We start from the raw sequence: 72,089 nt of genomic DNA on the forward strand, positions 1-72,089 counted from the left end.
GAGTTTTTTATGGTGGCAGCATCATTCCACCATGGAATTCTCAGGTCTCTAATCCAGTGCCTGACAGGAAATGCATACTTGATATTTGTTGGCATTGCATTCTGGGATGCCCTCCCCAGACTCTCCATGTTCTAAAATGCCCTCTCATTTTTTATTGCTCTTCCTTCGTTTTCTGCCCTCCAATCTCACCATAAACATAAAACTGAGCTATTGCTAACTAATATCCTCCCATAAGAGAGAGCCAAGAAAATTGATTATTCATTTAAATTAACTCTTACTAAAATATGAATGGCTGGAAAATATATTAGCTTATATTTTGAAAGTAGAAAGATATTCAAATTACTTCATTCAACAGGGTAGGAATTACATGTTTCATTCATTCTCAGGCCTCTAATCCAGTGCCTGATAGGAAATGAATACTCAGTATTTGTTGGTTGACTGGGAGAATAGTTGGAGATGGTAGCTTTGAGTAAGGAAGGTATCTTAGTAGTCAAGTTTTTCTTTCTCTGCCTATGTTCTTACTTATTTTGGCAGACATACAAATAAGGCCAATAGTTTTGTATTGTTGATTGTTTTTCACTACCTCTAACTAAAGATTTCCCTTATCTATGTTGTTGCATAATTATAAATATATGTTAGGATTTTGTTTTTTCGGGAATGAATGTTTTGAGTTAGAAATTTCTCTTCCTGCAAAAGATATTTTAAAATTTTTCTTCTAGACCTGTTTGGACATACCCTAATAAAAGAATAAGCTCATGAATGGGGAATTCAAATACAATTCTTTATAGCATTTAACACATGGCAAGTGATTAATGAACACTGACTGAAAAGAATTTTTTTTTTTTTTTTTGAGACGGAGTTTCGCTCTTGTTACCCAGGCTGGAGTGCAATGGCGCGATCTCGGCTCACCACAACCTCCGCCTCCTGGGTTCAGGCAGTTCTCCTGCCTCAGCCTCCCAAGTAGCTGGGATTACAGGCACGCGCCACCATACCCAGCTAATTTTTTGTATTGTTAGTAGAGATGGGATTTGACCATGTTGGCCGGACTGGTCTAGAACTCCTGACCTCAGGTAATCTGCCTGCCTCAGCTTCCCAAAGTGCTGAGATTACAGGCCTGAACCACCACGTCTGGCTGAAATGAATTTGAAAGGCAATGTGATAAGGTACAGAGCCTAGAATAAAACTCCAGGTTTCCAGTCCAGACTGAGCCAATTGTGTGATCAAGTCCAAGTCATTTAACTACTTTGATGAATGGTTTTCTCTCATTATTTCCACATCCTGCTTCAAGTCTACTAACCTGTGAGGCTTCAAATCCTCAATTAAAGTTGTACTAAAATGTTTTTGAAGAAGATAAAAGTGTCAACAATGGTACAAATTATACAGGTTATAACTCTTCCAGAAGGAGATTTAAGATGCAATATATAAAATATCAGCTACTTGGTTGCAATGAGCAATGATAGAATTTAATTTTGTTATATTTTCAGATGAGCTCATCCATGTTCTAGGTAAAAGCTAAACACAGAAAATAACATGGCCTCATGCTTAAGGGGAAATGTGTAATAGTATCCACAGGGGAAATGGAACAATCGAGACATGGCTCTAACAGTGACCTTGCTTGCCAGGCCTTTCCTGCCCACGTTCTCCTTCCTTTGGTCGTCTTCTTCTTCTGGGGGTATACTTTCACTGGCAAGGAGCATAAAGAGCTATTACAAAAAGAAACTGGTAAAGTAATAAAATACTGACCCACTGGGCAAGAATGAATTCTATAACTACAGAATGGTGTGTGGGAAAATATGTACAGACAGGAGATGAATAAAAAGAGGCACTGTGCATGTTACAAACTTGAACAGGAATTTTTAAAAACCTTATCATCTCACTTTTTCCCTGCCTTATTTTTCTGGATAGATTTGACAGCTCAGAATTCCTCAGTGACTCTTTTTAAAATTTTCACGTATTTTTGGTTCATCTTTTTTTCACATCCCTTTGCAGTTTTTAAGCTCTCATCCTAACCTTAAAAAAAAAAAAAAGAAAAGAAAACCAAAGAAGAATCACAGGGCTGGGGCTTGCACGTAGCTCTCTATGTCAGAGGAGCCGCAACTTTTCTGCACTTGTGTCTCTTTGTCTGTGTAGTGGGCACAATAATACCTGTCCCAACTATGAAATGAGAACATGTGACTAGCAAGTGGGAGGACATGTGCAAAACTTAAGATCTTCAGTGGCATCATCACTATCTCCCCTCTCAAATCTCTCCTCAACTAGTTACAAGACTAGTTGCATTCCTTCAAGACCCATGTCTTCTCATGCTTTTCCAGGGCTGCATCCTCTTACTTGCCCACCGTGTAAATATTATTTTATCCGTGCTGCCGTCCCATTTTATTTTTTCTCTTTCTCTCCTGCTTTTAGTTCAAATGAACTAATAGCTTATCAGTATCTACAGTCTCTGTATTAGTAATTTTTTAAAGCCACATATAATTCCATTCCTGTGTGACATTAAAATGCCTATTCTAATTCTTTCTTTTTTTCTTTATTTTTTTGAGACAGAGTCTCCCTCTGTCACCAGGCGTCAGGCTGGAGTGCAGTGGCAGGATCTTGGCTCACTGCAACTTCCACCTCCTGGAATTCAAGCAATTCTCCTACCTCAGCCTCCTGAGTAGCTGAGAATACAGGTGCATGCCACCACACCCAGCTAACTTTTGTATTTTTAGTAGAGACAGGGTTTCACCATGTTAGCCAGGATGGTCTCGATCTCTTGACCTTGTGATCTGCCTGCCTTGGCCCAAAGTGCTGGGATTACAAGCGTGAACCACCGTACCAGGCTAATTCTTTCTTAAATTGGAACCATGTAAAATTTTCTTTAAAACCCATTAATCATATTTACATCATATTTTTTAAATTAAGCTTTCTTATTAATCATATTTACAAATAGGAAAGCTTAATTTTAATATTCTTTTTTTTTTTTTCCTGAAACAGGCTGGAGTGCAATGGCGCGATCTCGGCTCACAGCAACCTCCGCCTCCTGGGTTCAGGCAATTCTCCTGCCTCAGCCTCCTGAGTAGCTGGGATTACGGGCACACGCCACCATGCTCGGCTAATTTTTTGTATGTTTAGTAGAGACGGGGTTTCACCATTTTAACCAGGATGGTCTCGATCTCTTGACCTCGTGATCTACCCGCCTCAGCCTCCCAAAGTGCTGGGGTTATAGGCGTGAGCCACCGCGCCCGGCCCAATTTTAATATTCTTATATATTCACCAGAGTTACTGACTTCCTCTTTGTTCTAACTGCCCTCTTTTGAAATTGCCCCTAAAAGAACACCGTCAGTGTTTATGGAAACAGAGTAGGATAAGGAGAACAAATTCCCCAAACTCCTAAGCATTTCTGTAGGAAACATATTTCCTTCACACTGTCCACACCAACTCAGTATCATGAAAATATTTTTTTTACTTTCATCTCTACAATGTGAAGAAAAAGTAAAAACTAAAAGTTTGGTTCCCACGTTACTTCAAAAATGTAAATTTTTTTGTTAGATACAGATCCTGAAATACTTCCTACAACATAGTCCCTACTTTTCCTTGTTTAGTCCAGACTGTTGTTCTAAAGAAAGCAAATTAAACAAAGCAAATGGTGACACTGGACTGGAGTTCTCTGATGCAAAATTCTAGATCTCAGGGGATCTTTTAAATATGTCGTACCTAATTGCTATTTATCATCAAACATACCCAAATGTTTGTAGTGTGTGAATATTTTAAAACGAACCTAGCATAGTGTCTGAATACAGAGTTAAGTCAGTAGTTTGCAAACATCCCTTTGTTTCTTTATATGCATTTAGCTACTGCTATACCTTTTTCAATGAATGAAGCGGACCTGAGCACACACAATAAAGGAAAGCAAAAATTACCAGGTTTGGACTTTACTTCACAGCTGGAAAGATTCTGTTGAGGCTGCCAGCAGGGGCTCTTGCGTATTAATACCCTACCTGGAAGAGCTGACATGTTGAAAATGAGATTAACACCTTCCTGTTTTACATTAACTAAGGCTAAAGTGTCATTTGCCTTATCAGGAAAAAAAAAATTTAATACTGAAATGATAGGGTTGCGAACAAGGTATAGTTTTGAGAAAATGTTAAAATATGAAGTAGGATTTTTGTAGTGGTGGTGGTGATTCTCTCAAGATAAATACCTTCTACAAATAAAAGCCAAAATTATCAGGACGACTCAAAAGCTGAACATAAACACATGTAGCACAGCAACTCCTTTTCTCCTTTTCAGGCCAATGCTAATTGACACAGTAAATAACTTGTCAGACTGCTTAAGAAATAAAAATAAATAAATACACTATGTTGAAGAGTACTGATGCTTACGTATTTGTTGCCAATTCACACTAGCCTAGAAACAGAAGAGCTAATATAAATGATTTATTCATTCAGATATAAGATAGCACTTTTTAATTCTCTCACTTCACAATTCATCTAGTTTTTTATTTACTAAAGATGAGCATTTAAATGAAAAAAATATTAAAAATTCGAATGTGAGGAAGCCTCAAAATCATTGTCATGTATAAGTGGAAGTAAGGTGGGAGAAGAGGGCCAGGAGTAGCTTGACATCTCCTTCATGCAGACATGCTCAAAACAGGTACTGGTGGCCTTTTCTCAGGCTCAGAAGGCTGAGATACCATCCATATGTACATCATCTTCAGTTGACAAAGTCACTCTGCTGTACCAGGCTCTCTTGTAGGAGTGGCAGAGAAACCAGAAAGGACAAATAAGTTCTTTGTGCTCCAGGCCTCCTGCTCTGGTGTGCAGACAGACGTCAACAGTGGCTAGAATACAAAACCAACTCCAGTGGGTGAGAGAGGAAACACATAAACACCCTCACTAGGAGCCCGGGGGGAGGGAGAGTAACTCTTCTGGGAGGATCGGGGAAAATTTCCTAGAGGAGATGTGGTATAAGTTGGATCCCACATATGGGTAGGGTTTTAACAGGTGGGAAAGAAAAATGGTGGAGAGGGCTTTCTAGGTAGAATGGACCAATTTATTATATTTTGACATCACAATCACATAGAGAATTATGGTGAAATAGACACCCAAAATATATCAAAGGAAAATATGTTGTTATGGAGATTATAGTCAGTAATCTACTTTTCTGTTGTTTTTGTTTTTGTTTTTTTAATGAAACAGAGTCTTGCTCTGTTACCAGGCTGGAGTGCAGTGGTGCGATCTCTGCTCACAGCAACCTCCACCTCCTGGGTTCAAGTGATTCTTCTGCCTCAGCCTCCTGAGTAGCTGGGACTATAGGCATGCGCCACCACACCCAGCTCATTTTTGTATTTTTAGTAGAGACGAGTTTCACCATGTTGGCAAGGATGGTCTCAATCTCTTGACCTCATGATCCGCCCACTTTGACCTCCCAAAGTGCTGGGATTATAGGCGTGAGCCACCTCGCCCGGCCTGTAATCCACTTTTAAAAAAACTATACATGTGTACTGAATATACAAGTGATAAGAAAGAGGAATAAAACCAGCCTTTATTCTGCTTGCTAAATGTCTACTATTCAAGTTTTAAGAATAACACACACTAGTAGCTATTGTTTCTATTCATTTCAGAGCTTCTAATTGCTGCTATGGGGTCTCAATGAGAAAGAAGGGAAGTAGGGAGGGGGCAATGAAAATGCATGAGATTTTCAGGAATGCCAACAATGTGAAGTTGGAATCCTACTCTAACTACTTTTGTTCATCCTTCCAAAGGTGACAGTGGTCTGTTGTGTTCAAAGAGAGCTGGAAGAGGACAAGCAGTTTTAAGGTAGCACAAAGGAAGGCAACTTAATGCCTCCCCAAGGAGAAACCACACAGGCTGTACTGGTGGAGAGGATAATAATGGCAATAATAACAATAAAGAAGAGTGTAGAGGTGGGGAAGGAGTCCTGATAACTTGGAATGAGGTGGGAGGAAGAGGTGGAGGTAACCTTTGCAGGTGTTCAAGGAGGATTTGTAAGGCATGCAAAAATAAGGACAACTGAAGCTGTGAGGTGGGATACAGGAACATATCCAGTGAGCTCCCAGGAATAATGGAGAGCACACATTGCATCATCAGGATCACTGAGACCCGAATCCTCTGGGGAAGTCATGTCTTTTTTTGTACTAGTTGTTTTGAAGCTTGAGCTGGGGCGGGGGTGAGGCGGGGAGAGTAAAAGAGGAGGGGAAAATCACTGGGAAAAATTAAGCAGTCTGAAAGGAGGGTAAGATTATGAAGATAGATGTTTACATCTCTGCTGCATTGTATCTCTTGAAATGAAACTATTTTTGAATAGTGCTGCATCTGTACTGTAAGAACGTGGGCATTGTGAACAAATTGACTGTCTCAGATGATTTGACACATTTTGATTTCTGCTTAGGAAAATATCTGTTAATCCTATTAGATAGAGAAGGAGAGGGTCCAGAGCAGGAATGCAAAAGATCAAATCCTTCCCCATCTTGTGCACACTCTCCCAATGCCAAGGTATTAAAATCTCAGCTATTTCCAAAAGACCCCGTGCCTCATCCCTGACCTGCTTGGCGTTACATCAAAATCCCTTCTTCTCCACCTTCCCATCTTTGCCTGGCACTAGCTAAAATCATGACAAAACTAGATGGCTGCCCTCTTTTTCTGGCAAGCTAAAGCAGAAAAGAGATCTTATTTTATGCTTTTCTCCTCATGTGATTTTGCTTCCTTTCTTCCACCCTTCTTCCTATTCATTTCTTCCTTCTCCCTCTCTCCCTTTTTTTTTTTTTATCTTCTTTATGTGGTTTGCTGTTTGCTAATATCCAACTCCAGACCATTCTTTGTGTTTGGCAAAGGAAGCAGTTTTATTGTTTGGTAACTCCAGGGGGGATATAGTGTCTATGATGTTGTCTGGGCCAAACCTCCCCCAGGAAGGTTAACTACCTCTACCCTACTCTCAAAAGGGAAAGGATGGCAACCACACACTTGAGCACCAGCCATTATCTTTCGTGAGAAAGTGGATCTGTTCCTGCCCAGAAGTACCTTTTCTTTCCACAATGGTGTAACTCAGTATTGCAATGCAATTAATTTACTGGGACCTGGACCAGTTATCTGGAATCCGAATCTATAGAGTGCACATTAAGAATAAGGGAAACAGAAGACAATTTTTTTTTCCTAACTACTTTCTGAGAAAAGGTTCTTCTTGAAGCAACACCCAAGTCTGATCAAAGAGTCTGTTCATCTGTCCCAAGAGGCAACGCTGAAGCCCAGCATGGAGCTAAAAATATGCACTCACAGTCCTAGAAAATTGTATTCATTAAACTCTACCTACAGGTCCTCACCCAGAATCTGCTCCGTGCCAAAGCAGCGTGCTGCTGTTAATCCTCCTTTATAGATTAGGCAGTAAAATAAAGAGGGTGGGGCTGAAATGCAGGGGAAGTCTGCACACGTGTTTGGAAAAGAAGAAAAGGAAAAGCACAGGGAATTCTTGTTCTCTCCTTCATGTTCTGAGTTGCCAGGGTTGTCCAGACACCACCAAGAGACACAGGGCTTTTTAGCGTTTACTGTATTTTCACTTCCACCGGGTAAGTGCTACATGTAAAATGGGAATTTAGAGACAAGATCAAATAAATGCCTTTCAAACTGTGGCACACTGCTATTTTTGGATCCCCTCCTTCTTTGTGTGTTAAGAAGGAAATAATAATAGTCATAGCTGACATTATTGAGCATTTACTATGTGCCAAGTACTGTGGTAAGTTGTTATTTACATAATCTCATTTTATTCTTTGAGATCTCTGAGCTAGGTGCTTGTGTTGCCACCGTTTTGCAGATGATGACATTACGGTTTAGAAAGGCAAAGGAATTAGAGCAAGTAAGTGGCAAAGCTGGGATTTGAACCCCAAGCTTCCAAAGCCTTGCTCTTAACATCTATGCCATAAATACGCCATCTCTAAATACTTCTCTTAAAACTATGTTTTCTGGTTTTCATTTATGATTTTGGTGACTGCTCCTTAATAATAGTTCTGCTATTATCTTAATCTTTACCATTTTCTGCAATCAAGTGATGGGGTTCCTTGGAAGCCAGAAGTATGTTCTTCCTCACCTTTGTATCCCCTGCAGTTCTTAAACCAAAGTGTCTTGCACAGAATAGGAGCTAAATAATTATTTGTTGAAATGCACTTTACATTATCTCTGTATCTAAATAAAACCCATCTAAACAAGTCCACTTCCCAAACATTGGGGTTTTCCTCCTCTTTGTAGCCATCCCTTTATTCTTGTTTTGTTTTCGAAAGGTTGATTTTGAACTGGAGGGACATTGCAGTTGTCTTGTCACTTAGCAGGATTTGAAAGTGAGAGTCTGTGTAGTGTTTTAGCCTGCCCTCAGCAATCAGGCCTCACACTCGCGAGGCTCTGATTGTAGGAGTTGCCTTATTTGCATTGATGAGGATGAGCCAGCTGCTAGAGCATACAGAACTGCACCTGACACAATCACCGAGTTCAGGATTAGCACGGGGAATCAGGAATCCACTGCGCTGGCTGCGTGGCAATCTCAGCCCTACATTAGAGTCACTCATGCAAAATGACCCAAATTTGCAATGAGCACAATTAGCAATCCAAAGATGCATGTTAATTTGGGGGCCTGATATTTTCTTACATTTCCCTAAATTAAAAATAATAAATACACTCTTTCCTGGACAAGTCTGGGCATGAAAACAATTCAGGGGATTATGAGTTTTTTAAAAATGTGCAAACCCCAGAAAATGTGGATTTCTTTGGGTAGCTAGCCACTACCCACACCCCCCTGCCTCGAAGTATTAAGTTTGGCATCAAATAGGGTAAGAGCTTTGTGGTATCATGCCCCTTTTTCAATCAGTAGAAAACAGCTATTTATAAGGATAAAAATAACAATAGCTATAATAGGCAGAAAAGAAATATTTAAGCATTAAACAAAGGATTTGATATTTTATATTATGTATTAATATTTCTGAGACTATGTTTGGGTCACACAGAATCACAGAAATACTCAACTATTTCAGGATTTACTAAAAGTATAAGAGATTGTGTTGAATTTTTATTAAATAGAGTTTATAAATCAAATTGAACATTCTCCAACTCTGGGCTGTGTTTCCATAGGTTTACAATCTATAGGTATTGAAATGCTCACCTATACTTTAGGAAATAAAAACCACAACATTTTGCAAAGATTGAATAAATGATCATTCGAAGCAAAAGCATGCAGTTCAAAAGCTAAACCTCCCATTGGAGAACAGAAAATTTAATGAGCTTTTAATGGAATGCAATGCTCAGAGTAGTAAATTATTTGTTAGTTGACGATGCAATCAGCATGCTGATTAAGGTTGCTTGGTTTTTTACTAAACATTAACTGAATGAAAACGGGTAGTCCTTGTTCTGCTTGGGGGGCTTTAAGGAAGCAAATGGACTTTCAGAACAGAGATTGTCAATAAAGGTGAGTGCACTCCAGGTGTCATTTGAATATGATGATAAAATACTAGTGATAAATATTTAAAAGCATTTTAAATCCACAATGTTCGCCTAGGGTATTATGGACTCTGTTTAAAGAAACAGTGGGCCTTAGCAGGCCTAACAACAATCCCTCTATCTCTCTCTAGAAAGAAATATCTAGATCTGCTTTCTTTTATTGCAAAAGAAAAAAGAGGGGTGGGTATGCTTTGAAAATATGAACCAGCATGGATGCAGAGACCAGGAACGTTTGGGAGTTTGGAATGTAAACCTAAAGAGAGACAAAAAGGACAAAAATCAAAACAAAGAAAAAATATTCTGACAGCAAATAAAAGAGACATCTGTTTCTCTGGATAGATTAAGATAAAAATTTAATTAAGCAGTTTCAGTATACCAATGTTTAAAAATAATTGCTATTAGAGTATATATATTTAAATTTACAAATGATGGCATTCTGAGGGCGAGAAATATTGTGATATTGGAGTTATATTCTGTCCAGTTTAGAGGTTCTGAAAAGGAACAAAAGAAAAAGAACAAAACTTGGAAATACATCATGTAATGCTTACTTTTGTTAGGTTGTTGATACAGAATTTATTTTAAAAATCATTTACTATATATTAATCGATATGTATATTAGTCATAAATTATTGCTTCTGAGAGAGATTTTGTTACTGTTTAAATTGCCAGATTTATTTCTGTCCCAAAAGAGGGGTTTTTGTTTGTTTTTCTCCCTACCAATTGAAGAATCGTGGGTTTGTAGGTTAATTTTCTTTGAACAGCTACAAAGTTTTTTTTTTCTATAAATCCCAATTAGTTTCATCATCGGTGATTCTCTGGCAATGATCAGGTACTCTTAAAATCTGATAAATAACTACCTCTCACTTTTAACTATTCCTGTTTATGACCCAAGAGGTTAAAAGCCTTTGACTGGCATTTGACTTCTGACCTCATATAAATGTTATCTTATCAGTTCCTGCTTGTTAACTTGTATTGAGTGCTTGTCCCTGATGGCTTTTAGATAAAGGGTTGTGGGGTTTTTTCCTTTTTTTTTTTTTTTTTTTAAATATATTTCCTACAGGAACTAAACCATTTGCTTTGTTCTTTGCCTAGTGCAGTCAAATCTGCACAGTAACCTGCTATCAATCTGTTAGAAAGAGCCAAATATACTTTTATTTATTTCCTACATTATTTTTAGTTTAGCTTTATGGATGGGATTTTATGATTGAAAATATATTTATTATAATTAATAGTAATAATTACTAGTGATCTTAATCTTTTAACATGTTTGTCAGGAAGCTGGTTAGCTTAGTATTTTCTCTTTTTTAAAAAATATTAAAAATTAAAAAAAAAATTAGTTTCGCATTTTGCACCAACATGAGTTAGAGAGATAATTTATGGAAATCTTGTCTCCCCAGACTTCAGAAGTCTGGCTAATGAGAGAGTCATCAGTAAGATATATCTTTTTTAAAACATCGAATCCAGACCATGAACAGTGAATTTTCTAACCTTTGGGGAGAAAGGTGGTGGCCTGGCGCCTTCCTTTGCCCTTCTGTCCTAAGAATTAAGAAGGATTTTGGCCTTTTATTCCATTAGCAGCTGTGTGTGTTGTTCACACATTCAAGTGTGTATGTGTGTGAGTCTAGTCACTATGTACAAACCTAAATACATTTGAATGTTTGCATTTTAATCTCTTTCCATACCTCAATGGCATCATGGGGGTATTCTAGGCAGATGTTGGTGCCTCAGAGGCTGTCTCATTTGCAAATGACCTACAATGTGATTTCTAAACAAAATATTACATTAATTTTCATGTGGAAAACAGGCAATAAGGAGGGGGAAGAAGGAAGAGGCAGCCATCTTGGAGTCGTTTTGCCTTTTAGCCTCATTCTTTCACTTCCTAAGGCTCGACAGTTAGAATATTATCTTTATTTTTAATTGGCCCTCAACATAAAGCAAGAGGCATATACAAAAGACCTTTGTATTCATGTTTGGTATAGAAGAAAAGTTGTAACCTCTTTGGACTTTAAATAATAACTGCTACTATAGACAAACTACACCTATTATTCTCTAACCTTCTAAATAAATATACATTTATAAATGAAGCATATGCCACAGCTTGTAAGAGACCTGTACAAAACTTATTAAGGGAAACAAACGTCTATTTGGACCATTCATTTACTGCTATCTAAAGAATTAATATGTCAGTAAAGTTATCTGCCCTCCCTCCTCCCCATTCTTTCTTTTCTCCCCAAACAACACTCACTCACACACAAACACACGCATTCAGACACCCCCACTATGGAGAAAAGGCAACCCTGGAAACTTTTTTCAAAACAGGAATTCCCTTTCTCTTAGATCATAGGAATTAAGAAAGAGTAAAAAAAAAAAAAAGAAAAAAAAAGCTTTTACTTTTTATTTTGTTTTAATTTTCTGTGTGTGGAGAGCTGCAATGACTCCATAATGTCCCAACCCTGCTTTCATCACGCTCATATTCTGGCAATACACAGGTTTAATGCAATTTGTCCTAACTTTTCATTTCAACCATTGCTTTTCTCAAAGTGGTCAGAGTTTAAAGACTGCAAAAGCAGAGGGAAAAGAAATACCACGGCAGGGGGAAAAAACAAACCAACCCCCAAACTGGTGCTGGTATTCAGTGCATTGACACATTCTCAAATGTTTTCTCTGTAGTTATAACACAAAAGCGCTTTCTCCCCTGTTTTGATGTGTTAAAGACGGAAAGAGAGAGGACACTTCGACGTGGTAAAATAAGTATTTGGAAAGCACAGGGAAAGTGTTTCTCCTTTGAATGTCTAGAATGTGTCAATAACGTTAGATACTCTACCATTTAATATTAATTAAATTTTTAAAAATGGAAAAGAGATGAAAAGTTAAATTTAGGCACATTGTCTCTCAACTTTTAGCTATCAATGTTGCCTCTGTTTTGTGTAATTAGAAGTGCATCCAAAGCCAGTCACTTTCCTGTCTCTAAAATAAGGATAACAAGAACGCTAAGTCCCCCTGAGAAGGGTGTGAGTGAATCAATAATACATTATTGTCTAATTCTGATATTTGGCAGAAGAAACCATAAACCTTTATTCCTGTAATGTCAGAAATCTGAACTAATTTTCCTAGGCAATATTATCTGCAGAGTGTTTTACTGGGTGAAACAAATAAGGATTTGAAAGACAAATGATGACCTGATTCTTACACACTGTCTCCTATCTAAGGACCAAATTCTCTGAGTTGAATCCCAATTGTACTGTGTATCCTGGCTTTTTTTAAAAAAGATTTTAAAATGTAAGCCAGATGATTTCAAAACTGAGGAAAGTTATGCTACCATTCTTATTTATATCTAACTCATGTTTTAATATATGGTCATAAGTTTTAGTATACCTAGAGTAGAAAGAAGTGTTTACTTAAACCAGTTTCTCTATCAGTAAAAACTAACTCCCTCAGAATATTTTTGATGTAATCATTTTAAATCATTGTAATTAGAAGAACAATAAGATGACGAGAAATCAAGGCCCTCGGTTTTTCTGTATGGGTGTATCATCTAGCTTCATAAAGTTACTTAATGATGTATTTTAAAATATCATTTATATGATTGTAAACTTACCCTAATTATATACTAAGAAACGTAGTCCATTTGATTTCTTCCAATTCCTTGCCTCAAAAATCAAACCTGCTCTGTTTGGAAAAAGCTGAGGCTTCTGTGCTATCATGGACCTTTTTGTAGTTCAGCAAGGAAGTTGAGGTCATAGAGTCAAAAATATCAAAATTTTCAGGACCCCAGTTATTACTGTAAGGTTTTATCCTTTCCTTTGTGAAAGCTGATGCAGATGGATTTCTAATTTCCTTTGGTTTCTGTCCTCTTGTCTGTTTTCTTTATTAGTATAAATTGCATTGTCCTTTCTATAAGAATGTTTGAGCATACTCTCCCTGATAGATTCTTATTCTCACTCCCCTCAGCTTGTTTGAGGTTTAGAATAGGGGTGCTTTTCCTTATTTTAAAAGCTTTGTAATTTAGACTCCAAGAGCCAGGACTGTTTTTCTATCCATCTGGACCTGCTCAAAGGTCACACTCAAGGTCATAATCCATGTTCACATCCTTCTTATGGGAAAATGATAAAATAATATCCACAGGCATCCTATACTAGGGGCATGGCCTGGACACACACCTTGCCCTCTTCCCCCTGGCCTCGTCTGCCCTGAAGAATAAATGCATCCATCCCCAAAGTTGATGCTTCGAAGTGACCAGTCAGATGCTAGCAGGTCAGCTGGCTATCCTCTTGGCCAGAGGGTCCATAAATTAGAGAAATGTTGGTGTGGTTGAAAGAGGAAGGTAGTCCAGCCCAAGGGAAGCCACGTAAATCTCTCCTGGAGCTTTGTTCCCAGTAGGGAGTGGGGGTGAGAGTTGGGGTAGCTCAGGGCTGTGGGCTGTTATTGATGCCCTGGCCCTCCTGCAGTGGGTGCTAACTTGTTGTGCGTGAGAGCTGCCACCATCCTTCCCAAACATCGGGCTCTTGGAAAAGTCAAGCACAGTTGAGCCCTGATTTTCATTTAATAGTCAAAACCAAGATGCATTTGGGCTATGATGATAGGACAGCTCCCTTGAAAAGATTATTTGAACTACAAAGGCATTCATTTAGGGCTAGCAATGTTGCAAAAGGGCCCGCTAGAAATTAGCAGCCTGTCCTGGTATTTGGAGAGCAAGAGTGACAACTTATTGGAAGTTCTCAAGGAATCATTTATATTTCACACTCCACTAGGCAGCTGATTTGAGATTGTCTGTTAGCATAACAAAGGCTCTGAGCCTGTGAACTTCAGAAACCTTTCGACCTCTTAGCTGCTGGCATGAATAGCCCCCAGTCCTGCCTATAGAGATCTCCCAAAGCTCCCCTGTTCGTGGCTAAATTGTTAATCAGGGTAATTTAATATAGTTTTCAATATGCCTCATCTCTTATTGGGAAAGGTATTCACAGCTTCCCTACCCCTGAAAAAAAAAGTTCTTTTATTCAAGTGTGAGAGGGGCAGCTGCAGACAGACCCCCACCCCTTGCTTCTCCCCCCACTCCTTCACAGCAGCAATGTTCTGAGCAGCCACCATAGAGAAGGGCCAGAAAGAGAAACTCAGAGCGACGATCCGATCCCCTGGCATGCACTCCACCCTGAACATGAAACTCCAACCTATTTATGCTGGGAACCGCCAAAACAAAAACCCAAGGATCAGCCATAACTACTGAAACCTCAAAACCTCAGAGTCACACACACACACACACACACACACACACACACACACACACACACGCACGCCACACCCCCTTCTCCACCCTCCCTTCTCCACCACTCTTCCCCTCCCCCCTCATCTCCCAACTAAGCTTCTCTTGCGGTTCTGGACCAAACGCACCAGACCCCAAGGCCTGCTAATTTTCATTTCTCTCACTCTGTCCAGGCAGCCCACACCGTCCTGCACGCTCCTTCACAGAGTCACACTCGGCCTGGCCCCTGCTTCCACTCCCGGTGTCATATACACTTGCTCTCGCCTGCTCCCTCGCACACTATCAATTCACATGCACATTAGTTAGCTGAAAAGAGCCGAAGCACAAATATATTCATTTTAATCCAGTTAAGACCTAAGAGGTCTCATAGGATATTATTCAATAGTTTGAAAACTAAGTATAAAACTCAGATTTTGCTACACTGTTTCATCTCACAGAGGCCTACAGATGCCTTTCTTTCACTTTACACCATGTACGTATTCTAAAAAAATAAAATAAAATAGAACCACATAAAAGAACAATCACAAGCAAAGTACCCAGCTTCAGGCAGGCACTATGCTCAAATATTATCATGTTATCTTTTAAATGACTGTTTCTAGTACCCATGTGCACGTTCAGAATAGCAATTTTATACAAAGAAGGAAAAAGTATGAAGTCACTAATTACATTTTTTAAAATTAAAAATGGAAGGTTACAATCTCTTAAACTTATTTTCTCTTTCTTTTCCATGTGAGCGTTTTAAGGCATCTCTAAAGCATATATGAGTGTTTCTGGGTTGCTTTGGTGGTGGTTTTCCATGTAATTGGTGCTCTGCCTTTGTGCGAGTTGAGGCTCTATGTCTTGCTTCTTTCTGGAACAGCCATTTCTCGCTTGTGCCCCGTTTGGGTTGATGTGTTTGTCTCTCAGCCTCCTGAAGTTGGATAAAGGCAGGATGTAGTGCCTGAAGTATTTTCTTTGATTTTTCTCTAGTTAGAGTAGTCCCTGATGGGGGTTGGGAGATTTCTTCACTCACTTGGGTTCCTAGTCTAGAATCTCAAAACTACTGGGAGGTGGGAGAGACCAATTTCTATTTACAGCATCAAGGAAAGGATTATTAAACCTCCAAAATCAGAAGTACAAATATAGATTTATACTTAATAAAATAACACAAAACAGCCCAGCTTCTTTCCCAAAATAATTTTTCTTGGAATTAAAAAAAAAGATTAAAAAATAAGTTTACTGCTCAATTTTAATATCTAAACAATGCCTAAAGGTGACATGTTAAAACAGAAAATAAAGTAAATGTATCTGGTGGTTATATTATACTGTAATCCTAAAGTCTGCATTTTCCTCTTAAAAAAAAAAAAATGGAATCTGACAGTTTTAATTTCAACGTTGTGGAAGTTTTTAGATTATAAATGTTTTTGCCAATAATCTGTGTATTATTCATTTTAATGATGTGTTTTATTCTATTTTGTAAGTGGTGATTTTCATTTTCTCAGTGTTTTAAACCAAAATATTTTAAAATATTAATTGATAGTTATTATAAATTGATGAGTAAATATGGCTGATTTCTTTTTTAAAAGTCCAATAATATGAAATTGTTCATATATAAATATCACAAATTTAATTTTCAGAAGCTGTTTACAGGAAAAAATTATGGCTTTAAACCCAAGAAAGAAAAAATATACAATTTGCATTTTTTCAATCCTTTTGCTTAACATTTTTTTCATTAGATTTTTTCCTCATTAGAATTTATGATCCATGTCGATCATTACACTTTCACATCTCTGATTTCCCTTAAATTTTCTGGCAGAGGTTAATAAATATAAAAGAGTAAAAAGGACTATTTGCTTTCATCTAAGGTGCTCAATATTTTCAGATTATTTTCATTTGTGTTGAAATATTTTCCATGTTCTTAATTTAAATGATTAAAATTTGACATTAATTCTATTTGGAGCTAAGATGTAACAGGGTTTTGTTTTTTTTGTTTTTTTTTTTTTTTAAGGAATTAAACAATGTGATTTTGCTAAATTATAACATTTTATTTGGCTTGAGCCATCTAACACCCTCTCCAACATGGCACAGTTTGGGCTTATATTTGTGGAACAAGAAGGGTTGGGGGGAGAAGGATGTATATTTGGAATGGTGTTTGACAGGGAGAATGAACGCAGACACCAGAACAATTATATTACAATCCCGTTGGGAATGCCAGCACCAAATTTAGCCAGACTGATGGGGTACTGTCTAGACGGTCCCTTTTGTGTATCAGCTGTTTTTTCCCTGCTTTATTGCACTGACTGAATGTGTGAGTTGAACATGCATATGGATCCCAAGCATAACCATTCCTGCAACCATACATTGCTATTAAACTTCCTTTCATTTGGCTAAGAATCAAAGGTTGTATATTCCTACTATATTCCCTTTACAATATTTTGCAATTAAAATTCAGCTTCCAGATTAGTGGCTTAACAAAGGTCATAAGACAAAGTAGAAGGTGTCTAGGTTCTTTCTTTATATGAAAAAAATGTACAAATGAACTAGGTAAACATTTCTATCTTCTTAAACATGTCCACCTCTTTTCTACATAAGTAAAAATAAGCCAGAAAGAAAAGAATTAAAACAATGAGAGGAAAGAGGCACAGTACATGTAAATTACCACCTTTCCTTTTGAAAAGAGCAAAGGATAGAAAGAAAGAATATTTATTTAATGTTCACAGTGTAGTTAATGGCAGTGTGTGTGGTTTTCCTTTTTTTTTCTTTCCCCCTCTTTATTTGGTAAACCAAATGGAGTTCAGTAATCAGTTCTTGTGAAGTCTTAGAAATAGATTTTCAAACTCTTTTAAATACATGCTTACACAATTGCCTTTGTGTTGATGAGCATATAGGAAATCCTAGAGACATTTCAGATCTGGGCAACTGTCAGGATTTTGTTTTGTTTGTCAAGATGGTGCAGGAAGGGTAGGGCTTACTTATATATGAATGCAGTATCCACATAAAACATTCATTGTTCAAAGGAGCAGAAATGCACCCCTAAATAGGATGTGCACTCCAGCGATGGGTACTAAGGTTGGATGCCTTTGCTAACAACTAAGAATTTGAAACGAACTCAAATTCATTATTCCAATTAGAAAGTGAGAAATAGAATAATGCATTAATGCTAATGAATGTAGGTATCAGATCCGCCTCTTTCTGTAAAAGGTTATCAGCAACTTTTGTCTACAGTCACCAAAAATTGAAAGGTATGAGAAATTGGAGTCCCACAGGATGTAAGTCATTATAAATAAAATTATTGTCTTGTAGCAGGATCAAAAATGAGTCCACTGTTTCAGGAAAGAAGATCCCACGTTTCATACCACAAATAACTTTTGTTAATATGTACACACAAACTTTGTTTGGAAAAGGAATTCTACTTTCCATTTGCTGAAATTGTTTTCCCTTAGCAAAGAGAGGACGCAACAGTTTTACCATAAAGAAAAAAAAAATCAAAGTTAAAAATGATAAAAAATGTTTTCAGTTACATTCTTCTTTCATGCATCAAATATTGTCTGACTAAATGGTGGAATTCAGATTTTTTAAATAATAATTTTCAATGCTTTACTGCTGAAATTTAATAACTACCATCTACCATGGACAACGAAGATTTTATTCATCTTTTGAGGACTGGGTATTGAAGAGAGGTCTGTAGAAAAGAGAAAGTGAGTTGTATTCTCAATTTTATTGAACAGGATAAGACAAGAAGCAATCTATTTTTTGGTTTGAAACATTATATCAGCAAATCAACAATCATAAAATATGACCAGTGACACAGGATTGGGGAAATTCCCTGTCTAAAAGAGAGGATGAGATCGAACAACTGATATTAAGCATGGAGACCTTGAGTAGGCACTTGTAGGCATTGGTATTAGCAATGTCTGAGGCCTAACTTTGGTACGACTGAGAAAAAAAATATAACCAAAGGCAGGGGCAGAGAGCAAAAGAAACCAAGACTGAGAAATAGAGAAAGCAAGAGGAAAATGGTGGTGGGTGGGTGGGTTGGGGGTGGGTGGCATGCAGGGGTAGTGAGGGAGAAAGAAAGAAAAGGGGAGCAGAGAATGAATATTCTAAGCATTGTTTTAATCTAAAACAGAGACGCTTCCAGGAGAATGAATTTCAATGGAGCTGAGCCAAAAATAATTATAGAGATTTTCTTGTTTTGTTTTGTGAATGAAGAGCATCTCTTTTCTCTGGAGATGCGAGAGTGAGAAAGAACCAGAGCCAAGAGATTGAAGTGATGCCCCTCTGCCCCTTTACTTCCACACACCACAGTGGCAGACCTTTCTTTCTTCCCTTTTCCAAAAGCTATTGGCACCGAATTGTGCTAGGAAGAGAGGGACGTGGCAGCAGCCCTCAAACCTTAGCTGGATTTTCTATTCTAACAATAGCTTGTTTACTTGATAAGGCTGAAGTATTGAAACTGGAAGGAAGATTGGGGTGGGGGGGGCAGGGATACATATTTTAGGTTCTAGAAATAAAATTGAGCTATTTACAACTAAAAATATTCCCCTATTTGAGATACTTGAAAATTCCTTTGGGGTTTGTTTTACCAATTACATTTGTTTCCTTGTTTTTCATCATCAATAGCAAGCCACTAAAGGAAATAAAGTATTCTCTCAATTTTCCTCCATTTTCTCTGTGATGTAAAGTCTTTTTCTTGGAACGTTTTTTACAGGGAAAAATTGTCATTTGTTAAAATAGCTTGAGCTATGACTGAATTGTTGTGAAAGCAATATTATATACTCTTCATGAAAGCAGGAATAAAAGGCTTTATACTAATAGGAAATACACAGGATTGGAGGAGAAACCCACTAACATTAATAGACTTTTGTGACAGAGTAATCATAAACAACTCAGAATTAATACCTAAAGACTATTAATTTTCTTAAGTTAAATTGACTTACATAAAAGTCACACCAGTAAGTACTGTCAGAACCTGGATATTCTCTCCAAATCTCTTATTTTAGGTGTTATGTTGTGTTAAAAGACCTTGTTGTCATTTTTATCATTCAGAGATATTAATTCTACAAGTAGGATTAAGGTATCATTTTTGTCTTTGTGTCGCCTGAGTTTTTTTAAAAGAGCAATATATTTAAGAAACTTAAGAACCAGTTCCTCTACATCATATTTTACAACTTGCAAAAATTAACATTTATTCTTATAAATATTTGACCCACTAAGTTTTAACAGTTTAGTGACCCAGTAAAAGAATAGCATAGAGAGCTGTAAATTTAATGGCTTAACACCAAAACGACCTTGATATGAATTAAAAACAAGAAAAAGTATTTATGTTATGTTTGTAGTCAAGATTATCAATAGGTTTAGGGATAAACCTCCCAGAAAGTAGCAAAACTAGATATATTTTCCTTCAAAAGTTTTACATCTTAAAATTGTTCCTGTTTTTCTGTCAAGAACTATTAACATACAGAGTAGTTTAGCAGTAAAGATATATGATTTTATTACAAATACTTTTTTTTATTTTTTAAAGATGAAAAATGTCTTCATGTACGTGGGACTTTATTTAGGGATTTCCAAACATGTTTTAAATGTCACTGTGAATATATTGTGTAAATCTGTGAATATGAGCTTTATGAATCCACATTTAATTTAATTAATCATATTGATTCACTTGACATTTTTCTCCTCCTGAATCCCTCTTCCCCGCTTTTTTTCATCTCTCTATTAAAAGCATTTCTTTCACAGTGGTAGACTAATTTTTGAAGCAGATTTCACAAAATAAAACTGACAATGGTTTTTGAAGACCTTTTAAAAGCATTCAACTTAGATTCTTTTTTAGAAGTGGTTAAATGAATATTTAAGAATTCAAAGTACTTAATCACACTAATCTTAACATTATATTTAAAAACCCAATCCCCCAAATGAGTAGATTGACTTTTTAAAGACAATAATTATTAATATTAAATAACCAGAATAATCACAACTATGCTGTAAGCCAAAATAAATGTATGAAGTTAGCAACAAATATCTATTTTTCCAAGTTTTAAAATAAAACATTACCTTTTTAAAAATAAAATTGCTTGCAAAATAGCAACAAATTTTATAATATTTTTTCATCAAAAACCTCAATAGAGACAATTTCAGAATTTATGTTTGGTTATATTGCATCATTAAAATTGCTGAGAGAAAATGTTAGTCTGCTAAAACATTTAGAATATGGTATATAATAATTTGTTATTAATGGCAATGTAATATATCACACTAACATGTACATTTATTATCAAGCTCTACAACTGATTAGAAAATAAGGAAATAAAGATAGATTTACAATGAATAAATGTCCCAAAGATATTAATGATAAGAACTAAGCAAAAATGAATACAGAGCCTTTTGTTTGTGCACCAAGGATTCTATATTTCACAAAAGTATATAGATATATGTATACAGATATGTGCAATATAGATAGATTTGTCATTTTCTTAAACACTGATCATCATATAATAAAATGGGGTTTTAAAGGTTCTATCTTGACCAATTCTTTTCTAGCCCCAAATTACTAAACCAGTTTTAGAGTTTAGTAACTCAGAGTGCTAAAAGCAGAAAAGTTGCATTTCACTTGAAACAACCATGGAAAGTGCCCCAAAGGTAGTCTTATTTGTTTGCTCTTTTCATTTTGTAGTTGTATGGAGTCCAGTATATGGCTGTAGAGAGCAGGAAGTAGCAAGAAGCAATCGAAAGGATTAGGATGGAAACTTCCTCAAGCTTCACGGGCTTGTTTGCTGGCCACAGATGCCATTATGGTATACAGATAAGATATGCTTAATATTAAGACTTTAAAAAGAGCCTCCACACTCCTGAAAATTCAGAGGCAAAGCTGAGCCTCTTTCTTTAGACCATATACTTCACTCCCGTTGGCCCAGGAAGCCTGGCTAAAGATAGCCTCATCCAGCTCACACGCTTGGGTTTTGTCATTTCATGTCATAACCTCCACATTCCTTAAATGTAGTTTTAAAATGTGTTAAACGGAAATGCTGATATAAGCCTAAATGTAGCTGTACTTGCTGTTTCTGCTCTAACTTCATTCATGGTAGTGGATTTAGTTAAAAGGCCCAGAACAGCCATGCTTAGCAGTAAAGAAGCAAAATCCTCTTGGCTTCAATGAGGGTTAGGTGTATGTAAGAGCAGAACGAACACTGTAGATATTTGAGATAAATACCTTCTGTGGAAATGTACACATTTCATTGATGTCCTCTCTAATGTATAGAAAAATATGCCGCATTATAAATAAAGCCCTGTTTGCTTTTTTCCCTATATTAAATGCTATTTTATATATCTTGAACACTTGGAATATGCAGTAACATTTATGATAGTAATAGCTGACACCAAATAAGAACTGTTAGTGATCCTTGGTGTCTATTTAATCATAATCAAGGACTACCTGGTAAGCATTAAGTGACAATAAAGGGTATTCTTTCTAAAATATTAGATGAATTGGTAATAGAGAAAATGGTCACTTACACAGAAAAGTCAACAGAAAATAGCAGTAATTATATGTGCCTTGTACATGAGCATACTGTATAACATTCAATGTGCCACTGTACAATGTGCTATTAAGAAAAAAAAGTATGGTACCTCTCTTTGGTGATACAGCTGCATTTGGAAGTTTCCCAGAGCACAACATTTAGCTTTTCCAAATGCCTTTTTGGTGGAATTTCCCCTCCCAGTTAAAAACTGGTTTTCATCACACAACTGCATAATTATTTTTCTGCAACTAACTATAATTACTTGTTTTGTGCATCTCTGCTAGAGTGATTCAGTATTTGCTGTTCTACCTCATAAAATGTATCTGCATTAGAGGCATGTGAAAAGGAGTATTGACCTATATAATATATTGCTATATTGGTTGGGGCACACAGCTCTAATTCTTTGTAAATGGCACAAAAGTCTATATTGCTTTGCGTTTTCCTTTTTGAATGCTATGTGAGTTTTCTGACTAAAGCATAAAACTGGAGGTATCTGAAGACAAGAAACCTCACAACATAGAAATTATTTAGTACACAAAGAGATTCCCTCTCATATAGATGTATAATGGGAAACTGAATAAAAAAGGCTGTTGGAGGGATTTGTTGATAGTGACATCATAGGAAACTCTGGAATCAGTGACTGTGAGATTTGTCAAGACAGAAAATCAAACACAGATTTTTAAATCATTCAAGAATATCTAATCATTTTATGTCATTCACAAAGCTCTCCACAAATAAAGATGAAAATTAAGTAAAGCCCCTCCTGCCAGTCTTCTTTTATCTGCAAGTCGTTCTCTTTCTGTCTTTTCCTTCCAACTCCTATTTGTCTATCATTCTTTCTTCTTTCAATTTCTCTTTAATCCTTGCTTTCCCATGTCCCTCCTTAGTCTTACTCCTTAGTAATGCTGATAAAAATAAAGTCTATTTAAAACAGATGAGTCAAGGTCAAAAAATAAATGACTGATGTGTGCCTTATTATTTTTAAAGTAAAACTACACCTGTGGCATTGTCTTCTTTAAATTTTTTATAATTTTAAAAACAAACTACAAAGAAAATGGGAGCTGAAGTACTGTTTAATGTCTCTGAATTTATTTGTAAACATACATAATATTAAATGCAGTGAAGTCTTTATGAGACTGCTTTTGTGCTTGCTGATCCCAGAGTGCGAAAAGAATTAGCTTATCCAGAAAAACTCAAAGTCATAATTAGTCTTGTGAGTTACAATAATAGGGTCTCATCCTGCATTTCTTTCTCATATGGTACTCCCAGTAGGAGTTCTGCATGAAAAAGGACTATGGGATTGGGCATTAATAATGGTATACCTGTAAAATATGAGCATTTTCCTATAGTGCCAATTAGTAAAATTAGAAATCTGGCCCATCTTGGTCTTACACCCTTCAGTTAAAAGAATAACATCAATAGACTTTTCCAATTCCAAAAAAAAAAAAAATTCTTAGTTTTAAAAATACCTCTTGAAATTAAAAAATAAAAATGAGTTTTCCCCCTAACTAAATATATCTTTTACTCTTAGCTTAGTTATAAACATGACTGTAATTAATTTTTATTTAAAAAAGTAATATCTAAGTTTTACATAGTTTCCTCAAACAAATAGAAACAAAAGATTAAGTAAGGAAAGAATCAACAAAATTCAGTGGAAAACTATCTTCATTCTCAAGGATCTCAGATAAACTTGCAATCCTTTTTTCTAATTTGGCTATTCAGGTCTCTCAAACACTGTTGACTGACTAAGCTGACCAATTGTTTTAATATATAGACCCAGCTTAAATTAAAGGGGAAAAAAAAGTGCAATACCTCGCAAACCCTAAGATGTTGACATTTTGTGAACTAGAAATAGTCCTTTGAAGAATTACATTATGATGAACTGCTACCTAGGCTTAGAAAAATAGGCAAAATGCAGTAATAGTTGTACACTCATCTAAAGCTCAACACTGCACAGTTCTAATAACCCTAAAAATTTAGACAACAGTCCATCATCAAGTGAACAGATAAATAAATCATGGTATAGTGCAACAATGGAATATTAGCCAGCAATACAAAGGAATAAACCACTCATACATTTTACAACATGGAAGAATCAACATAATTATTCTGAGAGAAAGATGCTAGATAAAAATGAGTACAAATCATTTATTTAACATTCTAGGAGATTCAAACTAATGTATAGGGACAAAAACACATCAGCAGTTATCTTTGGGGAAGGACAGGAGGCAGGAATTACAAAGAGGCATGAGGAAACTTTGAGGGTGGTGATGGATATATTCATTACCTCAATTGTGGTAATGGCTTCACAAGTGAATACATAGAGATACATTTAAATTATATAGCTAAATATGAGCAGTTTATTACATATCAATTTTAGGTCAATAAAGCTGTTAAGGCCCAGCATGGTGGCTCACATCCATAATCTCAGAAATTTGGGAAGCCAAGTTGAGAGAATTGCTTAAGTGCAAGGGTTTGGGACCAGCCTGGGCAACATAGCAAGAACCCATCTCGACAAAAAAAAAAAAAAAAAAAAAAAAAATAGCCAAGCATAGTGACACATGCCTGCAGTCCTAGCTACTTAGTATGCTAAGATGGGAAGATCACTTGATCCCAGGAGTCAAAGGTTACAATGAGCCACGTTTGTGACACTGCACTCCAGCCTGGGTGACAGAGCGAGACCTTGTTTCTAAAATAAATAAATAAAGTTGTTAAATATAAACAGACCAATTAAAACAGATTTAGCAATGAATCAGCATGGATGCTAGCCAGTAACCAAAAATTTCAAACCATAGGTTTCAGAGTTATCTAGGCAACTGGGACCATGCATAGTTGAATGTAAAGAATTTGGGGATTCAGACAGCCTTCTTCAACCCCTAGTTGATGTTTATGAACCCTGTTTTAACTCAAAACCATTTTCCATGTTTCCCTGTTAAAAAAGATAGTCTTGAATGAGGTGAGCATCACAAGTTTCAGATTCTTTCTCTAGCAGTACTACGAACTGTGTGATTTAGGACAGGTGACTAAAGTAACGTCAGAATATGACCAATTGTTTGAGGCAGAGGTAAATTGAAAGATACTTTTTTCTAGAGAAAATAGGATCTCTCCACCAAGCATTTTGACTTCATAATTGTGTGTTTTGTCACAACATCTCTAAAGATTTTTCTCTTTCCTTTCTTTACCACCACGTGTGACAAAAATGGAATGGCGGTGTTCACTGGAGGATGTTGTTAGCCAAAGAGAAGTTCCCTTAATATATTTGCCTCTGGTGGATATCACTACACAGGCAAACAAATAAATTTCAATTTGTTTCAGCAAAAAATTTATTAAAATCCATAGTGAAGTGCAAAAACATCATATTGAGACTTTTCTGAAATAAAACACTATTAATTGATTTACCTAACAAAGTGTCTTATTTGGTGCAGAGCACATAACTGAGCTAATTCCAGGTTGTTATTTTTATTGTTCTATTTTTTACTTGCAACTAAGTTTTTAGGTGCATAACTTGAGTTAGATCAGTCCCCATCTTAAGGGAGGAGAAAATAACTTGTAAGAACCTGAGGGACTAAGCTAAAAGTCAATAAACATATGGGAAAAAAGACTGGAAGCAAATTGAATATATGTGCAAATTGACATTTTACTAAAAGAACATGCTTAGAACTTTGGGTTTATTAAACATATGTCAATAAAATTGAAACCAAAATCTATTTAGCAAGTGGAATATATTTGTGAATGCAGAAATGCATGTGTTTTACATTACCTGAAAAGCACATTTTTCCATCTTACCATATTATAACTTAAATTTATTATTCTGATTTTAGAGATACGATATTTAAAATGTGTTGATAAAAACATTTTTATTTAGAGAATTAGGTATATTTTTGATTTTTAAAATGTTTGTCTTTTTGCCAGGGTCAATTCTTATACCTCATAGTTAGGTTTCTGAGTGTAAGATTTGCAATAAGAAAAATGTATCATTGACCTTGGAAATAAACTTCTAACTGGTCTTCTGTTGACATGTAACTAACTCCTGCATGTTAAACCTTTATACAATAAGTATGGTTATAGTCTTTGTTCTGGATGTTTTAGCAAAGTGGAAAAAATGAGAAAGATTCAACTTATTTTACTTTTCCTTTGTCCTTTGCTCATGTTTTCTGTTTTTCATTTTAGTGTCTTCTTTCCTCTCACCTTCCTTCACTCCTGTCACTTCATTATTTAACTAATAATTTTTTTTCTGCTATTTGTGTTGGTCAGTGACCCAGACATTGACTTAATTCTGAAGTGAAATTGATTTAGGCAAGTCCCTTCAACTATTTCTTGACTATGGTTAGGATTAAAGAGCTTTTCGGATACATGAACTATTCCTTTTTGTACAGTATCTGTGATACTGTTTTCTTTTGTTTAATCTCTTTGCTCAGAATTTTAGTTTTACCTAGAACCAGTTCAGTGATGAAGGAATTCAAAAGACTTTTAAAAGATTACACCACTCCCACCCCACCTGATTTCCGATGTTCCATATAATCTAATGAAATAAGTACCCTTTCTTTCCCTTCAGACTATGTGAGAAGGGATCCAAAATCAAGCAGTTTGGAAGCTGATACACAAAGAGTTTGCACTGTTCTTGGCTTCCTAGAACTGGGGACTCTTTTGCTGGAAAAACTCAAAAGGTCCTTTTGGTGTTGAGATGATCTCTGTCCAAGGTGATTTCTTTTCTTGGTGGAATCATCTCTTGCTGTTCAGCTGTGACTTTCTGTTGCTGAGATGCTCAGCTCAATTAACTTCTCATCCCTCCCCTGCTCCTAATCTGAGGGGAGATATGAATCAGCATCATACTTATGATATGTTATGGCCACATTCTAGAAGTCTATGTTTCTTATTAGTATACACTGACAAAAATTTGCCCTACCCATCTCATTGGATTCTCTTTAGAATCCAATGTGATAATTTATGTGAAATCTTTCTGCAAACTATAGTGTATGGTAAAAATATAAGATGGTTTTACCAAAAACAACAGAAGACTAGGAACTAATGTGGTATGTCAGTATCAGCCACATTAGTAAGTGTTAGTTGATTCAGGCACTTCATACTTTTATTAATAAATCCTGACATCACCTTGTTTGTGCAAATACATTTTTATTTTATTTTATTTTATTTTATTTTTTTAGCTCATAGAGAATCAGATCATTAGGTAGTATCAATGAGTTGCTCCTTGTGGTATTTTACCATGTTAATATGGAGGTGATGGGATAATTGTCAGTGCCGAACCATTTGGATGTTGAAAATATTATAATTTTAAAAATCTTGTCTTCTCAGAAGAAATGTGAAAAAAAATATCTACGGTCAAGCCATTTAGATGATATCTTTAACAGGTTTTATCCTCTATTAAATTTCCACACACCTACTCTCCCAAAAGCATAAAGTCTTTCTGGCTAGGTGCAGTTGCTCTTGCCTGTAATCCCAGCACTTTGGGAGGCTGAGGTGGAAGGACTGCTTGAGGATAGGAGCTGGAGACCAGCCTGGGCAACAGACAGAGACTCTGTCTCTACAAAAAAATTTAAAAATTAGCTGGGTGTGGTGGCATGCACCTGTAATACCAGCTACTTGGGGGGCTAAGACAGGAAGATCCCTTGAGCTCAGGAGTTCAAGGCTGCAGTGAGCTATCATCATGCCACTGGGTAGCAGAAAAAAAAACAACTTTCCTTTTTCTCTGATTGATCCATTAACATAAAGTCACTTTCATAAATAATTATAAATAGAATGAATTTACTAATTAATGGCTATAAAAATCATTATTAATTACTCTTAACTGTACAACATTTTATATAATCTGTTAATAATTCTTCATCTTTGAAAAGAATTCAGAGTTACCCCTGAGAACAATGAAACCGACAATATCGGTTATGGACAATAATCAGAATCAAAATATAAAAGTATTTAGCACTTCAAAATGAAGATCTAAACAGACCTTGCAAATCTTTACGTTTATTTTGTCTGGATCAGATTAAATTTCTTGAAATTGAAAGAAAATACAATCTTCATATTCTATTGTGTACATTTCTTGTATTTATCAACTAGCCAAGTAATGTGGTGACCCCACATTTTTATCTATACAAATTTGTAACATTTGGTGAGACAAAGAACAATTTTATCTACTTTCATTAAAACTTTCACAAAAAATTAAGAGAAGGTAGTTTTCAGAGCCTAAGAATTGTTTGCAAGAAGTTATGATTGGAAAACAGAACATTATTTTATTTTATTATTATTTTATCTTCTATTTTTGTGGGTACATAGTAGGTATTTATATTTCAAAACTTGATTTTAATTTATGCCTAAAGAAACTTATTGTTTAGAATCTACCAATTTCCATGTATTTACTTTAGTCAAAATGACATCCTTTGCTATACGCATTATTTGTCTGTAACTAATTATTTTTACAGACTGTTTACTATCTAAGGAACAACATATCATGTCAACATTTTGTCTAATACAATCTCAAGCAGCAAGAACAAATTGTACAAAATCTTGTTTCAAAAGAAGCAACATTATACTAAGGGGGAGACCAATGTAGCCTAAGCAGATATCAAAGCAGAAACAGATAGTTATATATGAGATAAAGGCAAAGTTCTTTGCCTTACTATCTCCTGGAATGAAGTTGAGGTAGAGGAGCTAAAAATGACAAATAATTAGACATTCATTTTATCTTTTTCCAGAATAGTTTACTCAGTTTTTCTATTCTATTAACCAATTGTGACTCAATACAATCATCTCTAACTGTGGATACAGTTGAAATATTTTACTCCACTTCTTAAGACCATGTATCTCAAGGAAGATGCTGCATGACATCTTTCAAGATGCCATTGTATAAGAACCTGTAAGTGTACATCTGGTTTATGAAAAACGACCTGGACAAAAATAAGATATCCTGCAGAATCCTTAAATCCCTCTACTGCTGCTGCCTGGTTTCTGTCTGTAATACTGGTTGGTTTCAGTAGTTGCTAATCCTTGGTTTTTCTCTTGCCTTAGAATTTTGCATTTTCCTTATGACTCCTGGTAGTCAAATTTAGCTGCCTTTTATCACTCACCTGAACTAAGGTCCCCTGGCTCTTTAGTAGTACTCTCACTGCCTTCTTCCTGAAGTCTTGCTGTACCTAGTTCCATGTTGTGCATTGTCTGACAGCTGTGTCAGGTGTCTTATATTTTAGCATACATGATTGGTCAGTTCAGGAAAATAAGCACTTTTTTTAATACTTAGTTGACCACCTGGGAGGCCAGTTAGGAAATAGCTGCATAAAGTAGTCAAAGACTATGAGGTTCAAAACGAAGGTATTAGCAGTGAGGATGGAGAAATGAAGCATTTAAGAGCTATGAAAGACAGAAAATCAACAGATTTGATGACTGGTTGGGTAAAGGAGCAAAGGATAGGGAAAATCATGGGTCATTCTTTATTTCTGGCTCAAAACATTGAGGTGATATGAAGCCATTTATTGAAATGGCGAACAGAGGAAAAGCTGATTTGCGGTGAGGAAGATGTGATGAATTCAGTCACATAATCGAATCATAGGTGTGTCTGTAAGACATCTAAGTTGTGATGCCTGGTGTTTAGTTTAATATTGGGTCTGTAGATAAGGCAAGAAATTTAGGCTTGGGATAAACATTTAAGAACAGAGTATTTTTAAAAGGACCCAATGGTCAAACGTGTTAAAGGAAGTCAAGACATCACGTACAATAAGGAGTAAAACCTACTGGTTAACCACAAGATGCTATTGATGAATATGGCAAATGGAGTTTTAGTGATATGGTGGGGGGTCAAAGCTAGAATTCAGTGGATGGAGAAATAAATTGGAAAGTAAGGGAACCAAATGTCCTACCTTACAGTAACAAGCAGATTTTTATCTCATCTCAGAATTAGAACCAAAATTACTTACACATTTTCTTAAAAAATTAAAATGAGATCTTCTACCTTTTTTTCACATCTATTCTCTATTTTTCCTGGCTAGGTATGTCTGCTGGTGTTTATTTTAAAGAAATAACATATATGAAATGTTTAGCACAAAGCTTTACATAAGTGCTCAAGTAACGTAACTATAGCCAGTCCTAATTATCTAAATCTAATCCACTCCTGGAAACATGTGAGTAGGCAATTTTTTGCATAGCAGAAGCAAATAATTTATATTGTAAATGGGAAAAATAATAATGCATCCCTAGTACATGCAAAAATCCCAATTTCTCTAATAATCAATACAACTCTCTTAAACATGTATTTAATAATCTACTAAGAATTTATGCATTATAAAAAGCACTTAATACTTGATTATTTAACATTTAATGAACACATTAGTGGATACATTTGTGAAAATTATAGACAGCTTCAGATATGAACTGCATTTTCCGCCTACACTGCAATTAGAACACGTGTTCTAATATAGACAAACAAGAAGATAATATAAGATGTAAAAAATACATATTAATGTAATTCACATAGCAAAATAAAAGTGGACTTTTTAGAAAAATTGTTACTTTCCTGAGGACTAATGGTGAGAGAGACCTTTTCATTTAATATAATGTAGCTCCTTTAAAGAAGGAAAACATGAAGCACCATCCTATCCTGATGATTTTTGAGAAATAAATGCAATGTACTCAACATTTTCTTGTACGACTCCCTGGAAATTACACGGAGAATCCTTATAGCAAATTTAGATTCAAATGCTAAATCTGGGATACATGTTCTAAAAATTCCCTATTACTATTATGTACAACTATAGTGTAATCTGAGAGTGCAATTGTTATGGGATTTGAGCAAAAACATGGACGCAGAGCAATGGTTCTAAATTGCGGATGATTTTTACTCCTGCCCTGGGAGACTTGGCAATATCTGGGGACATTTTTGGTTGTCACAAAATAGAGGTCAGGGATGCTGCTGAACATCCTACAACGCGCAGGACGGTCCTGCACAACAAAGAATAATACCGGCCAAAATGTTGATAGTGCTGAGGCTCACAAACTCTGAAAGACAATAATGTTCAAAGGCATATTCTGTGTAAAGACCAATGATGAAGTAAATTTGGGTACAGGACAGGGCCAAGTTAGGGCCGTTAGAATACTCAGAACTGATGTTAGAGAAATAAAGCGTTGGATGGAGGGGCAGTTGGTTATAATTTCATGGAGAGTCTTGACTGTAACGTGAAGAATTTAGATTGAAAGCTTTATTTTTATTTTATGTATTATTTATTTATTTTAAGAAACAGTGTCTCACTCTGTCACCCAGGCTGGAGGGCAGCTGGAGTGGGTGGTGCAATCACAGCTCACAGTAGTCTCCAACTCTGAGGCTCAAGCAATCCTCCTGCCTTAGCCTTCTGAGTAGCTGGGACTACAGGCTTGCCTCTACACCCAGCTAATTTTTCAATTTTTTTGTAGAGACAGAATCTCACTGTGTTGCCTAGGCTGGTCTCAAGCTCCTGTTCTCCTGATCCTCCCACTGTGGCCTCCCAAAGTGCTGGGATTACAGGCATGAGCCACTACACTCAGCCAAAATTGAAGGTTTTAATGAAAAAGAGTGATGTGATGAGAATGAAGTTTGAAGATTTGTAGGCCACTTGAATATGTTCAGGAGAAGAGAGACTGGAATCATAAAAATCCATTTGAAGCTGGGAGTGGTGGCTGACACCTGCAATCCTAGTACTTTGGGAGGCTGAGGTGAGCAGATCAGGAGTTTGACACCAGCCTGGCCAACATGGCAAAAGCCCATCTCTACTAAATATACAAAAACTAGCCAGGCATCGTGGTGCTCACCTGTAATCCCTGCTACATGGAAGGCTGAGGCAGGAGAATGACTTGAACCCAGCAGGCAGGGGTTGCAGTGAGCCAAGATGTCTGGGTGAAAAACAAGACTCTGTCTCCAAAAAAAAAAAAAAAAAAAAAAAATTAAAAATCCATTTGGAATGGGAAAAGAGCAGCATATGCCACGACTGTCAATGGAAATATAGAAAAAGGATGGAACTAAACCAATATTTCAGGGAAAGCCTCAATTGGAATAAGGAACAGATTGAATATTGCAAAATCAAGAGTTGGAATAAATCAATATTATTAATGTGGGAAAATACACTACAGTGGAACTTTTCATCAACAGTATAATAAATGTAAGAAAGGGAGATGGTTTTAGTGGGGAAAATGAGAAAAAAATATTACATTCATTTTTTACCATGTTACACATCAGGTATGGATGAGACATCCAAGTGCATGAGATAATGTTAATTAGTACAGGAGCTTTTGTCTAAGTTTTCTGATTAATCTTTTTTTAAAGTATTCAGGTGCTCTTCAGATTATAAGTCAACTAACCCATCTGAGCATTAACTCTGTGCAATGCGTCATACATTTTTTTACATGCAACTTCACCTTTAAATTTTAAGGAATTACTGGAGAATGATATTACTACTCCCATTTTATAGATAAGAAAAATGAGGCTTAGCAAGGTTAAATGACCAAGGTCCCACAGCTACCAAATCAGTGAACAGAAATTTAACCCATTGTCTTCTAGCTCTAAATCCTGGGCTTTTTACTAAAATCATTTTCTTTCAGTCGTCATGCTTGTTTCAGTTACTTTCACATAGTTTCCTACAACCACATCTTTATTGATTTCAATACGTCACTTCCTCCAGCTATACACTCTCATACACACACATACTTTTAAAAAACCTTTTTAGTTCTTTGAAAAGTAATACTTGCTAATGTAGAAATTTGGAAAATACAAAAAAGCACAAGTCAAAAGAAAAAAATCATCATTAATTCTACCACATAGAAAGAGCTAGTAATAAATATCTCTTACGTTATGATATAAACTTTTATTTTTTCCTCTATTGATGGTTTTCATGATATACAGTGTTATTTCCAAAGTAAATCATGAGGAATTAGAAAGAGAATATTAAGGAGAAGCATGGTGCACAAGCTAGGGAATTAGCTCTCAAATCCATAAAGAAGAAACTTGTGCGAGGTGGGAGTGGGGAGAGAGAATGGGGAGAGGGTAATTTCCAGAATCTCCTTTTGCCCAAGGAGCACTAGGAACTTAATAAATCTTAGTTCATTTGTCATCTCTATGCTCAGCTAATGACAAGATTAAATTGAAGCTACACTTTCCTGAGTGCTTATCATTTGCCAGGCGCAGTACTAAGAGCTTTACTCACATTATCTCATTTTATCCCTGCAGCATATTTCCAACGTAGAGAAGAAGAAACTTAGGCTTAAAGAGGTTTTAAGAACATCCCTAAGTTCCACATCTAGTAAGCGGGGAAGTGAGGATTCAGAAACAAATTTGTCTGGGCACGGAGGCAGTATTCTTATTCTTTGCTATGCTGCCTCCTCTTGATGAAGAAAATCAGGTGTGAAGTATGGAATTCAGGAAAGTAAATCAGAGAGGAGCTAAAGGAGATCTTGGGATCTCTGGTATAGAACACATTCTCACGGTTTCTAGCCTCGGACTCTCTTTTCTGTTCTTTTGTAGGAGTGGGTGGACATTTTGGCCTCTGGGATGTGGTTCCAAGCTTGAGCCATGGGATGATTTTTGTCTACTTCCATCCGAAAGGAGTGTGCTAAGGAACACACATGAGATTACTGTGTGTCTGACACATAACAGGCCCTTCATATTAGTTTGCTGAATGTTCCAAGGAAGGGAACTTCACCAAACTGAAACTCATTTCTCAGGAGTAACTTTAATAACAAGCTGAAGCACAAAATTTCACTAAAGTTTACCAGCTATCTATTTAGAATAACTGAATTTCAACAGATGTTGACTGACTCTGTTAGGAACGTACTATTATCTACTACATTTCTTAAAGTCAGAATACTGCTCTTGGGAAAAAAAGAAAATAATATTACAATAATATTGTGTGATTATAAGTTATCACATTTTGGCTGAAATTTAAAATAAATAAATGTAGTCTTTTGTTTTTGAAAAGATATTTGGAAAACATAGTCTTTGGTTTTCACTTTTACACTGTTGTTGGAGTTGCTATGGAAAAGTAAAGACTTTAGGTAAATAAAGTTTGGGTGCATTTTCTCAGCTGGTCCTCCAGCTTGGGAATGATCCACATGTCTGTGGAAACATGCCCTTCCTGTGAAACTTGATGTTAGCCATTGATTTTACATGAAGGCCTGTATTAAGCTGGGTGCAGTGGCTTGTGCCTATAATCCCAACTACTCCGGAGGCTAAGGTGGAAACATCACTTCAACCCAGGAGTTTGAGACCTGCCTAGGCAACATAGTGAGACATTGTCTCTACAAAAACTTTTAAGGATTAGCCAGGTGTGGTGGTATATGCCTGTAGTCCCAGAAACTTGGGTGGCTGAGACAGGAGGAATCCTTGAGCCCAGGAATTTGAGGCTGCAGTGAACTATGATCACTCCATTGCACTCTAGCCTGGGAGACAGAGAGAGATCCTGTCTCTTTAAAAAACAAAACAAAACAAAATTAACTAGATATGAAGGCATATATTGGCATAGTCACTCAAAAGCATTTTTATGCATAATTTTTGCTTAAATAGCCATGTTTATTTTAATGATAAATGTATAAATGCTACTGTTCCCTGAGGACTTCACATAAAGGAAGATATTTATCTCTGGAATTTTAGCCACACTACAATTAAAATGCAATTAACAAAAAAACAAGTGTATTTGAAGATCAACTGCTTAATGGTTAGGTCTATATTATTCTCTAACTTCCTGAAAGTCAATACGTAGTAGAGTCAATGAGTTAACCAGCCAATCAAAATCACAGTATCTATCTAGTTGTGAGACTATCATTAATTCCTTAATAAAATGCATGACTTGATGAGAGTTCATGCTGCCTGGTCTTTTTAAAACTTTTAACCACAATGGGTTGCTACTCTGAAGTCTGAGATTATTGGACAGTATATTTTAACACTAGACAACTACTGTAACGCTATAGGAAGTAGACAGAATCATGGAATGTTAGAGCAAGAAATGACAGTCTAGATCCCTTCTCGCCTTTTCCCTTAGAGATGGGGATACTGAAGACCAGTAAATACAGGAGAGTTACTCAATGTCACACAGTTAGTGGTAGAGCTGGACCTGGAGCCCAGGGCTCCTGATTCCCAGGCCACTGTTCTCCACAACACCAAGTCCCAGAATTTTAAGATCCAACCCAGGGTCTGATTTTGCAGATCCTGTGGGGAACTTGCCTTGCAGTCTGTGGACCCAGACTGTGTTCATTTATTTTTTTCTCTAGACAGGGTAAAGTAGGAATTAAGCAGGTGAAGGCGTAAAGGAGCAACTGAAGCTTACACAAACTGAAAATCCTCTCATCGTGGCAGATGCCATGGTGATTTTTTGAGACTGCTTCTGGCGAAGGTGAGCCACCCATCTCCTTCTCAGAAGTGAATGTCAGAAATGGCTAACACCAGCTTTAATCTTAGAAATTGTCTTTAAGACCTGGGGAGATGGATAGGTTTCCAAGTAAAACAGAGTATTAAAAATATTGATATGTCAATTGCCATTATGCTGTTTTATGTGGCAGTAGAAGTAATAACAAAACAAAAAGCAGTGAATTATCCCACTAATTTTCTATTGTTACTTTCAGTATGAGTCTGCTTTAGTTATTATTTTTACTTCATGCTGGATAATGAAAAGACTCTAAACTTTGGTCTTTTGGGTAACTCTAGCCAGCAAAGGGGAAACAAAAGGGAAAATAAAGTTTTTGAACTGAAGTTTTACTTTGTGTCTAACTATATAAGCTTAAGGCAGAAAACCAAACATACAAACAAAACTATGAATAAGTACAGCAGAAATAGTTATTTCAGCTTTTGAAAGATTCACTTTTACTCTATGAATGGCTACTTGTAGTTAGAACAAGTTATTACCCAAACTGCATCAATTCTCTATTAAAATACAACTACTCGTCAAATTGATCCCAGCATTTGCCTTTCAGCTCTGACAAAAATAGTTTTGACTGATTTAATGATATTTTTCAATCTGATTGTTAAAGGTCTTTTACAACAACCAAATCAAATTGACCAGTTGGATTCTCATTCTTGCTCTTATTCACACTTCCTTATTACCTTTTCGTGTCCGAACAAGTTACCCAGAGTCATGGAGTAGAGAGGAGTCAACTCTTTTTACAAGATGTTTGTGTTTCAGCTTTTTGAAGCACCAGCAGAGAATTGTACTTCTGTGTCTTTTGTGTGTCTGTAACTGAAATTACTGATCTGCAATATAATAAACTGTTAAGGACAACATCCAGCCCAGTTTTTTTTCTGGGATGAGGAATATGGATCACTAATGTGTACAAGATAATTTTAGGAAGCATATGGATAGTGAATAACACAACGAGAAAATTAGCCTCTTTCAGGTTTTTTGAGACTTCTAATTATATCAAGAAGAAAGTCTCAGTCTGGTGCTAACAAAGAAGTCTCTAACACTTTTATCTTCCTTTTTGAGAAATAGAAGACAAGCCTCAGGCTCAGCGTCTTCAGCAGATAACTATGTTGAGCCAGAATTTAATAATACTGTATGGTTTTCATTAAAACAGATTTTTTTGGGTTACCAACTATATGGATGACACTTTCTAAAATGGCAGATACATAAAGCTTCCTTTTAAAACACGCTTAAAGTTAAAAATAAAAATAGAGTTAGTTTAAAGACAAACATTAAGTGAAAATTAGTGCAGTGAATATAGCAGTGCAAGTATTACATAATGGCTGTAGTCAGTGACATGGTAAAAAGCACAAGGCTGCTGTGGGAATGACTATAGCTTGGGGAGTTGACAACCTACTCCCTCACTGGACAGATGGGAAATCCAAAGCCCAGAGAGGTCAGAAAATCATAAAATCAGGGCTGCAGCATGCAGGCCACTTACCAAGTAGGTGTTTTCACTTTATTTGACAGCTTGAATCATTTTTTCAAAATGGCCTTTTTTTCCATCACTATGTGAACAATATGCATTAAGTTTGAATTGGAAAAACAATAAAACTTTACTTTTTTATCCCCACATTATGACAAGATTGACTTGACAAGGTTATTGAAGAGGAACTGTAAATATTAGGAAAACAAAGTCATTTGTGAGACTTGAGTTAGTGAGAAGGCAAATGGGTAAGAATTCCTTCAATATAAAATTTAAATTCAAAACTAGAGTAGGGTTATTTTCTCTTTTGAGGTTGGTTTGCAAAAGTAAAAGTGTGTTTTGTTTTAAGTTTATGAGTTTTGAATTCTTGGAAACATGGCAAGACTAACTTTCTAATTAATATTTTAAAAAATCTATGGACTTTTACAGAAATGAAAAACCAAAATGCTCCTAGAAAGAGAAAGCTTTAAATTAAGAGGAAATTCTGTGTCTTAAAAATATCATAATTAAATGCACTTGAGGAAATAAATCTACAGATTTCTGTGAAATCTTTGTGCTTCTGTGAGGTTTGAGAGGGATGCAGGAGCAACTTCCTCCTACTGTGCAGGGATTCAAACCACATTGGATGCTCCAGCCAAGTAAACAAACATTCCGCAGGACAAAGAACAGAATTTCAGAATGACAGAATGGTCACTTCTGAATTAGAATGGACTTTTAAAAGTCAATCTTTAATTGACTTAAAAAATTTAAAACTTTCATGTTTGGCTGGGTGCAGTGGTTCACGCCTATAATCCCAACACTTTGGAAGGCTGAGGTGGGAGGATTGTTTGAGGCCAGGAGTTCAAGACCAGCCTGGGCAACATGTGAGACCCTGTGTCCATAAAACATTTGAGGGTGTTTTTTTTGTTTGTTTTTTTTGGTTTTTTGGTTTTTTTTGAAATCGAGTCTTGCTGTCACTCAGGCTGGAGGGCAATGGTGCGATCTTGGCTTACTACAAACTCCACCTCCTGGGTTCAAGCCATTCTCCTACCTCAGCCTCCTGAGTAGCTGAGATTACAGGTGCCCACCACCACACCCAACTAATTTTTGTATTTTTAGTAGAGATGGGGTTTCACAGTGTTGGTCAGGTTGGTCTCGAACTTCTGACCTCAAGTGATCTGCCCACCTCAGCCTCCCAAAGTGCTGGGATTACAAACGTGAGTCACTGCACCCAGCCAAAATGTTAAAAAGCATTAGTTGAGCATAGTGACAGCCACCTGTAGTCCCAGCTACTCCAGAGGCTGAGGCAAGAGGATCTCTTAAGCCCAAGAGGTTGAGGCTACCCTGAGCCATTATTGTCCCACTGCACTCCAGCCTGGGCAACAAAGTGAGATCCTGCCTCAAAAAATTACATTAAATTAAAATAAATTAAATTAAACTAAAAACATTTATCACCTTTTGTACTTATCTATTTATTGAAGCCTGTCTCTTGTCAGAGTGGAGGGAACGAAGAGGTGGGCAGCAAAGTCAAGCTGGTTCATCAATTGATTGGTTGTTAAAATCAATGTTGTATATGGAAAGAGGTGAAACAGTAAGACATTTAACACATTTTAAAATCCCAGCCAGACAGGAACTAATTTTTTATCCTTGCTCTGCCTCAGTTTTCTTTATTCAAATAATGGGACCAATTATCTTACTGGGTTATCTAAAGAAATAACTAAGAGCAGTTAGGGAAGTACAAAACTAAGGATTGAAACGGGAAATTAGGCTGTGTATCTTAATGTCTAAATCACACCCAGGTTGTGAAATAGGGACATAGAAAACATATCACCCTTTCCAACTAACTAACATTGTCTCATCTTGAGGATTTCCATTTTCAGGCCCACCCTCTGGCTCTGACATGTTTATTTCTGATTCTGAGAGCCCAGCTGAATAGTCATTGGAGAAGTTTCAGTCCTTGGGAAATTCCAAGAACCATCACTCCATGCACAACATGGACTCTAAAATGGAGATTCCTGGGCATCAGCTCACCAGGAAAGGGAAGACAGCTGTGCTCTGTTAGATTTTCTTGCAGGGATTCATGAGCAGACCTGTTTCTGATGCAGAATATCTGAACAGAAACAGAAATGACAATCATTTGAAATTGGTGATCACTTGTGAACCATTTTCACAAAGGCTTAAAATTCATCTTTACAGTTCCTTGACTCACTCATGAGACTGTCATTCATCCAATAGCATCAGATCATGCAGCCCACGTCATTTGAGAGTTTAAGTGTCCAATCTTTAGAAATGTCCCCCCTGGGAAAGCATCACACACTGGGGTCTGTTGGGGGGGAATAGAGGAAGGACAACAGGGGGTAGGGAGGTTGGGGAGGGATAACATGGGGAGAAATGCCAGATATGGGTGAGGCGGGGGATGGAGGCAGAAAACCACCTTGCCATGTATGTACCTATGCAACAATCCTACATGATCTGCACATGTACCCCAGAACCTAAAGTACAATAAAAAATTAAAAAATAATAAAAATACGTAAAAAATAAATGTCTCTCCTGTAATCTCTCCTGAAAAGAGGATGATGGGTAGACTAGAAGCAACACTATTTGTATGTGGATTCCACAATGCCTCTTCAGCAATCCATGTCATTGTTAGTTAATTTGGTTTATACAACACACAAATTGTTTTTAGGACTTTGCTCTTGCTTAGAAGAGTCAACTGCTTTATATATATTGCAAATCTCCCTTGTTTCATCAGGGAGGAATCCAACACAAAGAGCTATTTACTTATTTATCAACACCAAGTCACTCATAGTTGTGTCATAATTGGAATAGACTCCAATATTCAGCCTCCCATTTAGATGTTTCTTTTTATTTCTTTTTATCATCATCATTATTATTATATTTTGAGATAGGGTCTTACTCTGCCACCCAGGTTGGAGTACAGTGGTGCCATCTCAGCTCACTGCAGCCTCAACCTTCCAGGACTTAGGTGATCCTCCCACCTCAGCCTCCCAAGTAGCTAGGACTACAGGCATGCACAACACACCCAGATAATTTTTGTAGTTTTTGTAGAGATGGGATTTCACCACATTGCCCAGGCTGCTCTCAAACTCCTAGGCTCAAGCCATTCACCAGCCTTGGCCTCCTGAAGTTTTAGGATTACAGGCACCAGCCACTGTGTCCAGCCAAATGTTTCTTTTGCAATGCAATTCCCAGTACCATTCTCTATCTCAGCTTTTACCCTAACTGACTGAGTTAAGGAAGTGCTATTATTTTAGGTCTGCCTATCTTGGTCATTTATGAAGTATATTACAATGGCCCCACTTTACAGAAAAGAAAACAGTCTTCAGGAGAGGAAAGAATATACCCTAGTTGATGGAGGAAAAGCCAATTAAGTTAGTCATAAAGGTACTGATTCCTTTTGGTTAAAAAAAAAAAAAATCATTTATCTTTGCTTCCAGAGTTTCAGACTCAATGATCTCCCATCTTTCATGTCATCCTCCATGACTGGCTTCTTGCCTAGTTCTCCTACTCATCAAGTATGTGTTCACATTATTGGGCTTAATTAAAATCACTTGGCAGATTTTTTTTCATATTGTCAATAGCACACATACCTTTGCTCTTTAACCAATCACAGAAGAATTTTGTTATACTCTATTATCCTTTAAGTACTTAAAAGAGCTTTAAATAATGATCAAAGGAAGCCACTATTAATTGCAACTTGAATAATTCATTTATAAAAACATTAAAATTTGTAGTGAGATATTATAAATTGAAAATTGTTATTGAATCCTTTGTTTCGGAATATTTGCTTGAGGAAATGACCAAGAGTTTAAAATCTGTTCTAACATTGACCTCTTAGAGACATAATAAACATGGAAAGAATGAAGAGTGTGGAATTGTTTGAAACTTGGTTTTGTCAAGGTAAATACCTTTACTTTGTATATATTTTCCTCTTCCTTATTCATGGTACAAGCAGATAATTGAATCAAATGTTAAATGGCTCCAGGACAATGAGAATTAAACTGACCTTAATAATGTGTTTTGATTTTGCCCACTCTGACAATATAAGGACATGACCTCCCTGGGAATGTTCAAATGAGAAAATATTTTTATCTTTCATTCCTTCCAAAATAGTAGCTTCTTTAATAATAATAAATATGAAATTTTAAGTTGACTTCCTCTATCATGATTTCAATTTATATGCCACTTTAGGAAGAAGTTGAAATGTCTGGGAGGTGGTTGCACTCATTAACTATTTACATTTAACCTATGTTTGCTGAGTACCTGACATATACCAGTCAGATACTCTACTAAATGTTAGGGACAGGCAAATGAGTAAGACACAGGCCTTGGGCCTGGACTGAGGAGAAATATGTGTCAGAAAAATTAATTAAAGCACATATTTTAGTAAAGAAGTTAGGTAAGATTTCATGAAGAGTCCATACTGGATATGGTCCCAGAAGACTCAGTTGCCATTTGTTGCTTGGAAGAGGTAGGAATATTTCACAAAGAGGAAAAAAATTGTGCAAAAGTGCAGAAGTATGAAAGTTGGACATTTTAAGCTCAGGAGGTAAATATCTCAAAGTATTTCAAGATAAATGAAACTGAAATTAGAGTTCTATGAGATTTGAAGCCAAAGTTCATCAGTAAATTTTCTTTTCTCCAGTGCTATAAGAAAGCTAGTTTGTTATAACAGTGATATCACTTTAATCTAATGCACTGTCTAATTGCTTCAGTGACCAGACTTAAATAGTCTTTTCATGATATTCTTCATCCTAAATCTCTGGTGGGCCAAAGAGATGCCAGTAGAGAAGTGAGCTGAAATTAGGAGATCTGAATGGTGACAGAGACTGGTCACTTTTTGCCAAAACACGCTCATCAAATGGCATGTTGTAAGATGCTTGAGTACTATAATGTAGATGCTATTCTAAAACTTCATAGAATTGGGCACTGAAGCCTAAAGTTAGTGAGTCTAAACCTTGGGATTGAAAGCGGCTTTCTAAATTCACATGGAATCATATATGTTAGGCAGGGGTGCAATGATATGAAACTGGAGGCCACTGTTCTGTTGTAAATGATTATATAAGATAGTGAGAAGAGCTCTTTATATTAGCAGACATTTTGACATGGTTCGACATGGTTGTACATTTTAATGTTTTTTTTTCACTTTCCTTATGATAGTAATTTTACATATAGGTGATGAAGTATCGCTTTACAGCAAATCATTCAATTTAGGTATCTCCATGCATTCGTTCAAATAGACTTCTATAGAACAAATTCTTAAGCACTGGGGATGAGAAAGAAAAGAAAGAGAGAGAGAGGGAGGTAGGGGAGAAGGGAGGGAGGAAGGAAGGAAAGGAAGAAGAAAGAAAGGAAAGAAAGAAAAATATCCCTGCACTTAAGGTGCTCTTATTGTGGGATTGTGAAGAATATGTTAACGTGCTGAAAGGCAGTCTGAAGACTTTCTGAACTATGCTCCTTTTTGGAGGGTACTGTGGCAATGAGTATGGTTAAGGATCAAGATTAAGAGACATCACTTCAGTGGAAATTATACCTTTTATAGTCATTTGAAACCTATCTTCTTTAGAATGTGCAAACTTTTTTCTCATCAAATGTAGGATCAGTTAATCATCATATCTTCAGTAGTCTGGAAATGTCAGAATGCCATGAAAGTAGGTGTTCAAGAATATGACTGGAAAAATACTTCAATCTTCAGCCCACTTGGATGAAGCCAAAGAATCCACTGCCTATCTTTCCTATTCCAGCTGTACCTGTGAAAGTAATTCATCAGAATTAGTGCTCTTTTTGATGATGCAATAATGAACTAACATCTAATTCTACTATATCTGATGAGTAAATTATTGGCTCATGTCAGAACAAAAAGGATGGACATTACCACTCAAAATTGACGATTTTACATAACACAGAGACCACCCATAGACTACATAGAATTTTCACAGAACTTCAGGAATTCTTGAATCACATTTTGAGGAACACTCTTCTATTGTACTTTATTATGGTGTTTGCTTGGATAACGTATATCTGGGATGTATAGCCAGAAAGTTTATGCTTCTAGTAAGGCCAGAGATGAAAAGTTGAGCTGTGTGGATCAGAAATATTTCAGAAAAACTTCAGGCTAATATAGTCAGACTTTGCTCATCAGAATTGCCTGGAAACAATTTTTGGTCAGTGCTATGAACTGAATGCTTTTGTCCCCTGTGAGGCCATAGCAAGAAGGTGGCAGTCTGCACGCCAGGAAGAGAGCCCTCAGCAGAAACCAAATGGGCCAATACTTAAATCTTAGATTTCCCAGCCCCCATAACTGTGAAAAAATAAATTTCTGTTATTAAAGCCACCCAGCCTATAGTATTTTGTTATGGCAGCCCAAGCAGACCAATACAGTCAGAATAGGGTTTTGGGGGAAAAAGTGTAGAAAGTTGCTTTTTTTCAATGTGATGTTCAGCATTCCAGCCATATGTGCATATCTTATAAGAGATGCTAAATCAGCTTTTGAATTACTTTTCAAGAAGCCTAAAATGAGTTTAGGTTTTCTATGACTTTGGTAGATAAATATGCAATAGAGAAAAAGTTCACCTCATTTTAATTTTTTTTCCCCTTTTTACCAGTCTCTTCTACCAAATATTTGTCATTACTGCAATAGTCTCCAGTTGGGCACATGCTTAAACTACACACAGATACGTATACACACAAAGACACACACACACACGCACACTTCCATGCATATACTCCCTGATCATGCCATAAATTTTAGGAATTTGCCTTTCTAATTGCCACTGATTTAAATTCTGATTTAACAATGAAATGAAGTAAATTAAGTAATCTTTAGATTTTATTTCATCCAATCACCAAGCAAGAACAGTGAGCTTAATTTGAAGAATGATGATGATATGGCTTAGATTTCCTATCTAGCAAGGAGATTTATAGCATAAATGACACCAAAAAATGAACCAATAAGATACTATATGTGATTCTATGTTAAAAAGGGAAAACATATTCTACAGAACTCATGAGCCATTATTTTAAATCCTTTTGTAAATATGATTTAGTTCATCATCTTTTCTGATTGTATTTATGTTCAGCTCCAAAGTACAGATTCTGCTTCCTTTTTTGAAATACCACCAACAGAAGTACCATTTTCATTAATACAACCAATGTTTGCAGTGCCCAGAAATGGTGGCAGGAATATAGGAATCTTTTATTATTTGTAAACTAGACATTCCTCAAAGAGGTGCCCTATTTAGTTCTGGCTTAGCTTTTTGAACAAAACCATTTAAATATTATAATTCTTAAGTTCTTCATAAAATTTTCATATTTCTATAACAATCATTAAGTAGATAAAAGAATTTATAATCTTTTATTTCTAAAATATATAATTTTCTTACCTAAATGGATTAGGAATTAAATCATAGATTTATAATACAAAACAATTTTGGTTTTTTAGGTCAGTGATGGGCTCACTAAATTCTTAGAAACATAACTATGTACTGAAGGTTTATCCTTAGAAGGCTAAAATATTTTAATTGCGTGAAATATCTAAGCAAGACATTATTGTGTAGTGCTTAGGAAGAAGGATGTGGAGAAGGCTACCCTAGTTTAAACCCTAAATTTACTAATTACACACTTAAAAGTCACCCTAGTTTAAACCCTAACCTTACTAACTAACTACACACTTGGGAAAGTCACCAGGGCTTTCTCTTGCATTGTTTCCATATTTGTAAAATGTGGATAATAATAAATTTGATCTCACAAGTTTGCTGCAATTATTAAATTAGTAATGATTTTGTTACAGAGAACAGTAAAATAAAAGTGTATACTCTTGCTAATGAGGTATTGCACAACGGCAAACAAAGGTTTGAGAAGGAAAAAAAAATGCACTGTCTGGCACATCCAAATGGTAAGGAGCCCTTTCAGATTCTAAATTTTGATGCACACTGGTACATCACTGTAGGAACCAGATATTAACTACAAATATTATTGGGTCTTCCTAATTTACCATCTTTTCTTAGTAATACCTGAAGACAATGTTTATAACACTTACAGATAATAAAAAGGTAACTAAGGATAATTAAGAATAACAGAGTAGAGTGCCTTTTGCTTTGAACTTCACCTTTATTATCTAGGGTTCACTACTCTTCAGAGTTGATACTCTTGACATTTGACCCCTTTTCTCTCACGTGTTAAGCTATTGATCCGTTGGATCATTCTTTCTGTCCTAATTTAGCCCAAACTTGGATCATTGTCTTTCCTCTTTGTGTCCTACACTTTTCTGTTCTTTCTGCTGCTCACCATAATCCCACCTTTCCCAGACTCAAGATTTTTTTTTCAAGGAATATGTGTCATCCCACCTCACCTGGTTGCTTATATCCAGCTGTCCTGCTTCTAATAGCATAAGAGACATACCATGTGTCATTGGAGTGAATGATGGGTAATGCTCTGCTAGTTCTCAGTGGTAACAACCCTAGGTGATTCCTCACCAGTACCTTCAATCAAGGTAGGGAGGAATGGTTTTATGACAGTACATGCCAGTTTAAAGATATTGGTCTGGTCTTCCTGCTTAAAATCACGAGTAGCAGAAGAGAGAACCATATATTTTTGGATCTTAACTGGTGACCTAAACATAAGTTTCAGCATGTGTTAAATACCCTAGAGCTATTCTAGCCCTTAAAGTGAATTTTCACTGCTCATTTGAAAACAAACATTAAGGAGGAGAAAAAGGACATGCTGAACACCAAGCACAAACTAAAGACCTTTAGGAAACCTCTACTTGTCCAAGCATGCTCAGTGGAAGACTTGCCTTATTGAATTTATACTTTATCAAAATGACTTCTCAGAATACACCTGTTGAAAAAAAGTATTTGTTCAGAAGCAAGTAATTTAGATGATGTAAGTAAGAAGGGCTAACGACAGTGATTAGTCCATGCCTTTGTATTTGTCCATTTTCACACTGCTATAAAGAACTACCTGAGATCGGGTAAATTATAAAGGAAAGAAGTTTAATTGACTCACAGTTCTGCATGGTTGGGGAGACCTCAGGAAACTTACGATCATGGCAGAAGGCAAAGAGGATGGGAGGCATATCTTACATGGTGGCAGGAGAGAAAGAGCAAAGAAGAAAGTGCCATACTTTTAAACTATCAGATCTTGTGATAAACCACTGTGTGGGGCAAACTGCCCCAATGATCCAATCACCTCTCACCAGGTCCCTCTCTTGACGTGGGGGGGATTAAAATTCAAGGTAAGATTTGGGTGGCAATACAAAGCCAAACCATATAATTCCACCCCCTGTCCCTCCAAAATCTCATGTCCTTTTCACATTTCAAAATCAATCATGCCTTTCCAACAGTCCTTCAAAGTTTTAACTCATGCCAGCATTAAGTCCAAGTCACATCTGAGACAAGGCAAGTCCCTTCCACCTATGAGTCTGTAAAATAAGAAAAAAAAAACAAGTTACTTCCAAATACAATGGGGGTATAGGCAATGTTCCATTCCAAAAGAAAGAAATAGTTCGAAACAAAGGAGCTATAGGCCCCATGCAAAACTGAAATCCAGCAGGACAGCTATTAAATTGTAATCCTCCGAAATAAACTCCTTTGACTCCATGTCTCACATCCAGATCATGCTGATGCAAGAGGTGGGCTCCCAAGGTCTTTGGAAGCTCTTCCCTGTGGCTCTGCAGGGTACAGCCCCTGTGGCTGCTTTTACAGGCTGGTATTGAGTACCTGTGGCTTTTCTAAGCTCATGGTGCAACATGTTAGTGGATCTACCATTCTAGGGTATGGAGGATGGTGGCCCTCTTCTCACAGCTCCACTAGGTGGTGTTCCAGTGGGGAATCTGTGTGGGGGCTCCAACCCCACATTTCCCCTTCACACTGCCCTAGTAGAGGTTCTCCATGAGGCCTCTCCCCTTGCAGCAGACTTCTGCCTGGACATCCAGGCATTTCTATACACCTTCTGAAATCTAGGCAGAGGTTCCCAAAGCTCACCTCTTGTCTTCTGCATACCCACAGGCCCAACATCATGTGGAAGCCACAAAAGCTTGGGACTTGCACCCTCTGAAGCAATGGCCTGAGCTGTGCAATGGCCTCTTTTAGCCATAGCTGAAGCTGGAGAATCTGGGATGCAGGGTGCCATGTCTCAAGGCTGCACAGAGCAGCAGAGCTCTGGGCCCTGTCCACGAAATAATTTTTCCCTCCGAAGCCTCTGGGCCTGTGATGGGAGGGGCTGACATGAAGATCTCTGAAATGACCTGGAGACATTTTCCCCATTGTCTCAGTTATTAACATTTGGTTTCTCATTAATTTTGCAAATTTCTGCAGCCAGCCTGAATTTCTTCCCAGAAAATGGGCTTTTCTTTTCTACCACATGGTTAGGCTGCCAATTTTCTAAATTTTTATGCCTTGCTCCCTTTTTAAATGTAAGTTCCAATTTCAAACCATCTCTTTATGAGTACATATGACTGTATGCTTTCAGAAAAAACTAGGTCACATCTTCATGCTTTGCTGTTTACAAATTTATTCTCTCAGATACCCTAACTCATCTTTCTCACATTTAAAGTTCCACACATCTCCAGGGCAGGGGCAAAATTCTGCCAGTCTCTTTGCTAAAGCATATCAAGAATGACCTTTGCTCCAGTTCCCAATAAGTTTCTCATTTCCATCTGAGACCACCTCAACCTGGACTTCAATGTCCATATTACTATCATTATTTTGGCCACATCCATTCAACAAGTCTCTAGGAAGTTCCAAACTTTCACACATCTTTCTTTCTTCTTCTGAGCCCTCTAAGCTGTTCCAACCTCTGTCTGTTACCCAGTTCCAAAGTCACTTTCACATTTTCAGATCATCTTTATAATAGTGCTTGTCTCCTGGTACCAATTTTCTGTATTAGTCTGTTTTCACACTGCTATAAAGAACTACCTGAGGCTGGGTAATTTATAAATGAAAGAGATTTAATTGGCTCACAGTTCTGCATGGCTGGGGAGGCCTCAGGAAACTTACAATCATAACAGAAGGTGAAGGGGATGCGAGGTATGTCTTACATGATGGCAGAAGAGAGTGAAAGACAGCAAAGAAGGAGGTGCCACACTTTTAAACCATCAGATCTTGTGAGAACTAACTCATTATCATGAAAATATGATGGAAGAAACCATCCCTAAGATCCAATAGCCTCCCACTAGGTCCCTCTCTCGACACATGGAGATTACAATTTGAGATGAGATTTGGGTGGGCACACAGAGCCACTCCATAACACCCTTCATCTCTTCATTTATTTATTTTGCTCATTGAAATTCAAGCAAAATAACACAGAAAGTATAATATTGTGGTGTGGTGGAAAGAACTTTAGAATACATCACGAGGCCAGGGTGTGAGTTTAAGGTTTGTTATCTAGAAAAGTCATTCTCTCTCTGAATTTCAACATCTGTTCATATGAAGATGTAATAATACCTACCTTACAGAAATGTTGTAAAGATTAAGTGAGAACTTTATATGTTGCTTTAAAAATATTTGTTATTTTATTGCTTATTGTATAGACAACAATTAATTTCGATGCCATGGATCTGAATAATTAAGATCCCAAAATGTTGTTTTCTATAAGGCAGGCAGATCACGAAGTCAGGAGATTGAGGCCATCCTGGTTTACAAGGTGAAACCCCATCTCTACTAAAAATACAAAAATTTAGCCTGGCATGGTGGCACACATCTGTAGTCCCAGCTACCCGGGAGGCTGAGGCAGGAGAATCACTTGAACGCGAGAGGCAGAGGTTGCAGTGAGCCAAGATCATGCCAAAAACTGCACTCCAGGCTGGGCGTCAGAGCAAGACTCTGCCTCAAAAAACAAACAAACAAAAAACAAAACAAAACAAAAAACCTATATGGTTGATATTTTTTACTTTTCTTCCCCAGAAATCTACAATCTGCATGTCTTCTGCTCTGCAGTGTGTAAGTACAAAGAACTCAAACACTGGAACATAAAGATACGAATTCACACTCTGGCTAAGGCATTCTGGATTCACTTAGCAGTTAGTGCTGATCAAGTCTTGGATCCTTGGTTTTTCTTTCCATAATATGGAGCTAGCAATACCTGCTTTGCAGAGTTTCAGAAAGGATTATTGGTAATGTATGAAGATGCTTAGCATAGTGAATAGTGAATAGTAAGCAACCATTATATTATATGTTATATTGGGGTTCTTTTCTTTTTGGTATGCCTTCTTGTTATCATTAAAAATATGGGTTTGTCTATGTTCAGAACTTCTTTGTGGGTCCTCAAGCATTGTGCTTAATCGGTGGTAAATACTGACAAGATTGTATCTTGAAAAACGAGAGTCATTTGGATTGATAAAAACTATGCAGCCATAAAAAACGATGAGTTCATGTCCTTTGTGGGGACATGGATGAACCTGGAAACCATCATTCTCAGCAAACTGACACAAGAACAGAAAATCAAACACAGCATGTTCTCACTCACAGGCGGGTGTTGAACAATGAGAACACATGGACACAGGGAGGCGAGCATCACACAATGGGGTCTGTAGGGGGGAACTAGGGGAGGGACAGCGGGGGGTGGGGAGTCGTGGAGGGATAACATGGGGAAAAAAACCAGATATAGGTGATGGGGAGGAAGGCAGCAAACCACATTGCCATATGTGTACCCATGCAACAATCTTGCATATTCTTCACATGTACCCCAGAACCTAAAATGCAATAAAATGTATATTTTAAAAAGACTATTTAAAAATCAAATAGCTCAAAATTCTTTTCTTTTCAGATAATGTAGCTGGAAATTCTTTAGAAACTCAAGTTATGTAAGTGATATAGGCATTTTAAGTCATGGTTACTGCTTTCAAGAAACTTACAACCTTGTCGGAGGCATTCTTTTCACTAGTATCTGTGTCTAACGAAATGATGTCTTTGTATAGTGACTGAGTTGTGAGGTAAGAAAAGGAAAAATGCTTTCAGAGATTAGACAGACGTCTTTTTTTTTTTTTTTTTTTTTTTTTTTTTTTTTTTTTTGAGTCGGAGTTTCGCTCTTGTTACCCAGGCTGGAGGGCAATGGCGCGATCTCGGCTCACCGCAACCTCCGCCTCCTGGGTTCAGGCAATTCTCCTGCCTCAGCCTCCTGAGTAGCTGGGATTACAGGCACGCGCCACCATGCCCAGCTAATTTTTTTGTATTTTTAGTAGAGACAGGGCTTCACCATGTTGACCAGGATGGTCTCAATCTCTTGACCTCGTGATTCACCCGCCTCGGCCTCCCAAAGTGCTGGGATTACAGGTTTGAGCCAACGCGCCCCGAGACAGATGTCTTTAAAGTCATTCATCTGCCAATGGAGATGAGCAGTGAGGAATCGGGTAGAGGGGAGGCAGAGAGGGAATGAAAATCTGCTAACTTTATATTATGTGCCAAGCACAGTACTAGGCAATTCACAGCCATTGTTTTAGTTAATCCTCAAAACAATACTATGAGATCGATTGTAGAATATTGACCTTATGGTTAAAAAAATATGGTAACCTCAGAAAGGTGAAACAACCTTGTCTAAGATCACATACCCAATAAGTGTTGGAAATCAGATTTCAATCATTAACTGGAGATTAGAAAATAAGTTGTATTCAATTTAATCGAAAAATCTTCTTAAAATTTGAGTATCCCACCTTCTCCTAAAATTCCCTATTTTCTCTCCTAGATTTCTTCCTTTTATTCTCTGTTGGGCCCTTAGCGTGTTCAGTACTAGTTTGTGGAACATTCTGATCAGGGTAAGAGCTATAGCCATTCTTTGGGTACACATGGCCCAGACGGCTTATCTTATTTTTTATCTGTGTACTTTCAGCAAGGAGAAATACTGACAGCTATTTCAGATGTGCGAGTGTTTAGTATCAAATAGAAAGAAACTCATTCAACATTAATTTATTGCAAAAATGTGGTACAGAATATACCACGATTAAGATATACAATTCAATCATCTATCCTTTTACTTAGCGAATATTAGTGATCATTACTCCCACCCCCTAATTAGTCACAAAACTTTATAATGCAGTTTTAGATAATCAGTACAGTCAGCTGCAAGTAGCAGAAAACCAAATTAACATGGCCTAGCAGAAAATAATGTTTTCATGTGTCAAGAAGACTAAAGATAGACAATTCAAAATGGGCAGAGAAGAAGGGTGAGGAGAGCATGAGTCTGTCTCTTTTTAAAAGTGTTTTAAGGAGTCCCAGTTAGCAACCTCAGCTTCTATCTTGTTGGTCAGAATCCATCACATGGCAACTCCTTGCAGCAAAGAGAAACTGTGTTGTGGTTTTAAATATAAAAATTGTAAGGAAAAGAAAAATATTATCAGAGAGACATAAAGAGATCTTCCTAGAATATCAAGAACTTTAGTTCTCTGGCCTCTATAAAAGCAATTCAATAGCAAGAAAACAACCTGATTAAAAAATGGACAAAAGGCCTGAATAGACCTTTTTTTTTAGTAGAAGACATACAAATGGCCAACAGGTACTGTATATGAAAAAACATTTCACTGTAATGAAACATTTTACTGTAATGAAAAAACATAAGATATCACTTTACACCTATCAGGATGGCTATTATCAAAAAAGCAAGATAACAAGTGTTAGTGAGAATGTGGAGACAAGAGAACCCTTGCACACTGTTGATGGAATTTAAATTAATACAGCAATTACAGAATCAATAAGGAAGTTCCTCAAAAACTTCAAAATAGAACTACCATATGATCCAGCAATCTCACTACTGAATACACATCCAGAAAAAAGGGAAATTGATATGTTGACGATACAGCTGCACTCCCATGTTTATTGCAGCACTATTCACAATAGCCAAGATATGGAATCAATCTAAATGCCCATCAACAGTGGAATGAATAAAGAAAATATGGTATATATACACACAAAGGAGTACTATTCAGTCATAAAAGAAAGGGAAATCCTGTTATTTGTGACAACATGGATTAACTTGGGGGGTGTTATGTTAAATAAAATCAACCAGACACAGACAAGTACTGCATGATCTGTTAGATGTGAAATCTAAAATAGGTGATTTCATAGAAGTGGGGTGTATAAGCCCCTGCACGGTGGCTCATGCTTTTTTTTGTTTGTTTGTTTGTTTGTTTTTGTTTTTGAGACAGAGTTTCGCTCTTGTTACCCAGGCTGGAACGCAATGGCGCGATCTCGGCTCACCGCAACCTCCGCCTCCTGGGTTCAGGCAATTCTGCCTCAGCCTCCTGAGTAGCTGGGATTATAGGCACGTGCCACCATGCCCAGCTAATTTTTTGTATTTTTAGTAGAGATGGGGTTTCACCATGTTGACCAGGATGGTCTCGATCTCTTGACCTCATGATCCACCCGCCTCAGCCTCCCAAAGTGGTGGGATTACAGGCCAGCTCATGTTTCTAATCCCAGCACTTTCAGAGGCTGAGGCAGGTGGATCACCTGAGGTCAGGAGTTCAAGACCAGCCTGACCAACATGGTGAAACCCCATCTCTACTAAAAATACAAAAAAACATTAGCTGGGTGTGGTGGCAGGTGCCTGTAATCCCAGCTATTCAGGAGGCTGAGGTGAGAGAATCGCTTGAACCCAGAAGGCAGAGGTTGCAGCGAGCCAAGATCATGCCATTGCATTCCAGCCTGGGCAACAAGAGTGAAACTCCACCTCAAAGAAAAAAAAATGAAAGAAAAGAAATGGAAAGTATAATGATAGTTACCAGATGCTGGGGTGATTAGGTGATTGAGGATGGGGAGATATCGTTAGTTAAAGAATGCATATTTATAGCTAGATCAGAGAAGTAAGTTCAAGAGGTCTATTGTACAGCATGGCAACTATAATTAATGATAGATTGTATCTTGGAAAATGCTTAGAGGGTAGATGTTAAGTGTTCTCACCACAAAAGTGATAACTACGTGAGGTAATAAATTTGTTAATTAGCTAGGTTTAACCACTCTACAATGTATATATACTTCCAAACATCATGATGTACACAGTAGATACATAACATTTTATATGTCAATTTAAAAAATAAATTTGAATGAAAGAGAGAAATGCAGGGCAGAAAAAATGTTGTGAGTAGCTTTGAGGGAACTATTCGTTCATCACAACACCGGGCAAAGGAAGCTACTAGTCTTGCCTGGGCTGTGTTTTACGACACAAAAGGTACCCTGCTTCTGTCACTTTTTCAAGGTTCTTGGCCCCTGGAGCAGAGATAATTTTAGGACTTATAGGGTTCTGATGTCCATTTTATGAGCTAGTGAATGTAAAGTGCTTAACCCAAGCCTGGCACATAGTAAACCTTAATATATATAGGCAACAATAAAAATAAAATTAATATTTGTTGGTATCATTATTAAGTAGTATAACACTCATACTTCTCTGTGACTATAGTAAACCTTTTTACATTTTCTGCATATTTTTTGTCCCAGGAATACCCAGCTCCAGTTCTGGATATGTCCTCTGAGAAGGTGCCCGTGACAACGTCCACACCAGAAGTTGATGTAGATACTGAGGGAAGGTTCCATGGCAGCTAAGTGTGGACAAACTAATCACTGAAGTTCCTTGATGCAGAGCTGATAACCTCTCTGGAGTTGGATGGAGGCCTATGCTTCCCTGAACCTCTGAGAGATGCCATGCCAATTCAAGGCAAGGCCTTTATTGTTGAAACTCTTGGATAATGATATCTTTATTCAGGTGAAAGTACAGAATGAATTTCAACTGTATGATATTGTTTATGTTCATCAGACATGTTATTTGTCTTTACAAAGTCTGGTTTCAATAAATTGGCTGTGTAACTGATATTAAATAAACATGGAATTTTACACATTCATAATATTTAGTTTCTTGTGATTTTGATGAACTATACTTTCAAGCATTGTCAGTTCATCCTTATTTACAAAGAAATGTTTGCTTGTAGCAGAGTGATGTAGTGACTTGCTTAACTTGATAAGTCAACTTTTCTATTCAATGTTTAATGTCAAACTGACTTAAAAATGTTCTTTTAGGCCCCATTTACATTTCTCTTTGTACAACATGCATTATCCTATTTTAACTTAATACTGTGGCTATATAAACCAAAGACATTCTAATTCTGTTTTTAATTTATTGTTTTACAAGATAAATAATTTTTAATTCACTAATAAAGTTAAGGAGCTCATATTAAAAGATATATGACCTACTGAAGTTGATCTATGAAAATTGACTATCTTAAAAGTAATTTTGTAAAATTATTTTGTATAAAATTGACTTTCTTGTATGAATTCTTGACAACAAATATAAAACAAAAGGAAGTTGAAAATCCTACATCCTTCTACACACTGAAGAGAATTACTTGAATACTTTCTAACGTCATCATTTTTGCGTTTCTTAGAAAAAGAAATCAGATGAATAGTAAACATTTTAGTTGTACATATCTGCTTCTGGCTACCGATTTAAAATGAAAATCTTTTTCAAAGTACACCTAGTTTTTTCACATCTTTAAAGTGATGTCATTTTATTTGTGGATTTATTCATGAAATGTTTTCATTTTGCCGTCCAGGAAAAGAAATGTCATTGATCTTTTTTTTTCTTTTTTGGAGGAGGGAAAAGCTGAAAATATGCAACCCTGAACCCATGGTCCTTCATCCTGTAGCCTCTTTCCATTCCAGGCACCCTATAAGCACTCGTCTACATCTCATAAGCTAAGCTATGAAAGGGCAAATAAATATGCCAAACATTAAAGTTATTTTAACCTTAAAAGGGCTTATTTAAAATGGGCACTCCTGGCATATCATGACCAACTAAGGTCCACATGCCGGCATGTGTTGGACATGCTGCCTTTACGGGGAGGCACCAGGAAGATGTTGAGGAGCGGAAAGTCAACCAGCTAGTTCAGATCAAGTTTCAAATAACAGGGTAATGGTGTCTTCATAACCAGCATCTGATTTTTAGTTTTGAAATTGCAGTGGTGGTGATGAGGAGGAAAAACAGTGAGGGAAGCGGGGAACTGATGAACCTAAAAAGCATAAGTAAAAAAAAAAATAGAGAAAGTCTGTAGGCATTTTAGTGACAAAACGCTGATTCTTACAGCCACACTTCAAAGTATCCTAGGATGAGCTTGCAAGGACCAGTAGGATTATTTAAAGGCTTAGAATTTGGAATATTTAAAAAAAAAATTTAGAATATTAAAAAACCCTTTCTTTCTCTTTTATTTTTTCCCCTAACCACTATGCTACCGGATTAAAAAAAATACTTTCTATGCCATCTTTTAGATTGGGTTACTATAGTGGATGAGTAACCTCACCCATTCCTAGGATTCTTTTCTTTTGACTAGTTTCATTTTTCAGTCAGTGACCTTTCCCTGACCTCGGCGCCAAACTCCAGGTCACCTTGCTGAGCCCTGGTATAGCACTGAATAGAGGGTTTACCAGATTGTTGGCACTGGATAAGTGGTACTGAGCACAATCGTCCTCTTTCATAAGCAGAAGGGAAGTTTCCTTTCCTAGGATTGAGAGAACTGGCTGACTTATGCCCCCTTTTCATTATGTTGTCCAGTAATTTCCCCTCTGACCATATCTGCAAACTGGTTGCCTCGCAGGAAGGTGACATGCATCACTGATGCAAAAAGAAAAACAAAAAGACTGTTTATTGGCATCAGCACAACTTTCAATGGCACTTCAAAACAGATTCATTTGATAGTGAAATTAAGGCAGTTATTTGCCCCAAATAATTAAAAAAGCTTAATTGCTTAAAGCTTAATCTGTGTTATTTAAATATTTCTATGCTTTTTTTTAAACAAAAATTATGCTCTCCTGAATAAAATAGTTATGTGAATACCTAGCTATGCCAGTCTTCAATCCATCCCTAAATTACCCTAGGAAAATCTTCTTTTACCTCAACATGACCCTCAAACTACCCTAGGAAAGATCTCCTTTTACCTCAATATGAAAACAAGTTTTCCCCAAGTTTTCAAATAGTGGGAAAAACATCATTTGATTAGACCTCAGTAGGAGACCTTAAATACCCTCTATCATTTGGCATCCATGTTGCCACATAACCTTGGCCCTACCAACAGGATGGGCACTTCTGATGTTCTAAGATGTTCTGCTGTTTCTTTTCCAGGAAGAAACCTGCTTAATAGGCCCTAATGCTGAGATCTCAGGGCTACAATATTTTAGTCCATTTGAGTTGCTATCAAAAAATACCTTCAACTCGGTCATTCATAAACAGTAGAAATTTATTTCTCACAGTTCTAGAGGCTGGGAAGTCCAAATCAAAGCACCAGGAGATGTCATGTCTGCTGAGGGCCTGCTTTCTGCTTCATAGATGGTGACTTCTAGGTGGGTCCTTACGTGGATGAAGGGGCAAACTTTTTTGGGCTTCTTTTGTGAGGGCATTAATCTCATTCATGGGGTCTTTGCCCTTACGACCTAATCAACTCTTAAAGGCCCTACCTCTCAATACTATTGCATTGAGGATTAGGTTTCAACATAAGAATTTTGGGGGAACGCAAACATTTAGATGACAGCATACAGTGAATGGCAAACTCTAGCATGTCACATTGTAATGCAAGACCAGTGTATCAGCCCATCTCTTTTGAATAAATCAATGTGGTGATTTTGATGATTTCCAAAGCCACCCTTTTGTATTCTGTATTTGTTCCCATTATAAGGATGTCAGCACTAAAAAGCAAAAAAAGAAGAAGAAAAAAGAGGATCTCAATAGCTAATGGGAAGCATTAAGCTAATCCCTTATCTTGCCATCCAACTTCGTCAGTTTTTGGAAAAATAGTGCTTTAAGTTATTTTTCCAATGAATAGACTCATGTCTTATGTTTGGGCATTTAATTAGGCTCAAGGGGGAAAAGGTGGAAGTTTTTAATACTATTTTGCTATGCAAAATACTCATGAATATTTCCACTATTCCATATCAAATATACTTGTGATTCTAAGCAGCCTGGCTTTGGTTCGGCAGAATGCGACCATCAGTCAATGTTAGCTCCATGCAGCCGCATTGTTCCCTGTGCGCTCTAAAGCAATCAAACGAGTCTGCAAATGTTCTTCAAAGAATACATCTAGAATGTTACTTCGTTAAACATCTCCTTGGCATTCATTCTATTTTCCACTTTGAATTGCTGCATTTAGTTTTGTAATGACCTTCTATAGCTAGGAGGTTTTATTAACTCTTTGATCTTCTAGCTTTGGGATGAAAACAAAGAAAATATAAATGAGCACTTTGTGCACTGTCTTATAGAGGAGACCAGAAGAAAAAAGGAAATATGTTTTCATCAAAAAGATTGGTTTGTGTGGAGACTTTCAGCCCTTCCCGTTCTTTTCTCCCTTTGAGCAAAATGCTTATCAATGTTGTACATGTGTTTGTTTTAATGTCTTCTTTATAACAAAGTCTTTGTTTCTCTTCTCTGTAGCTCTGGTAGCCGAGGTTAGGGTCAGATATCTCTTTATGGATTTTCTTTTTAAGACCATTCTCCATCCTTGGTTTCCTCTAACCCTGAGTATAATTCTTGGGAAATCTGTCATTGTATTTATGAGATACTGGAAGCCCTGCTCTGTTTCCAAGTATTCCTTTGTGTGTGTCTATGTGAGTGGTGAAAGGGAGGGCATTCTGAAGCTGGCAGTCACCTAATACTATGCTGAGGAAAAGACTGAGAACTCTTGGTATCCAAATCTCAATTCTGTAATTCATGGTAACTGTGTCTGTATATTCTGGAACATTTGGAGTAGAAGCTTACCATTTAGTTATCTTGCTTCCTAAGTCCTGAACTCATACCATTATTAACATATAGATGAAACACTGCCTTTCAAATTGATTGTATTTTTATCTTTGTTACCCTCCTGTTTTCCCTTTTTTTTACATACTTATGTGACTTTATCTTTTTTGGTCTTTATCACAACTTAGGAACAAAACTTTAGGTAAAAGATTAAAAAATACTGAAGTCCTACTCATAGCTTGAAAAAGAAAAATAAATAAATATAAATAAGTAAATAAAATATTATAAAACACCAGCATTTTATGATAAAAATTAAACACAAAAGGTGGAAATAGTTACTCATCAGAACAAACCTTTTCTTTTCCCCAATCTCATAATCAGCCATTTATTATAACAAACACTTTCTTTAGCATCTTGAAATCTGAAACTCTTCTTTGTTGTTAAATCTAAAGCAATCTCAACTAAGAGGCCAGGGACTTTTTTGATTTGCTTAATCTAGACTCTAGAAGTACAGGTGAACTAGCTGTGTGCTGATAATATCTGGTTCTATTGCAACACCTTAGGTTGATAGGAAATGGAAAGCCATTATTCATCTCAAAGTGGCTTCATTTCATTTTGGCTAAGTTTTCCTCTTGTTTGACTCTTTTAACACTAATTGTTGTTGTAGCAATGTGCTAAAACTATGTAATTCCACCAGTCTCATCTGTTTTTCAGAGGTGAAAAAATAATAAGTGATAGTTTACTTAGAGACCTTGACCAAGTAAGGTAAACTTAACATTAGAACATGAGCCTTTTCATTTCCAGTCATCTTTAATTTGCTTTTCTGGGTCAGACAAAGCATGAGGGAAAATGATCAACTATTGATATGGGAGACACTCAGCTTTTCCTCTTGATGAAACTCAAATAACATTTTCACCTGAAAGTGGAGTGGCAGCTAGCTTAGCAAACCTTTCCGATAGCCTCAGTTGATGCCTTTCCATTGCTTTCTCCTGAGAACATCCCCTCCTCATCTTAGTAATTGCTCATATTGTTCTTTCCTTACTTGTCATGCTTTAAATTACAATTTTCCTAAGCTGAAAACTTGCTTATTTTTAGAATATGTTCTAAAAATATTTCATAATGATATTAATAACTATAAAATGCTAAAAACTGTGAGGCTGCTTCTATTTGAAACTTAAATTATAGATAAATAACTTACTTTATAAAGTGTCTCGGTCTGGCAATTGTGATCAGAAAGCAGTTCAAATTTACAAACACTTTAAGAATGTTTCTAAATATTCTATTGAAAAGCATTTTTATAACAAAATAGGTGATAGAGCAGTCAGTATTTACACACATGTAATACTTTAACTTTGGGTACAAGCAAGATGACAAGCAAAGACATTAGCAGAGTGGTTGCTGAATGAAAATATGATATAGATAAGAAATGCTGAAATTTGAGATCTTGAAATAGTAATTGTTTTAAATGGTCCCAAAGTGATATGATAATATTGGGAAGAAAAAAAATCAAGGTGCTTACAAATTTCTTTCTGTTTTTACCTTTTGGTGGTCCAAATAGTTTAACACAGTATAACATATATTCAGAGGCTAATAGTATTTTAAACCTATTTGACATTTTACACGTCTTTAAAAAAACTCAAAAATACCTTATTAAATAATAATATTGCAAAGGTTATACACGGATCTATTAAACAGCAGAAAAAAATGTTTCATAGTGGGCAATGACAATCTTGTGCCACTTAACGATGAACAGTTTCTGAAAAATGTGTCGTTAGATAATTTTGTCATGCAGATCTCACAGAATGTATTTACACAAACCTAGAGGATATAGCCTACTACACACCTAGGCTGTGTGGTATAGCCTGTTGCTCCTAAACTGCAAGCCTGTAGAGCATGTTACTGTATTGAATACTATAGGCAATTGTAACACAATGGTATTTTTGTATCTAAACATATATAAACATAGAAGAGGTACAGTCAAAATATGACATAAAAGATTTAAAAGATGGGGATTTGTCCATTCGGAGACCCCCTCCCTCTGTACAGGGGAGCCATTTTCTTCTTTCTTCTTTCTTGACTATTAAACTTTCCACTCCTTAAAATCAAAAATAAACAAAAATTTAAAAATTTAAAAAAAAAAATGATACCCCTTATAGGGAACTTACCATGAATGGAGCTTGGTGACTGCAATGTGAAGGTCAGGGACATTACTGTATACTACCATATATTTTATAAGCAACGTATATTTGGATTACTCTAAATTTATTTTTTTAATGTCTCTCTTCAATAGTCAATTAACCTTAGCTTACTGTAGCTTTACCCATTTTTAATTATTTAAAACTTTTTACATTTTTGTAATAAAAGTTTAAAACACAAGCACACTGTGCAGCTATACAAAAATATTTTCTTTATATCCTATTTTATAAATTTTCTCTTTCACACACAAAGTGATTAAAGTATACTATAGTAAATACATAAACCAATAACATAGTCATTTATTATCATTATTGAATATTATGTACTGTACATAGTTGTATGTGCTATATTTTTATATGACAGACAGTGTAGTAGGTTTGTTTACACCAGCATCACCACAAACATGCAAACATTTCATTAGGCATTAGGATGGCTACAATGTCACTAGGTGACAGGCATTTTTCAGCTCCATTATAATATTACGCATTGACCATTATATATATTATATATGCAGTCTGTCGTTGACTGAAATGTTATGCAATGTTATGCAATGTTATGCAGTGCATGACTGTATCTATTTAAAATTTTCACCATGTTATTTGGTCAAAGCAGTAAATTTGCTTTCTACTTTGCAAAATGTGAAAGAAAGAGAATTTAAGGATCAAGGGCTCTTAGGAAAAGTTCTGATTACCTGATTACCTTAATGCTTGTGAAACAAAAACAACACACACACACACACACACACACACACACAGAAACTTAAGGGACTTCTGGTTAGAAATGGTGAATTAATTATGCATAATTATGTGAGCTTATCTTTTCTCTTTTCACTAACTTTACCAAAATGATAGCAAGAGAATAACAAATATAATTGCTTATAAGAAAAGAAAACGAAAAAGGAAACAATAGTGAGCATGGAATATCTGCTTCTGTTTGGAAGACAGAAGCAGATGCAGAAGGCCAGGCAAAGCAGAGGGGCATAGCCAGGGAGGTGCCAAGAAGTCCTGAGAGACAGAATATGGAAGGGATGGTGAAATCCAGGGATGAAAGCTAGATGAGTGGGGAAATACAGACCAGGTAACTACCAGATCAGGGTCCTTCCTACACACACACACACATACAATGCACACACACACAAGCACACATGCACACACTACTCTTCACCATCTCCTCAGCAGGAAGGAGGAGGTTGTTCTTCGAAGAAACTGAAATACACAGCTCTGGTTTCAAGTATCTCAGATGTAACAGAGGCTGAGGCTAAAACACAGGACTAAAATAAATGAAAGTTTAATACTGAACTGGAGCAACTTCATCCACTTCTCTGGCTCTGCTCTCAAAGTGCTGGCACCCAGGAACATGCTTACGTAGGTAGGGGACTTCAAGATATTTTTCTAGGGAAACTGGTTACTAAGGAAAAACCTATACAAACTGATATTTGAGGTTCCCCTAGGAAAATGCTGGCTCACCAGCCATTCCCCCTCCAGTGAAGTTTAACCATCAGTAAGCCCTATTAATACATGTATATCTTTCACTGAGCTTTATAATGTCCAACTCTTAAATATAATTTGGGCATCTAAGGATCACTAGACAGATAGAGAAAGCTTCCAATATGAAAGACAGAGACCAAAATCTAAAAAGGAAGGAGAGTGGCCCAAAGATCAGGAAAAAAAAAATTCAAAATCCTTTATAGTTAATATCTTCAGATACATAAGAAAAATATTGTGTCCAAAAATCAAGAACAGAACGTTATAAAAAAAAGGAACAACAATAAAAGAAATAACTTTTGAATTTGAAAAATGTATAACCTTAATAAAAAAATTCAACAGAAAAATGAAATAAAGTTAAGAAAATAATCCAGAAAGTAAGACAAAGAACTGGAAACCAAGAGAGAAAAGACATAGTTAAGAATGATTATCTATCTCAATATCATTAATATGTAAAGAAAATACATCCTTCTTGTAATCATCTTTATGAATTAATGACAGATATCTCATATGGCTGGTGTTATGACACTCATAAATTCTGTAATGGAAGAAAATGCCACAACTTACAGAGAAGGACCTTCAAAGATCTGAAAAACTGCCACGTTCAATGCGGTCCAGATTTGAAAAAACACAATCTCCCATGGGTTCAATGATTGCAGACTGGTGTAAGTCACTCCTAGAACAGGTACCGAGCATTCCCAGGAAGGCAATCAGTTAATCAAAAAGGCTACTAGAGGGACTGGTTTAACTTTCAGAGTCCTGGAGCCACCTGAGACCACTAAAGAGATAATCAAAATTGTAGCCTTCATTAATTTATCCATTAACTTATTGATTCTTTAAACATGTACTTACTATCATCATTTCCTCTTCCCCATGCCATGAAACATTAGATCTTTAACACACAAAAATAACAAATAAATGCAGTTAATTGTCCTTGCAACATTTTTCATCTTTCTATACTCTCTCCACTTCATCTTCATCTCACCCCATCCCACCACCTATGCCCGAAAAGAAGTCACTCTATGAGCATATAGTACCACCTATATAGTGCTATTCAACTTAGATATATTTGGGATAAATTTGTATACATATTGTGGCATATGCGCTGTTCACCAGCTATTCTCCTTGTGCATGCAGTAGTATTGTTTCCTCTTCCTTTTTGAAATTAGCTATGACAGTGTGACTAGTTTGGTCAATGGATTTTGAGCAAAATTGAGAAAAAGCTACCAATTGTTGTTGTAGCTTTTCCCTTCTGTGGTGGTAAACTGGAAATGCACCAATTGTTATTCTGTTAGACTGAAGTTAGGATGATATGAAATGAGAATGATGTGGAGCAAAATATCAAGTCAACCCATGGATGAGTAATGTGAGCAATAAATAATCTTTGTTTTATAAAATCTGTAAGATTTTGGGATTGTTCATATTATAGCACAACCTAACATATCCTGACTGTTCCAAATAAAATACAAATATATATGGCTTTTTCTCACAGCCAGTCATCCAATACATACGATGAGTTCTATTTTAAGCTTTTAGCCAGTGAGCATTCAGATATCATTCTGTGTTTTATTCAGTGGTACCTTGCTATATTGTTTATTTGAATTTTATTATTAATTTTGCTCTGGTCAATAATTTTGAGCAATAATAACAGAACCAACGTACAACTGGCTGTCCTGGAAGTTTCACCTAAATTTCATATCAGGCTGGATGTTAAAGTGTGAGCCTTCAAGAAATGGAAGAAATAGAGACTGAAGGCTAATAGATAATTAGGGATTGGTGGAACACATTTGACATTATGGAAGGCAAGCATCACTGCAACCAGGGAGATGTTAGCAACAATCATATGAATAGTAGCTGGAAGAAACCATGGCCAAAGATGAGCCATAGTTCAGGTATTTGAAGATAAAGGATGTTAGTTATCTCTTGCTGTGTAGTAACTTTCTCCAACCTGACAGCTTAAAACAACAAACATTTTTTGTCTTAGAGATTTTGTGGTCAGGAATTCAGAAGTGGCTTGGATGGGTGGTTCTGGCTCAGGGTCTTTCAATTCTGAAACTGTTCCTTGCCACATTGATCTCAGTGTCCTCACAATAGCTATCTCCCCCTAAAGCAAATGATACAAGAGAACAGGATAGAAGTTTCAATGATTTTTATGACCTAGCTTCAGAAATCACACTCTGTCATTTCCACAATACCATATTAGTTGTACAAGTCAGCCACATTCAGTGTGAAAAGAATCAACATAGGACTAAGACAAGAGACAAAGATCGTTGGAAGCCATCTCAGGGGCTGGCTACCACAGTGGAAGAGTCTTATTCAAGATAAAATGCAGGGATTGCATCTCCAAAGGGATACTGCAATGATGGCTTTGCTGTTTGCTGATTTAGTGTTCTCATTCTAGAAACAAAATCTAACCCTTCCCATCTGCATCTATCCAATGAGATATAATAAATAAACATTGTTCAATAGTATAAAATATGATTAAGACTTTTTATGAGCTACTGTATTAAAAAAATTCTACTTTTTGTAGAGTTTCGTTATTATTTGCATAAAATTGAAAATAATTTAAATGATTGAACTTTTTGGCATTTCAGTTAAGTTCTTCTTTGTTGAAGATACTATTATCTATTATGCAATATCAAGATACATTAACCAAAAAATTAAATTATATTTTTACTGAAAGCTAAATCTTTTTTAAAAATTTAAGAAAAAAACAATTTATGTTGTGTAGCAATTACTATCAGCTATAACTGTATACTTTTGGAATAATTATTTCCTCAGATAATTGTATCATGATTGATAAACACCACCTGGATTTCCCTCCTTTTCTCATGTCTTTAAAATTTGAAACCTTTCTTGTTTTTTTAAATGCCAAATTCACTATAAACTTGTAAGAATTCTCATTTGAAGAAAACTTTGTTTTTTATTATTCCACGAGAAAGACAAATACAATGAAATATTTAATTTGCAATTCATTAGTAAAGATATTACTTCTACCTATGTTTGAAATTAAATTAACATTTAAGAAAGCATTAACATTTAATGCCAGGCACAGTGGCTCAAACCCATAATCCCAGCACTTTGGGAAGCTGAGCCAGGAGAATCTCTTCAGGCCAGGAATTTGAGACCAGCCTTGGGTAACATAGCAAGACTCCATCTCCATAAAAAAATTTAAAATTATCCAAGCATGATGGTACTTGCCTATAGTCCTAGCTACTTGGAGGCTGAGGCAAGAGGATCACTTGAGGCCAGGAGTTTGAGATTACAATGAGCTATAGTTGCACTACTGCACTCCAGTCTGGCAACAGAGCAAGACTCTGTCTCTGAAAACAAATGTGTGAAGATTAAAAGAAAAATAATTTTTATTTCTCTTTTCAGAAAACATCCAGCCTGATGGTGACAAGAACATGACCATCAGTGGGACACCTACATTCCTTTCTTCTCCTCAACCAAAAATATACTCTCTAGGCTCTCCAAGTTTACTGAGAGAGTTCATTTCAAAAGTTATTCTACTTCGGTTTATTTGTAATCTGTAATATACTTCTCCACAGAAACAATGTGAAGCATAATAGCAAGGTAACCAAATTAGTCCTTGGAAAACTTCTTAACCAGAGAATTTCTCAATTTAGTATTTTCAAGCTATAGAATATAATCCCCTTATGTGGGAAAGCCTACAGATGAGGCTTTACTGCAAGAATGTGCCATAGTGTCTTGTGGTTTGACTGGGGCAAAAAATTGAAGTCTTCAGCTTCTTCCTTTTCTTCCTAGTGACCTAGATATATACTTTTCTTCCCTTTACTCTTCCCTTTGGTTCTGCTTAGAATTTATCTCCTTCCTTGGTTCACATAGACACACAACTTACTTCAATAATAATAATAGTTTAAAGTGCTTACCATATATCAGATGCTGGTCCAAGCGTTCCATGTGCATTATTTCATTTCATTGCTAGGTGTAAAGCATTCTATGTTAGCCCTATTATACGGATGAGATAGATGAGGAATATAGAAGTTGAATAACCTGGTAAAAATGATGACATTAGTGGGTAGTAGAATAAGAATTTAAAATATTTAAATCTGGGTAGTTAGACTCTGGAGCCTAGGTTTGGTTAACCATTAGAAAATAGATAAATAGATAATTGTTAGTTGGTAGATAGATAGATTACACACACACACACAATTTTACCCCTACTAACATGAAAATGAAAATAAAACTACACCTATCTTATTTTAAAAATTTAGCCACAGAGGGAAAAGCAAAGCCTCATATATCAGCAATAGTGTGTGCATCTCATCTCCATTTCATGGAAAAAAATAGAAATATTAAAAAAATACTTTTTAGAATTGAGGCAGTAGCTCTGAATAGACAAGGAAAGAAAGAAATGCACTCTGACATGGATTCTGGCCTAAGTGTGGAAATCACAGCAATGTCTTAAAGAGATCTGAAGGGAGCAACCCTTCTTTCTCTCTTCACCAGATGGTCTCACAGACTTTACCCTGGACAGCCTTCAACCAACACTGGAGAAGATGAAAAGGAGGCCTTGGGGTACTGAGTCGCCAGGTAGGAAAGGAGCCCAGCATAGGAATACATTTAGGCTCACGTGGTGAAGAGCAAAGAAGGTAGGAAGAGAGAAAAACACAAAGTAGCACATATTTACTTCTGCCGTTTCAAATAATAATTAAATGCATAAAGTGAAATTTGTAAATGTACTGTTTTACACAAAAGTTAACACTGAAAAATCTTAAGTCAATTAATGCTAATGTTAATTCATTTCTTTAATCCATTGCTGATAGCTGGGAACAGAATCAAACATCACGGACACCTCTTGAGCTAGCCATGAGTGACTTACGAGACTAAGCTGTTCTCAGTTCCGGAAATTAGAAATCCTCTTCCAATGTACATTCTTTCCTCCTTGCCAGGAAAAGGGATGCATTTTCCCACTAGGAACTGAACAAGGTCACCTTGGTCCAGGTTGTCAGGAACTAAAACAGTAACAAACACTTGTCTACAAAAAGAAGGCAATATTCCTAGTAAACATTTCTAACATTTCTTTAAAAAGAAAAGATACACTAACTTGTAGAAGTTTAATGAATATTTTACAATTATGAGATAATTTGGTTTATTAGTGCAGCTAAGTAATTCTGTTAATGAATGAATTAGTAAATAAATGATTAGTCCACCAAACAAGTAGTCAGTTGACTTACTCTAGATAGGCAGACAGGCAGTAGTTTTAATAGCAAATTAAATCCAGGTGGCAGCCTGTTGGGCACAAATGGAGACTGGGCATGTCATTACGGAAGGAGGTGCTGATGTTGGTCACTGTAGGAGAAACTAGACATTTATAATAATAATTTTAAAAAACTGGCCAGTCATGGTGGCTCACACCTGTAATCCCAACACTTTGGGAGGCCAAGGAAGGTGGATGACCTGAGGTCAGGAGTTCGAGACCAGCCTGACCAACATTGTGAAATCCCACCTCTACTAAAAACACAAAATTAGCTGGGCATGGTGGTGCATGCCTGTAATCCCAGATACTTAGGAGGCTGAGGCAGAAAAATAGCTTAAACCCAGGAGGTGGAGTTTGCAGTCAGCTAAGATAGCACCATTGCACTCCAGCTTGGGCACCAAGAACGAAACTCCGTTTCAAAAAAAGAAATAAAAATAAAAACTTTTCATGTACCAACAAACATTGTCGTGGGAGTCTGAAATTTGGAGATTCATAACTGATTCCAAAATGAACTAGTTTTGTGACTTTGGGAAAATTATTTTAAAATGAACTACTTTTGTGAATTTGGGAAAATTATTTTAATCATCTTTTAAAGTTTTTGCTTCTTTTGTAAAATTAGGAAGTTGGAAAACAAAGTAAACATTCCTCAGAGTATGCGTTGGAACACCAGCTCTTTGAGAGAAATACATACAATTTTTTGTTTGTTTTTGACACAAGATCTCACTCTGTCACCCAGACTAGAGGGCAGGGGCATGAACATGGCTCACTGAAGACTTGACCTCCTGTGCTTAAGTGAGTCTCCTGCCTCAGCCTTGTAGACCCAAGTAGCTGAGAGTACAGGTGTGTGGCACCACACCCAGCTAATTTTTTATTTTTATTTTTTGTAAGGACAGGGTCTCATCGTGTTGCCCAAGTGGGTCTCTGACTCCTAGCCTCAAGCAATTCTCCCACTTAAGTCTCCCAAACTGTTGAGATTATAGGCATGAACTACCATGCCCAGCTTTTTTTTTTTTTTTTTTTTTTTTTTTTTGAGACGGAGTTCCGCTCTTGTTACCCAGGCTGGAGTGCAATGGCGCGATCTCGGCTCACCGCAACCTCCGCCTCCTGGGTTCAGGCAATTCTCCTGCCTCAGCCTCCTGAGTAGCTGGGATTACAGGCACGCGCCACCGTGCCCAGCTAATTTTTTGTATTTTTAGTAGAGATGAGGTTTCACCTTGTTGACCAGGATGGTCTCGATCTCTTGACCTCGTGATCCACCCGCCTCGGCCTAGTTCAATTATGTTTTAGTTAAGATTTTCTAAAGTTACAAGTGATAAAATACCTATCTATCTCAAGCTAGCTTAACCAAAAAATGGGGTTATCTTCTCAGATAGCTGAAAAGTCCAGGGGTAGAGTCCATTGGCCTAGGTGATTCTGTGCCTTGAATATCATTAGTACCTGTATCACAGGAAGATTAATGCTCTCCTAAAGATGTGCATGCCCTGACATTGGAAACTGAAATGCTACCTTATACGGCAAAAGGGACTTTGCAGATGTGATTAAGGGTTAAGGAGATTATCCTGGGCCCGATCTAATCCACACAAGTGCTTAAAAGTGAAAAAGGAAGACCTAAGGGTTGGTCAGAGAAGTGGGCATGATAAGTCTTCAGTCCACTGTTGACGGCTTTGAAAATGAAAGAAAGGAACCACAAGCCAAGAAATGTGGTGGCCTTTAGATCTTGGGAACAACCCTCAATTGAATAGGCAGAAAGTAAACGGGGGCCTTGGTCCTACAGTAGCAACCCAAATGAGCAGAAATTAGACTTTCCTTTAGCACTTCCAGAAAGAAACAGCCCTGCCCACTCCTTGCTTTTACTCTAGTGACTTATAACATACTCTGACTTCCAGAACTGTAAGATCACAAATTTGTGTTGTTTTAAGCCACTATGTTTGTGGTAATTTCTTACAGCAGCAACAGAAAACTAACACAAGCTAGTGCTTTTCATCTCTGTATTTTGCATCTTCGTCAGCTCCTTTCACAAGCCAGGTGCTTCCAAAATTTTCAATCTCCTTCTTATTGTCTTAATAGCATTTTTGGAAAGAAAAGTCTTCTTCCCCGGTAAATTCTGGAAACGTTCTTGGTCTGCTTTCCATTCACTAGAAATGGATCACATGTCCACTCTGGAGCAGTGACTGCTGTTGACATAAATCACATCCCTATTTTTAGAACTGAGGTCAGCTCCTTTCCAACCACATGCAGTGAGATCAGGAAGGAAGGAATTCCATCAAAAATACCTGGGATACAGATAGAACTAATGCTGGACAGCCAAAACAAGTGTCCACTAAGAATGACTTTGTAGAAACATTTTTCTCTGTCAGGATTTCTTAGACCCTGTAATATACATAATGAATATCCAAGAAGGGGAATATACTATTCCATACCTCCCAAATATTTTAGTTTTTGATTACTGCTGTAACAAATTGCGACATATTTAGTGGCTTAAAACCATACAAATTTATTATCTTCTAGTTTTGGAGTTCAGAAGTACACAGTGGGTATGTATGGCTACAATCCTTTTAGAGGCTTTGGGAGATAATCTGTTTCCTTGCTTTTTTCAGCTTATAGAAGCTGCCTGCATTCCTTGGCTAGTGGGCCCTTGCTTCACCTACAAAGCCAACAGTGGAGCATCTTCAAATCATTGTCTTGCTGACTGACTCTAGTTCTTCTGTCTCCCTCTTATAAGAGCCCTTGTGATTACATTGGGCCCATCTGGCTCATTCCCCCAAACTCAAAATCCTTAATTTAATAAGATTTGTAATGTTCCCTTTGCCATGAAAGGTAACATAGTCTCTGATCCCCAGGATTAGGGCATGGACATCTTTGGGAACCATTATTCTGTCTACCACATCAAACTTATTTTATGATGTAAAGCAGCCTGCAGTAAACTATGGCTCATGAGCCTTTTGTCTATTTTTATATAGACCATGAGCTAAGAATAACTACTACATTTTAAAGGGGTTGTGTAAAAAATTACATGAATACCAGGCACGGTGGTTCACGCCTGTAATCCCAGCACTTTGGGAGGCAGAGGTGGGTGCATCATCTGAGTCTGGGAGTTCGAGACAAGCCTGACCAATATGGAGAAATCCTGTCTCTACTGAAAATACAAAAAAATTAGCCAGGCGTGGTGGTGCATGCCTGTAATCTCAGCTACTCAGGAGGCTAAGTCAGGAGAATCACTTGGACCCAGGAGGCGGAGGTTGCAGTGAGCTGAGATCACGCCATTGCACTCCAGCCCCTAGGCAACAGAGCAAGACTCCATCTCAAAAAAAAAAAAAAAAATTAGCCAGGCAGGGTGGTGCATGCCTGTAATCCCAGTTATTTGGGAGGCTGAGGCAGGAAAATCACTTGAATCTAGGAGGTGGAGCTTGTGGTGAGCCGAGATCATGCCACTGCACTCCAGCCTAGGCAATAAGAGCAAAACTCTATCTCAAAACAAACAAATAAACAACAACAACAATACAAAGAAGAACATACAACAAAGACCATGTATGACCTGCAATATCTAAATTATTTACTATCTGGCTCTTTACAGAAAACGTGTGCTTATGTAAAGTATCTCACAGGATTAGTGCTTTTTGGAACAAAGATAAAGAAATAATAGAATAAATGATTGTTTCTAGTTGCTTTTCCCCTCTATCATTTATTTTATGTGCTAAATGAACATTTATTGGAAACTTATTTGTTTTACATGCTGCTCTAGGCACTGGGGATATAAAAATATAAGTCATAGCCCCTGCTTCAAGCTACTTACAGTCCTTTAGAAAGAAAATCTATGGCCAGGAACAATGGCTTGCATGTGTAATCCCAATGTTTGAGGGGTAGAGGTGGGCAGATCGCTTGAGCTCAGGAGTTCCAGATCAGTATGGGCAACATGGCAAAACCTGGTCCTTACAAAAAAATACAAAAATTAGCCTGTAGTTCCTGCTACTTGGGAGGCTAAGGTGGGAGGATGGCCTGAGCCTGGGAGGCTGAGGTTGGAGTGAGCCAAGATCACACCACTGCACTCCAGTCTGGGTAATAGAATGAGACTCTGTCTCAAAAAATTAGAAATAGAAATAGATATAGATATAGATATAGATATAGATATAGATATAGATATAAATACAGATAGCAGTAAGTGCAAAAGAGTGCTTTAGGTTGCTTTAGCAGGCTGGGTTGGGTTCAGGGAAGTGCAGACGATGCCTTTTGGTGGGAGCTTAGCCCATGTCCCTTTCTCTGAGAACTGTCCACTCTGGGTACAGAGTTAAACACATGCAACAATATCCGCAAAGTGTGACCCTGCTCTGTGGTCACTGGTGAATAGGCTAGGATTGACACCCATTTTAAGCCAGACACTTTCTCCCAGGAATTTAAATTAGCAATCACATTGGATTTTAGCTTGTTCAAAAACCACTAATTCCTAGCATTATGACTGGCACATTTGGAGACCTCATTATGTGTTTGTGGAATGAATGAGTGAGTGCTGCCATATGTTCTCATTGCTCAGTTGGCAAAGCTAGCGTCAAAAGACATTAGAAACACCTTAGTAACTGCTTTCACCCCTATAGAGTTGGGCTAGCACTGAAAAGTAAAAGTTCTCTCTATAAAAGAGTGAGGCACAGAATACATGAGATTTAGACTGACTAGAGCTCTCTTTCCCTCTTAGTCATTGCGTTTTGGGCTCGGGCCTACACTAACAGGCTTGGATCTAACCCTGTACTGCCCAGATCTTTAGTCCAGGACTCAATCCTCCATGCAAAGTTAATTCCTCGTTTGTGCTCCCACTGTGTCCATATTTTTACTTACCACTTAAACTGAACTGCAATGATCTCCTTACTAGTCAGTTTCCCTCACTGGCTTAGGAGTTCACATTGTGACTCTGTATGATAAAATTTAATAATATCTGAAAAAGGAGGGAAAAAATAAACGATCTAATAAAGGTGTTAAAAAAATTAGCAATCACAGATGCTAGTCAGTCTCTGTAGGTGTTGGGAAGGAATAGGAAGTTAGGGTAGCTACATTTGCCCTCATGTACTTAAAGATACATAAAAGTCTGTGGGCAAAAAATTTTTTAAAATGAGCAGAAAAGCAGAGAGAAGAAGAGATCTGAGACCATGTATTCCTGAATTAATAGAGTTTTTTCCATGCTCTAGGGCCTCATGACCACTATCCATGGTGCTGGAGCAGATACCGGGGACACCCGGTAGTTAGTTTCTGTTTGGACAGAGAGATCAAGGGAGAGTGGCTGAAATGGCTGGATTGGTTGTTGTAGGAACACAGGCAGTGGCTATTTAGCAACTAGTTAGCAAAAGTTTCAAGATTTTAGCCAATACTATGGCTGTATCTGAGCATACCTGTTTATGTCTGCATTATAAAGCCTCACTTTCA

General features: G+C 36.8%; 1 long non-coding RNA gene across 1 annotated transcript; it reads left to right on the plus strand.

Moving 5' to 3' along the window:
- Positions 1-9,203: 9,203 nt before the first annotated feature.
- On the plus strand, positions 9,204-53,906 carry LOC105734712 (uncharacterized). The gene is made up of 3 exons (XR_001111603.3): positions 9,204-9,441; positions 48,980-49,015; positions 53,501-53,906. It is a non-coding gene; the product is annotated as an uncharacterized LOC105734712 (long non-coding RNA).
- The last annotated feature ends 18,183 nt before the right edge of the window (positions 53,907-72,089 follow it).

The sequence above is a fragment of the Aotus nancymaae genome, unplaced genomic scaffold (assembly GCF_030222135.1).
Source record: "Aotus nancymaae isolate 86718 unplaced genomic scaffold, 86718_ANA_hifiasm-v0.15.2.pri h1tg000014l, whole genome shotgun sequence".
Classification (NCBI taxonomy): Eukaryota; Metazoa; Chordata; class Mammalia; order Primates; family Aotidae; genus Aotus; species Aotus nancymaae.